Consider the following 72,089-nt stretch of genomic DNA (forward strand, 5'->3'; position numbering starts at 1 on the left):
CAAACCACTTTTGAGTTAGCCTTGGCAGAGCTGAGCACCTAAGAATTAGTCTTGATTTACAACAGGCAAGTGCAATGATTTAAACTTGGGTACTGTACCCAGGGTGGGACATCCCTGATACTCTCGGCATATCCCATATTCATGTCTTTAGAACCAATACTTCCTCAATGCTACCATGCATGAAGCACAAGAACATCATGGATCAAAGGTCATTAAATGTACTTAATGCCGTTCTCACTGCAAGTTTACACGTTATGGGGGGGGGCGGGCGGCAAAAATGTCCTTTTGGTCTACTAGATCCAATACAGACTGCTTTTCCCTTTCATTGTTTTCATATTTCCTATTGTACACATTCACAGAGTTAAGTTGCATGGCAATTATAAACCTTTTAAATCTAGAACTTTAAGTTCACAGAAAAGCCAAGGCTGGGACGCCTGGGTGGCTCAGTGGGTTAAAAACTCTGCCTTCGGCTCAGGTCATGATCCCAGGGTTCTGGGATGGAGCCCCACATGGGGCTCTCTGCTCAGCGGGGAGCCTGCTTCCCCCTCTCTCTCTGCCTACTTGTGATCTCTGTCAAATAAATTAAAAAAAATCTTAAAAAAAAAAAAAAGCCAAGGCTAAAAATCTTATCAATTCTTTAAGTATGTTAACACGGTCATAAAAATTAATTGTATATTACCTTCCAATAGTCCTCACCTGTACTTTGCCTAATCTCTGTAATTTAAGTTTTATCTTTTACCTAATAACCAGTACTTTAGTTGAGCTCCACTCGGTATCAACTATATTTTATCAAGTTAGAGGTACTTGAGTGATGAGGCTTTCAACTATACTAAACCATATTCTATAATGGAGACCAATAAAAGAGCATATAGAGCTCCTTCTAGCCATAATGCAAATTATCTTAAATAACCTACACACACTGGATCAAACACTTTACTATTCTTTTTTTTTTTTTTAAGATTTTTTAGGGGTACCTGGGTGACTCAGTCATTAAGCATCTGCCTTCAGCTCAGGTCATGATCCCAGATCCTGGGATCGAGTCCCGTATCGGGCTCCCTGAGCCTGCTTCTCCCTCTCCAGCTCCCTTGTGCTTTGTATTCCCTCTCTTGCTCCCTCATAAATTATTTTAGAGATTTTTTAGTAATCTCTACATTCAACTTGGGTCTCGAAGTCACAATCCCAAGATTGGGTTTGTATGTTCCACACTGACTGAGCCAGCCAGACACCCCATGATTCTGGTTTTTTAAAATTGTTCTACTCCAGTGTACCTGTAGATTTCCACTACATTGGCCTCTTCATAAGATTATTTGAGAGAGCTTGAGAGTAGGGGGAGAAGGTGGGCAAAGGGAGAGGGAGAGTGAATCCCAACCATACTCCACGCTGAGCACAATGCAATTGCTCACGACCCTGTGATCACACCAGAGCCTAAACCAAGAGCCAGATGCTTAATTTACTGCACCACTCAGGCGCCTCCACCACCAGCCTGTTTCTGTCACAATATTACTCAGGGTAGTATTACTGAAAATCCACCGTGAACAAAGCTAGGCAAAAAATAATGGTACTTTCCCCCTATAACTCTTAATATCTGCTATTAACATTTAACAGGGTGTATTTTGTGTTCCATATCACTGAGGGAGGAAAGCTATCTCCTTAAAAGGAAATCAGAGAATGGATATAACCTTAAAAATTTCCTCAAAATTGTATTATTTAGACTCTACAGAAGTTATTGCACTGTGACCAGAAATACACATTCCTCATCAATAAATTTTCAAATTAACCCTTTACAGTATAGTTAGTCAACTCAAGCCTTTATCAGAGTCACACTCAAATCTCAAATTTACCAGCAAAAGGTTTTAAAAAATAATACATACTCAAGGTGTTTTTAAAGGTTTCCTCAGAGGATCAACCTAGGATTAAACTAAAGGCTAAAATGATAGTGGTAAAAATGTCCAACTTTATACCAGGTTTAAGTGAAAACATTCCTATGAAAAAAAGGTTGCCATAATATAGGAAATACTAATAGCTTACTTATGAAAAATTTTGCTTTCTAAATGTTATCAAATGAAGATACTGAACTTTCTCTTCTATAGCTTGGTAGAGCCAACAAAGTCGGACCTATGAAAAAATGCTATCACTGAGAGGAAACAATTAGGGATTCCAATGCATACCTGATACTTCGTGTTGCTTGCTGTTAGTTAACAGTTGGAATAAACAAAAGTGGGTTAATTAGTAAGGGCCAAAATTAAACTGCAGAAGTAAACTGGCGAGGATTTTTTGTGCATGTCACATTAAAAATTTAACCGCCTTTCAGAGATACACCACAAAGTTCTGATATATCCCTTAAACACATTCAGACCTAAGAGTTCCAAAGAGAATTCTTATTAAGTTCTTCATTTTTTAACATTAAAAATTTGTTTTTGACAACAGGTAAATCCCTTACACCAACAACCCGAAAAAATTTTGAAAAGCTGGTAGAACTAATTCTTGATATTCCATGTTATTTCCAACTTTATTGTTTGATACTTAAGACAGGTTTAAACATGAGCTTTTGCCATTTCTTCACTCTTATCATTTTAACCTCCAAAGGTTTTTAAAGACCACAAATAGCCCCATTTTTATGTAACAGGAACAAGAAATCCACCAGCACCAAAAAACTTTAAAACTCAGATCTTTAGTAGCAGTCTTTAGAACACTCTAGATTAAAAATGTAATAATTTGTTAAAGCATAAGCATGCAAAGAAGTGTAACAGTGAATAAAAACCACAACTGACAAAAATATTGGTTAACATTCCAAACATGTATAACCAATGAACATGGCCTAAGTTTTTTTTTATTGGTATTCACTTCAGAAACTTGAATCCACAGATATAAGCAGTATATTACCAGAAAGTTACAAGTAAACACAGATTATACATGCAAATTTCTGTTCACAAAGGTCACATGTGCAGGTATGTGAATTAGAAGCGTGCGTCTAGATTATGGCCAAACTGTTTTAAAATGCAGAAATGTAAAATTACATTTTGAAATATGAAGAGATGGTCTACACACTTCAAAAATCAAATGTTGCTTATACCAGATGTATGACAGCTACAGGATTCAAGTGACAAGCAATAAGATCTCAAGAAATTAATACTGCTCAAAGAGAACGGGAGTATTTTTTACATTTCACTGAAAATACATTGACTACTAGAATACGAAATCTAGCAGGAACTTAGGGGAAAAATTACAAAAATCTAAAGCCAATTACTTAGTATTTCTTATTACCTAAACAACAACATGACATTAAAAGAAAACTGCACCTGCTTTTTAATTGCCAATCTCATATCATGAAGATCTCCAAATAAAAAGCAACCAAAAAGCTTCAAACTCCAAATGAAAAGTCTGCAAGGCTCAGATTAAAATGTGGAATGTTTGAGATGAAAGTAATAAAAATACAATTGGTTTTGTTCTTTATTGAATGGAATCAAAAGTTTTGACATTTCTTTGAAGCTTGGAACTAAATTTCATTTCTCTGAATGATTCTACATCTTTTTTTCTTAGTGGTGCAAGTTGTCTTAAGTAGCTTACATACGAGTCAGTCTCTACGAAGTACTTCGGTCTTTTACCATTCTGATAAAACAAAAACAATTTTTCATTAACTTAACCGTGTATGTATTTTTGCTCTAACACTTAACACATGAACAGACATCTATTATTTTTCCACTAAAACAAAAGAGTACAATAGTTTTCTTCTAACTATCAGTATTGTATTTAAAAAAGGTTAACATTAAAAACAAAGAACCATTATTTTCTTTGAAATTGTTAAGCTTCTTGCACATTTTAAGCTTCCTTCTTCTGCCTGCGTTCTTCTGCCAATTTATTCAGAAATTTCTGAAAAGAAAAAAAACATTACAAGGATTAAGTCACCTAAGAAAAACTAAATGGATGAACTTCAAAATAAAATACCCAACTTTTTGAATTAGAGTGTAATTTAACTGTAACATTATCAGTTATTTTAAAGATCTGGTATTCTTGTTAAGTCAGTGTACAAAACTAAACTAGATCATAGTACATAAAAACGTGGAAAAAATAGTAAAATGTGGAAAAAAAGATTATTCCAATTTACAGTTAACATTAACTTATAGAGATAAGAAAACAAAGATCATACTTGCACAGAACTGCCACTATTCCAAGAACATACAGTAGTTAAAATAACATGCGTTTATTCAAATAGTGCGCCTTCCATTAAAGTGGGGAAACATTTTCTTAAAGGCAGTAAATATTTTCTTTGTGGGCTATTCTTTATTTCAACTACTCAATTCTGTTACAGCAATAAAGCCAGCCATACCAATACTTAAATGAATGACTGTGGGTATATCCCCCCCAAAACCCCACCTTATCTACAAAAGTGGTGACCCCTGTATTGCACCTGTAATTTCTAGAGTTCTTAGATATATTAAGACATTAATAAGTAACCCTCCCTGCCAAATGTAAAACACCCACTGTTTCTTTACTTCTGGGTATAATTTCTTAACTCTATAATTACTCCCAACTGATGAGAGGGTTAAAAGCCACTGGAAAAAACACTCAGGAAGTATCAAGTCATTTATCATTAGCAAAATGTTACAATGCATAATAAATTTTAGTGACGTCTACAAAGTTCCTTTAAAATAGAATAATAGAGGGTGCCTGGGTGGCTCAGTTGGTTAAGCAATTGCCTTCGGCTCAGGTCATGATCCTGGAGTCCCAGGATTGAGTCCCACATCGGGATCTCAACTCCAGTGGGGGAGTCTGCTTCTCCCTCTGACCTCTCCCCTCTCATGCTCTCTCTCTCTCTCTCTAATAAATAAATAAATAAAATCGTTAAAAAAAAAACAACCCACAGAATTATAAAGTCACCTCCAATAAACAAATGAAAAGTAGAATAGCTAGGAAATATTAGAAAGCATATCACTTATAAAGTATCAAGCACTGAGACAACTTTTTATTTCAATACTGTTCTATGTAATACACAATTTCTGCTACTAATGCAATTAAACCACCATTCTTTTTTCATATGCTAAATGTAAGACACATACAGGTAGCAAAGAATACCTTCATTTCAAACTAGTGACACAGCCAAGAAATGGCATTATTTCCTAAATTCAAGGCCATCCCCTCGCCCCCCTCCAAAATCAAGGCTATCTTTATCCATATAAATCAACACACAGAACATGTATGATAACGGAATACTCCAGTAGCTTACTACAAAGCAGTGCAAAAACCAGGTTATTTGTACTTTTTGAATTAAAAGCCTTTCAAGTTTTTCCCTATTACCTGCTTTAATACTCAGTCCTTAAAGCAGTCACTAAAATACCAAATTTCAAAATATCCAAATAGGAATTTGTTATGCTTCATTCATGTTTTATTTTTTAATCCATTTCTTTTTTTTTTTTTTTAAGATTTTTATTTATTTATTTGACAGGCAGAGATCACAAGAAGGCAGAGAGGCAGGCAGAGAGAGAAGGAGGGGAAGCAGGCTCCTTGCTGAGCAGAGAGCCCGATGCGGGGCTCGATCCCAGGACCCTGGGATCATGACCTGAGCCGAAGGCAGAGGCTTTAACCCACTGAGCCACCCAGGTGCCCCTTTTAATCCATTTCTTATAGAATATCATTATCAAATAATTTAACAATGTAAAAATCAGTAAGTATGAAGGGACATGGCACATCATAAAAGTTGAAAAAGCTTTTATTATTCCACTTGACTTTCAGGCCTCCAGAATCTTCCAAATTAGAGAAATTACAGTCTAATACTCACTTGGGAATAGGTAACTTCAGTTATAACAGGATTTATAATGCGGCTAAAAAATTATTCAATTATTTAGTTAGAATGTACTACAGAAAAAGGCTCAATAGATGTTCCTAGAATTTATTAAACTGCTTAAGGCCCATCAACAAAGAAATAAAAGTGTCATCTCCAGGATAAGGCATTGTGATGGGTCTACAGAAGGTACCATACACATTTTACTTTGTGTAACTTTATACAATTTGTTTTTGTAAAAGAACTCTACTCTTTTAGATTCAGCCTTACCTTTAATTTCTGATAATGAGGAAGGCTGCTGCAATGAGTATTCTTTGCAACTTCTTCATTTGTATAAAAGAGTGAACACAGCTTACAGTAAAACCCTGTTTTAGGTATCACATAGTCTATACCTAGAACACAAACATACATTCTTACAAATTTAGTAAATCAGAAGTTTTAATTAGTGTTCTCAAATCTTTTTTCCATCATTATTTGAATGAGATATTTGTGAGAAGTCCATTATAGCCTAAGCTAAAACAAAACAAAAACCATAGTATCATTAGTTAATTGTACTTAATTGATGTTTAAGGTCCACCTAACTGTACTCTTAAAAAGGCAGAAATATTAAAAAGATAAAGAAAAAGCAATGTGAAATTCTCAGAAACCTTTATGCGGAGAAAGAACATATTGTGAAATGGTAACAAAAGATAATACAAAATGAGGAGAGTTGGTTAAGTGGAGAAGAACATATCAATTAAGATTTACAAATCATTCTGCAGAGAAATAAATTTAAAATGGTATCAAAGTTTATGTAAGACCAATTTAAAAATTATTTAGTAACAGAACTTGGAAGGGGTGAGAGGGGAAGAACAAAGCCTTATATCTCACCAACAGGAACATTGGGCTGATATGGTCCAATTCTATACTCATCTGGGATTGTATAGTCCTCCTTGTTTTCATCACTTTGGCCATCTGCATTTTCACTTGTGTCTTTGTTGGGATCATCAGCATTCTCAGCAGATTCAGCGCCTGGTTCTGTATTTTCCTCATTTTTAATTCCATTTTCCAACGCTGCTTCATTTTCTTGATCAAGTTCCTCGATCTTGTCCACCTTAATTTCAACCAAACCATCATCATTTTTGTCACCAGATTTAAATGCCATGCCCGATTTACGAAGTTTCTGAAGTTCCGAATCTTCCTCATCACCAACCTCATCTAGAGTGACAAAACCTTCCATACTCCCTGGGAAACGACGCTGTTAAGAAAGACAAATTTACTCTGCAACAATTATCCTGCAGCATCCCTTCCATTTGCTTTACTTGAAGGGAAAAGGATAGCGTCTTTGTCCTTATTCATTCTTTCAAAATACTGACTTGTTCCTTTCTCCCCCAAAATCACTGTTGTTTTTTAAAACAACTTTGTTTTAAAACTATATAATTAAAAGCTTGCCTCACATGAAGAGCAGAAAATAAATGAGGTAAGGACATTATATTCTACACTTCTTAAAACTATTAGGCTGCAAGGGACTGTATCAACATGTGCTTTGATAAAAGTAGTTCAATGGTATCCTTAGGAAGACAGTATCTTAGGATACAACTGTTATTTAGAGAACACTAAGTCTAAAGTGGTTAAAAAAGGAAAAAAAAAATCAAGCTCTGGAGCATGACTGCCAATGTTTAAATTCTGACTCTGCCACTTAGAAGCAGTATGACCAAGAACTTCTCTATGCCTAAATTTTCTCATTCATAAAACCAGGTTAATAAAGGTATTTATCTACTGCTTATAGTTACTATGAGGATTAATTTATCAGCATACACAAAGAGCTCAGAAAAATTATAGCATGTAATAAGTATCAGCTCTTAAGAGTGCAAATATAAAGTTCTGGGGCGCCTGCATGGCTCAGTGGGTTAAGTCTCTGCCTCCAGCTCAGGTCCTGGAATCAAGCCCCACACTGGGCTCTCTGCTCATTTGGGAGCCTGCTTCCCCCCCTCTCTCTGCCTGCTGCTCTGCCTACTTGTGATCTCTAATTAAAAAAAAAAACGTATTATGCAACAATCATCCACTTCAGCCAGAACAGTAACTTTAAGACTAAGTTATGTGACTAGGCACCTGAGTGACTCAGTAGCTTAAATGTCAGCTTTTGCTCAGGTCACCAAAGGCCACAATCCCAGGGTCCTCGGATCCAATCCTCTGTCAGGCCTCCTGCTCAGCAGGGAGTTTGATTCACCCTCTCATTCTGCCCCTTTCCCCTGCTCCTGATGGCTTGCTCTCTTTCAAATAAATAAAATCTTTAAAAAACGCAACAACAAGAAAACAAAACAATGTTATGTGACGAAGCCAACAAAATCTGACTTCCAATGGCTGAATGTTGCTTACAAGGAACCAATGGACCAGGAAAGGACCTCTCTCACTGAAAGAGCCATTTAACCTAAGGGGCTTCAAAGGCATGTTAGTGCTCTAATCCTTAATGCAGATAATCAGTAGATCATGGTCTTTTGTTTTACCATTCTTTATGCTTTGTATATATTTTTATATTTGTATTCACCTTATATGCTTATCAGTGACTTGTGTTTTAAGCAAAATGTCTTAAAAGTTACTGTATTATCTGATCAAGCTTATATTTCTCAAATATGAGAATTCTTCAAGCTTAACAAAATAAGATCTTATTTTTAAGTAATCTCTACACCCAACCTGGGGCCTGAACCCACAACCCCAAGATCAAGAGTTGCATGCTCCACTGACTGAGCCCGCCAGATGCCCCAAGTTTAACAATTTTTAAATGAATGGCAAATGTTTTACTATCTTGGGCCAATTAACTTATTATAAACTCCTATCCCATCTTTTTAAAAATAAGCTGTACTAAAAGGCTGCCTACCAGTACTTACACGCTACAATACACAAACATATGTAGATTTAGGACTTCCTCCTACCTGACTAAAAACTTCCTTCTGTTAGTTGACACTTTCTAACAACTACTATAAAAAGTCTTACTTAACCTATTTATTGCAGAGTTCACTTTTAAATATTTATTCTATAAATGGTTTGTACCTGATTTTTTCTAATGTGACTAATTCCTTTTAAGCTGATGCTGCTAATGTAAATAATAAGAAACATTTATCTGATCTAGTTTTCTGTCAACATAGGTCAACATATAATCTTCCTTTACCTTTTTCAGCTTTTTCTTTGCAGCTGCCGAAGCACTGACATTTCCATCTTTTTTCACAGCTTTGTCCAAAGGTTCCTTTTTCCCATCAGAAGCGACATCACCTAAATTAGCAAGATCTGTCTCATCTCCCACCGAACTGCCACTTTCTAGCAGTGCTGCTGCTTCTTCTTCATCCACGAGTAGCTCATCTTCAGATTCAAGAAGCATGTTAGGTTCTTGCTCGGCTTGGTCATCCTTTGTATCTTTTTCACCATCTTCACCCGATTTCTCTTCTTGTTCTTTACCTTCAGTTGTACTTTCAGTCTTCTGGGAACCATCAATCTTGGATTTCTTATCGCTTGGAGATTCTTTGCCATCTGGAGAATAAGATCTTTTCCTGAAATCAAAAGGATACCCACTCAATTAATTCTCCTGAGTTGGAAAACAAAAGTTTAATATACCAGTGAATATACACACATAAAATGTCATTACCGAGATTTATCTTTTTTCAGTAAGTCAATGCCTCTGTTGGGAATCTAAAAGACAAAATTTTGTGTCAGTTAAATAAATGTATTAGAATACATTCATTTGCAGATTATATAATTACCCAATTAACTAACAGTTAAGGAACATCCTTCATATCAACTAAGCTTATTCAATCCCAGTAACCATACCTAAGAATGTAAGCTGCCTCGAGTAAGCAATTTATTACAATCAACATTTCGACAGAGCATAGAGCAGTGGAAAATAAATATTTTGGTAGCAGAACTCAACTTCAAATAAAATCTTAAATATAAATAGATAAAACCAATGAAGGCATTTTTTAACATAACACCATTAAAAAAACAACAAAATTCTACTGAAGAACACCAAGGGAAAAAACGTTATCTTTAAATAACCAAATCCTGTATTCTTAGCAAATAAAAACATTTATAAGCATGCTGTGCTTGAAATATGTGAAACAAGCTTTATAAGGATGACAAGATCAATACTACATACCCTCAGTACCAATTTTTTATATTTTTCAGACAAGTCAACTTTCACACATCTCCCCTGAAACCAAAGGGCCTTTTTCAAACAGTGGTCGACCATTGCCATTGCATCTTCTCTGGTCTCCATCTCAATAAAGGCCTTAAACAAAAAAAAGAAAAAAGAAAAAAAAAAGCAATCAGCTTATAAGAGATCAATGGTACAGTCCAAAACCCTCTAAATATCCCATCAACTCAGGAAATTAAATTTTTTTTTTTTTTACAGTTTACTCAATGGAATCATACATAAAGTGGAAAGCAACACTGTAATGTAATTATCAATGGGGCAAGAAAGAAACAGTATAGCTACATACACACAGGGAGATTTTTCTAGATGCACACTTGGAAGCAAAGTGTCACCATGTTTACTTTTCCACTTTATAGCTTCTCAGTATTTACTGTTTTACACACTGAGAATCCACTGTGACTTAAAAAAAAAAATCACCACTTATTAAGCAAAGAAAATTTAAAATTTATGAGAAGATAATTATTCTCCCTTTATTAAAAATAAAGATACAGAAAAAAAACCTTACTAATTATCTTAAAGTACTAATTATCTTAAAATTAAAGTACTAATTATCTTAAAATTTTTGAAGAAGTTATTTAGGGGACCACCTGGGTGGCTCAGTGGGTTAAGCCTATGCCTTTGGCTCAGGTCATGATCTCAGGGTCCTGGGATCCCTGTACTGGGCTCCCTGCTCAGTGGGGAGCCTGCTTCCCCTCTCTTTCTGCCTGCCTCTCTGCCTACTTGTGATATCTGTCAAATAAATAAAAAAATCTTTAAAAAGTTAAAAAAAAAAAGTTATTTAAATTCTAAATTCAATTAACATAGGGTGTATTATTAGTTCAGAGGTAAAGTTCAGTGATTTTTCAGTTGCATGTAACACCTAGTGCTCATTACATCTCGTGCCCTCCTTAGCGCCCATTGCCCTGTTACCCCCACCCTCTCACCAGCAACCCTGTTTGTTTCCTATAGTTAAAAGTCCCTAATGGTTTGTCTCCCTCTCTGTTATTGTTTTATTTCCCCTTCCCTTTCCCCACGATCCTCCTTAAAAGCTTCTATGTTTGGGATTACCTGACTCTTCATCCTCATCAGTATGTAATTTTTAATTTTTCCATAAGGCTCAGCAAGCTTGAGAACTGCACTGTCAGAATAGCCAGAATGAGGTAAATTGCTGAGATGTATCACACGTCCAAGCTCTTGCTTTTGATCAAACTTCTGGTCTGGCTTCCCCTCAGGTTTCTAAATAATAAAGAGGCAAACAGGCAAGTCAAATGGTGGTAGGTATCCTGTAATTATTTTTTAATAGTTAAGGTAATTCTAGTTATTAGCAACAACAAAGTAGCTAAAGTTAATCAGTATTAAAACGATGTATTAAATGGTTGGTGGTACAAATCTGGAAAAAATTAGTAATTACCTTTATTCTTTTATACTTCTGTGATAAATGAACTCTCACTGGCTTGCCAAATACTAATGCTGGTGTGGTTGTATAATAATCCACTGCAGCTTGGGCATCCTCTGTAGTTGCCATTTCAATAAATGCCTAAAATTGGGACAAAATTATTATTTCCAAAATAAAACAAGACTGCCCAAGTCTTTCTAGATATATTAAAATCATTAAGAAGCATTTTTAAGAGTCTAAAAACAGAATCAACACAGTTAATTTGCTGTTTTTTAAAAGGCCATCTCAGATTTTACTACCTTCATGCTACTCGAGTGTCATTTATTATGTCTATTGTTTTTCAATAATAATTTGCATCCATTTTGACAAAAGTTTGGAATGGCTTCTCAAAGAATTATCATCCTTTTATAGCCCTTACAGTAATATAATGACAATTTTACTGCTTAAGGACAATTAATAAATTAAATAATCCATTAGGCCTAGAAATGAATGTTATTGACATACTTCAACTATTTGCTTTTTTCTCTATTAACATTCCATATTAATGATTTAAGATCACACTGAGGGCTTTTTCTAATATAAAATCATATAATTCCTTTAGGAACTATATAATAATGAATAAATCCTACACTTATTTCAACTCATACCTCATTAATTTTATTTAGAATCAGATGATTTGAAATGACTCCAAATGGTTCCACCAGCTGTAATAGTTGGTATCTCAAGTTTTTCCCTCGTTGAAAATCCATGATGTGAACAACTCGGCTTGTTTCCTATCCATTAGGAAAAAATCAAGTCAAGAGGTCTCTTTAGAATCAAGATGAAAACATGTTACATATTAGAAGTTTCACAGTCTAAAGTTAACCAGAACAGATAAAGTATTTAAAACTACTCACAACATTCTAGAGAATTTTAAAACTACACAGGAAATCAGATTCACTGGGGTATATCTCAAAGTTTCAGAAAGCCTCTGCAGTTTTTTTTGTTTTTAAGATTTTATTCATTCATTTGAGAGAGTGTGTGTGCGAGAGAGCATCAGAGGGGAGGTCAGAAGAAGCAGACTCCCCATGGAGTTGGAAGCCCGATGCGGGACTCGATCCCAGGACTCCGGGACCATGACCTGAGCTGAAGGCAGTCACTTAACCAAGCGAGCCACCCAGGCACCCTCTGAAGTTACAGTTATTTTTAAATAGGATACTATAGACATAAATGGACAGCAAAATTTCTTTCCCTTTTTTAAAATAAAGTATCTCAATTTTTTTTTTTTGACAGAGATCACAAGTAGGCAGAGGGGAAAGCAGGCTCCCCACCGAGCAGGGAGCCCGATGTGAGGATCCCAGGACCCTGAGATCATGACCTGAGCCAAAGGCAGAGGCTTAACCCCTGAGCCACCCAGGCGCCCCTGCAGCAAAATTTCTTACACTCAAGATGAGTTCTCTATACTATGGGTATATGAAAATTGAACTTTTAACTCTTAAGTCATATAGAAGCCTGATAGTTTTCAAACAATATAGCAGCCTTTCTATAATAAAGGACTACAATACAGACTCAATTTACAGGAATCTCAAAGTTAAATTACACTTCCCCCAAAAATAAAGTAAGAGTTGTATTACTGACCACTCTGCCTTTCTGCATGTGTCTTGGTCCTTGCAGGTTCCCATTTCCAGCACCTTTATGGACAAAAAGTGATTTTTTAAAGATCTTGTAATTAATATACTTGTTATTAACATAACGGGACATCTTTTTTTAAAAAAAATATCTGAGAGAGCGAGAAAGAGCAGAGAAGGGCGCGGGGTGGGGGGACAGAGGAAGAAGAAGAGAAGCAGACTCTCTGCTGAGCCTGGAGTCTTACAAGGGCTTCCATCTCAGGATCCTGAGATCAGGAACTGAGCAGAAACCAGGAGTAGGGACACTTAACCAACTTAACCACACATGCACCCCCCCACACACTTTTTAAAGTAGGCTCTATATCCAGCTAGGAGCCCAATGCAGGGCCAGAACTCACAACCCTGATATCAAAACCTAAGCTGAGATCAAGAGTCGGATGCTTAACCGACTGAGCCACCCAGGTGCCTCAGGAAAACAGGACATCTTTCAAACACAAATCAGAGGTTACCACAAATATAATAAGAACCATGTCTTCTCATGAGATATGATGTTATTTTTGATTAATTTTTCAACAAGCCTTCTTTTACCTCTAATCACTGCATTTCATTTTTAGTAAAAGCTCTTAGAGAAAGGTAACAAATTTTATAATCACCCAGATTTCCTCTTGGTCCAACCGCTGGTCCCCCAAGATGAAATGAGGGAGGTGGAGGTCCCAGAATTCCTGGTGCTGGGTTTGTAGACTGCTGCAGCATGAATGGATCACCCCTAGTAATGTGAGACATAAAATGTAATGAATACAAAAAGTTTCATCAAAAATAATTAAGATTTATTGTTAAAATACCCCTTTAACGATTATAATTCCAATCTTTGCAGGCATTTATGTGTGAAGTAACTAGGGGAAAAGCTGTAACAACAATAACATAATAATCACTAACATAAAAATTAGAATTCTAAAGATTCTTTCACCCACAGTGACTTATACCAAACTCTCATATTTAATGAAGATACCCAGAAAATATTTGCTTATAAATTTTGAAAGTTTAACCTGAATTCCTTACAATGATCTCCTTTATTAACAAGAGCTTAAGAATTTTAACTTACATTGTGTGTCCTGTATCATTGTCAGGATTCCATTCTGGGTAGCTTTAAAGAGACCAGAAAATTAACTTTAAAATAAAACTGTCCTTTTCATAAAATAGCCTTGTTTGGCCTTTAAAACAGAGTTTATTTATTAGTGAAGTTACAGGAGAGTCTAAGTGTTAGAAATACTATAGTTTAAAATATATCATATTTATACTTCCAAAAAACCCCTCCAGAACTTCAAAATAATCCAAATGAACAAGAACAAACGTGTTCTATAATGAAAATTTAGATAATATACATTTAAGTTTAATTTTATACTTATTTGGTAAGTCGTAAGGAGGAAAAGTGCTGCATGGGCAATTGGAAATGTGGGTATATACAGAAATAAGGACCAACCGCAGGTTTTCCTTCTCCAATATTAAATGCCAATAGCAAAAACAGAGTTGTGACACTAGAAAGTAAAGAAAGCCCCAACGGAGCTAGACATATGTGAAAACTGGCAATCTAGTGAACGGGTATGTGTGTTTCGGCAGGGAGATTCTTTATGAATTCAATTTCATTCCAGCAGCTTAAAATCAGAACCAAAGGTCACTCAAAAGCAAAAAGTGTATCTTGATGGATTTTGCTCGACAACTTCTAATTCCTAATGACTTTTCTATCAGCTGTATTTTTAGAGCATGTATTGTTACTGAAAAAGGCTGCCTGAGTTTATTCTATGTATCAAAGGCCATCTTTAAGTGTATTAAAAATTCTTGCAATTTGCAGAAAGACAGCCCATGTTTATCTGCCCTACAAATAATATTAAATAAAAAAACACCACTAACACACTGAACCTAATATTCTGAAATGAGATTCCAGATCTAAACATTCTGTTTGTAACTGATAAGGCCTGGTCAGTATCAACTACGCAGTGTTGAACAATGTGGATATTACAAGCAAGTGATGAACTCCCCAAAACCAATCAATGGCTGTTTCTGATTCACGGTACAGATGCTTTAAAGGTATTTCAAACTCCTACATTTCAAGAAGAAGCTGGCATCGACGACTGTGACTTGCTCCATTGATATGTTGACTCCACTCCTGCAGCAAAGTAAATTAGTAGAATTAACAAAAATAAAGCTAAAATATTTTTCATTTGAACCATTCAAACTCTAGGAAGTTAATTTATATGCAGTATAACATATGCTTTTCAAGCATGACAGACTGTAGAAAACACCTGACCATTCAATAGTCACAACGAATTAATTTAAAACCATTTCTCTGAATCCTTGTAGCATGATCCTGCCCTCAAATACGCCATGCACATTCTTGGAAAAACTGGATTAACTTGGTTAACATACTAATAGACCTGACAGGGAAAAGAGAGTTAATAAAGATCAAGAATAACAACTGACCTTGAGATCACCTAGACATACTAATCTCTGCTGTGGACCAAACTGGATTATATATATTGTATCATTAGAACTGCTTTTATAAAACTCTATGATAAAATATCCATGCTTCTATCTATTTTTCTAGAGATGTTATAAATGTGACTAGTTAATTTTATCCAGCTTTAAGGCGTGTTCCAAGTGTACTACAGCCATGAAAAGCTAAGATTCAACAGGAACTGTTTTTCTAGAAAATGGTCCCCATTTATCAAAAAACTAAGCTCCCATTCTACTTCCCATAAGTAAAGAAGCCAATTTCAGGAATGTCTGTTTCCAAATGTTAGGAAGGGAAACATATTCATCAGTATTTGTGCTCCTCTGTGGTTATTTTTAATTTAAGGGATTAACTTCTTTCCTATTTTATGCAAATAAGCATTCCTTTCTTTAGTTAAAAAAAAAATCCACATATAAATGATCAATGTTTTAGACAACTGAAGAAAGAGGAATTAGGAAAAGCAGGCTTTGCTGTCAGACTGACTAGGTTCCATTCCCAAGGTGCCACTTAACAGACATGAATCCTTGGTACCTATCAGTACCTATTACTGAAATTTACTATGATTCAATACTTTCCTAGGATTTTATGTAAAGTGAATGACAATGACTAAAGGTAAACTGCTTATCAGAACATTGCCAGGCACATAAGTGCCCAAAAAAGAAAAAAAATTAACTGTCATTACATTGCTTATAAAGCTATCTCGTTTTACAATTCCTGCTTTACAAGTATGGTTTCACAAATTCCCACAAAATGAGGCAACTTCTGTCACATCCACACTACCTAATACATTATATTTGGAATATAAAACACGGTCAGGCAATGTTTTTAAAAGGGAGTCTCACTTAGAGCTAAACTAAAGAAAGAAACCAAATTACAAGAGCTACCTTCTTGAAAAGCTTCAGAATGGTGTTTTATAAACCCAATTTAAAAAAATGGATTTATATTACAACAGCTTACATACTTCCTCTCCCCTAAAAGAATTAACATCCTGTGAAAGAACTATGGAAGCTGTACCTCAAAGCTAGATTATCTTTTTAAAAATAATGACTAATAGCTAAGGAACCTAAAGAAATCTCTTCACAGCTGGCTCCACAACCAGTTATCTGGGATATAAAAAGTTTGTACTTGCAAAGCAACAGACCACTGACTTATTGGAGGACACTTTTAAAATGGCTGTAAGAAGAGGTGCCATAGGTCAAGTTCACAAAATTCTTAAGAGGGATTAAACAAATACCTTAACTTAGAATTTTCTGAAATAAAAATATTCAGATTTTATTTAAAATGTCCTTGAGAAGCAGTGTGTTGGGAGAGGAGTAAAAGTTACCCTATTATGCACGTTTCTAATTCACAGGAGATGGAAAGGTATCTAGTTGAACAGAAAACTATTTATATCCAATCCTCTATGCTCTTTAAAGGTTCAAACTTAAGGTAAAAATGTAGCTGGTCTTTCAAAGTACTAGCAGGCAGGCCAAGATCAAAGAATTATTATGTATCTCCCAAACCCACCCACATTCCTAATCTGCACTACCCCATCGGCATCTCTGGTTTAAAGTGAGGATTAAGAGTCAAAAGGGTTTTTAAAAAACCCATGTCCTTGATTCTAAATTGAGGTAGCTTTCACATCAGATTAATAAGGTAAAAGGATTCACATTTTGAATGTAGAAGTTCTGCAGGAAAACTATATTCACCTTAACAGTCTTTGAGATACCTAAATTATATAAAGAAAGGATAATTTGGGAGAAGCACTTCTGGAATGGCAGAATAAAGACTTTAAGGGCTTTTAGAATAATACTAAAAGGAAAACTATGAGCTCAAGTGACAAGATGGTGAAAAGGCTGTAGTGGGCACTCTAAGTGAAAAGAATTTGAGGGAAGTCTGAGGTTGTGGAGAAAAGTAATTTGACATTCTAAAATGACCTAGGAAGAAATAAAAGCAACACCATCACTGAAAGTCACTTAAAATATCAAATAATGATGATAAATTAGATCACGTTTTTCACCTAAAAGTTCCTTATTTCACAGTAAGATGGAAGTTTTGATCATGTAAACTATTTAACACTACCACTAAGTGAAAAGAACAGATTTTCCAAGTTATGCAGCAATACCAGAGAGCAGGATTAAATGTTTAAAAATTTTCATTATCTACTTTCACCACAGGAATTTTCTCTCAAGTCATTGTTTCTGTATCAGCTATTAAATGAGAAAGGACCACAGCTAAAGGTAAATAGTTATTTTTTTCAATAACGCAGATACTCAGAAAACATGAGCTATATTAAGGAAACTGGAATACATTAAGACAACCCAAGTGCTTAAACTTCTTAAAATTGGCCCAATTTACAAATATAAATTTTGCAAATCAATCAATCAATGGACCTCAAGTAATTCTTAAATGTTCCCAATACTGTGGCATAATACCAAAACCAGCTAGGGCCTAAGCATTTTGACAGGTTTAAAATACCTCTTGCACTAGGGCAGGGTATCTTACTCTTGAATCTAAAGTTTCATCAGATCTTTTAAAACCTTTTTTTCATTAATGTAGATCCATTTAACTATAGTGTTTTATTAATATTATTGTTCAGGAACTAATAGCAAAATTTGGAGAGAAAAGATTAATCACATATAATAGCCGAAACTTTTCTCTGATTAAAGCCCTCTTGTGGTTTCCTTTTATGGTCCTTTAGTGTTTTTCTATGTGCAAGCAACAAGGGTAAATACTGCTCAAAGTCAGAATAAGATTTCCAGCAATAGCTCTTGATGTATGAGGACTCCATTAGCAAAGATTTTAAGTCCCTTAGAATCACTTTCATTTGAGACACTGTAACTAGCTATTTTCCTTGGAATTTAGAGACCCTATCTGAGAACACTGATAATATTGCCCATTCTGCAAAAGGCAAGAAGTAACAGAAAAAACTGAGTCACCAAAGTTTTGTGGACCTTTTCATTAAATCAACTCCCACCAGAGCTAAAACTTTATCCAACATATTTGGAAAAAGACAACACTGAAGACACCTAGCAAATAAAATTCCCTAACTTTTAGGAGTTTGGGGTCACATCTTCAATAAAAATTAATTTAGGAATTTAAATTTAGCATCTGATGTTAGTTTAGTTTCTTTGGATTAAAGATTAAAATATTCTTTGTGCTGTACTTAATTATACAATAATTCAAAAGATTTTTGTACTACAGAAATAAATATAGCTAAAAATTAACTTCTTAAAGACATTTTTCAAAGTATTCTGTAAATTCAAATGAAAGAAGTCTATTCTCTTAATTACCTGAGGCAAAAATACTGAGAGCCAAACCCAGAAAAGGGAGTGGCTGGCAATACTTTCAAATAGAATATTAAAAACAAAATCACTCATGATCTATGATTTAGTTTACTCAAAAAATCAAGTCACTAAAAAATGCATTTTAAAGGGAAAGATATGAAAAAGAAATGATCCTTTCCAGATGTTACTGTAAAGAAAAAATCCTGAATAATCGTCATCAAATCCAATTTCATGGCAGCAACATGTTTAGTAGAATAACTGTACAGCACATCAGGAAATATGGACGGTCAGAGATCATAATCAAGCTATTAGAGTGCTATTTACGTTGACTTTTAAGTCAACTGCACTGTGTATCAAAAAAAAATTCAGTGAGAATAAGTAACATTGAAAACGTTGGAAGAGAAAGGACAACGTATTTATAAGGGCATTTTGAAAAAGCTCCCATTTTGCTAGATGTGATAATTAAAGCAAAGGAGAATTAGATATATATATATATTTTTTTTTCCTTTTGCTCAAATGACTATACCAGAAGTCTAAGCCTAGTCAGAAAAAGAATATGCTTATGAGGAACATAGAGCGGGATACTGTAGTTGATTTTTCCAAGTCTCTAAAGGGACAGATGCAATATGGGATAATAAAAAGTGAGTTTTGAAGTATGTTTAAGAAAGTTGTGGAAAAGGAGAAAAAAAATGATGAAAAATTTCAGTCATAGTATGAGAGTTTGTGTCAAAGGGAAATTAAAAAAGAAGAATGAACTAATCTAAAATATGAAACATACTGAAACACACACCAGGGCTCTACATTAACTCTTTCCCTGTAGCCACAGATAAGGAAAAAAAGAGAATTGTTCAAGAATACATCTTTACTACATATAATCAGCAATCAAGACAGATGGAGAGCTGAAATCTAGCATCCTGAATGGCAGAGCACATTGACTGCAAAAAAAAAAAAAATACTTAAAACAATTCAACAAAGCAGACAAAAAACCTGCTTAAATATATGATTAAGAAGAACATATTGATGCCAAAAACCAACAAGATAATCCCAGTGGATGACAGCTTTGTGGCCAGAAGTAATCTAGGCAGATTGTATTAATGTAAAGCCCTGGTTTAATGCTCAAAAACAATTACCTTCCAAATAAAGTGTTCTCAAAAGCATAAAAATTCTCGATCAACTCATGTCACCAGACTACAGAATTAGAGTAAAAGATATAGGTAAATACAGAATAGGCACTACAATGTAAAAGAAATTAGAAGTATCTGTTGCATTAACTCACCTTATTAGAATGAACTGGCAAATCACATATAGAGCACAGATGGGGATAACCCTTCGGTAAGAGTCCATGGAAGTCTTCAATATTGCTACTTGGAGGAGCGCCCCTCTTTTTCTCAAAGAGAGATCTCTCTTGTAAGGGGCCAGGACCACGTCCCATTCTCTCATACTCACTGTCAAATTTATGATAGTTATGCGAGGTCTCACCAAAAAAAGAATCATCCCTACACCTTTCTCCATCTCTTAATCTGTCATCTTCATAATCCATTCTGTCATAATAACCAGATTCTTGAGAACGACTTCCATGGTCATAATCAAGCACTGGGTTGAGACTAGGACCACGATCATCAAAACTATCTCTTCTAAAGTGCCTTTTTTCTTCCCAATCATCCCTAGGTACTCTGTATGGTGGTTCCCGTGTAGCAGATCTGCCATCTCTACCATAACTCAATGTAGGGCCTTCTTCAGTTCTCCTCCTTTTAAGCTGTAGAAGGATTTGGGGCAAATTCTCAGGAGTAATCTTGTCCTCTGGATAACGACTCAGTTCATCTAAGTCTCTAGCAGACAGACCAAAGCTGGCCAAAATGTTACTGGCCTGGTCTGTATCTCCACGGTGTTGAGAAGACAAAGGGAGTGGACCTCTACTTCCAATGTTAAATATAGACTGCAAATTATGGGAAGAAGTACTAGCAGAAGACAGTGCACTATGAGCTCCTTGTTGATTCAATGAAGAACTCATTCCAAGATTCATTAAACTAGCAAGGCGTGCAGTACCCTGGTTCATCCTTCCAAGAGATGCTGGCATACTTAAAGACTGGGTAGCAGCAGCAAGAAGGCCTATTCCTGCTGCAGACAGGTCACGCCCATGACCCTGCGAGTCCCTACCGAGAGATGACTGCTGGAATGACTTGGACATTGTAGAACTATCTCTTGTCTAGTTTATAGACTTAAAAAAATTTTTTTAAAAGAAGGCCAAAAAGAAAGCTCAAACTAGCAAACTAGGTTAACTTTGCTTCAAAAAATGGTAACGCCAAGAAAAAGGATCAATAAGGACTGTAGAATCTTCTTCAAGCTGAGAACCAGCAGACAACTCTGTAGAAAAATAAGCAATTTTAGTCATAAATCCCTTTAAGTAGATGCTGTTTTTTTAGAAAAAAAACTTATGCATCATGTTGATTAAAAAAAAAACATATAAGATCTCAAACTTACAAGGAATTTATTACATATCTTAAACAGATTCCAGATGTATGCAGAGCCTGCATATAGATATTTAAAAAGTAGTCTTTCATGCCAAAGTTTATTAAAGGGAATTTCATACTGAATTTAAAAACATTTCAATTGAAGGATTAGATGTCTTGAGTACATCAAAATTTCAGTAAAAATATAGATGGGTCTCTTCTTTTGGAAGAATAAAAATACACCCTATAGTATGATGTTTAAGTTCCAGGAGAAGACTAAAAACAAACAAAAAATCAAGGTCAGCAAGTCAAAGATGAATCAGTTGTACTCTGCTTTAGAAAATGAGACCTATTATTACTATCAGAAAGAACCAAGTAAAATCACAAGTAAATGAAGCTTAGGAGTCAAGTACCTAGTATAAGATCTAAGACCAAACACAATAGTTGAGACCTTTATGCAGCAAAATCAATTTGAGGTAAAGACAGATGTGAAGAAAAACAAGTGACTTCCTAGTTTAAGGATTTCTGCACAAATTTAAGCCATATAACTAATTGCCTTCTTACTGTCTATCCTGTATCAGGCAGTGCTTATTTCATTTCTAATTTTAAAAAGTAAGGAGAACTAAATATGGTCAATATAGAAATAGGAGAACTCCCAAGAAAAAACCCAGGTACAGGAAGTATAGGTGATTTAAAGAAGTGAAACTCCCCTCTAAGTTAGCATCCATCAAAGCTCAGTTAATACTCTGGGCTACAGAACCTCTAGAGCTCAAAACCGGTAAAAATGACAATGGTACTGTGCTTATACAGATTTCTGTAAACTTTTCACAAGATTAGCCCATTCACTTGGAAATTTTAAATTCTGAACACAATCCCCCAAGATATGTTTCTGGATGAAATTACTTTCATTATCTTCCTTATTATTTCATCTCAAATTGTTACAGAGGAATGTGCAAAGCATTTACATACGATTCTCATAAAATATCAAATGACATACATAACAAATGTTCTTGATGAAATAATTTTTTATAATCACAACTATATACCAAGGTTAAGTCTAAAGTTGTTTGCTATATAATTCAATTAAGAAGCATTGCTCAGTTAAGTTTCATACATTTGATCACCCATTCACCTACGCACTGGTGGTTTAATATTACTAAACTTTATTACATTACAAACTGGGCAATATTCAAGTTACAAGTCTATTATGGGACCAATTCCACCAATGATCGAATAAAGCAAGGAAACACTGGACATACAGTGGTAGAGAAGTATAAAAAAAAGTTGCAGGCAAGACTTAGTTAGATTTTACAAAAAGATGTAACAAAGTTAAAAAGACACAGAAATGCTATCAGAGGTGACTGGAATTACAGAAGATGTTTTTGCACACCAAGAGAGATGAAACTGAGAAAAGATACTAAAGAAACTAGTTCTAGATGAGATATACTATATATAAACTACTTACGCTTTAAGAGTAATAAAGACAAGAGTATAAGTGGACTTTTCTGGATGACAGTTTCCTTGGTATGTCTCATAGAAAATGCCATACAGAATGGCAGCTGAAATACTGTGCAAACATTAGGAGGACCCTCTAAATTTCCAGGTATACTTTATTTTAAAAGATCAAAACGTTTTAGAGGGTTCTAAAACCAGCATATAAAAGTAACCATATTACTGTTAATGGCAGTTTTGCCCTTCATGGTACAGACAAAGCTGTTTAATACAGAAAAGCCAGTTGTTTTTCTTCTTTTAAGGATTATTCCTTTCCCTTAGGGAAATTATATAATAATATTATGACTATGTAAAAATTTTAATTGATCATACTTTAAGGCAGTGACTGTAGGATTACAGAGATCTTACTTTTCTTTGTAGCACATATGAAAAGGGTGGATCTGTAAAGCAAAGGTTAAGAGAAGATAAAAGATAACCTTAAGACAAAACAGAAAATGGATGTCAGAAAAACTCAGAAAAAGAGCAAGACAAACGACAATGTAAATCCCATGACAACTTGTAATCTCGTAAGACTAACCATAATGTTTTTAAGACTCTCAGTTTCAATTTAAATGCAGCCCCACCCAAGGACACGAGAACATTATTACTGAAAAGTGACATAAATCAGACTTTTGACCGGAGCACAAATAATCAGTCTTAATTTTTTTCATTAAAACAAAGAAATTGAGAGAAATCGGGGGCCTGGGTAGCTCAGTGAAGGTTAAGTGACTGCCTCAGCTCATGATCCCGGGTTCCTGGGACTGAGTCCACATCAGGCTCCTTGCTCATCGACAGGGAGTCTGCTTCTCCTTCTTCCTCTGCCCCCCTCCCTGCTCATTCTCTCTCTCCTTCCCTCTCTCAAATAAAATCTTAAATATTAAAAAAAAAAAAAAAAAAAGAAATTGAGAGAAATCAGACATGCCAGCATTGTTCAAAGAGCACTTACGAAAATAGTTCCTTTAGTATCTTGGGTCAAGTGATTAAAAAAAAAATGACAAGCCATTTTAAAAGGCTCATTTAAGCAAGACCTACTGCCTATATTAAGGCTAGCACAACACTGAGGTGTTTACTAAATTACTTTTTTAAAGAGAGTGGCTTATTGTACTGTTTTCCCCCGTATTATAAAATTGCCTTCCCACAGTACACTATACTACAGGTTTAGAAAGTTCAAAGTAGTTCCTCTGAAATAACTAATCTAGAATGTAATTAAAAATCCAATTTACCCATTAAAATCTTAATGCCCATCAATGCAAAAAAAAAACAAAAAAACAAAAAAAACCTTTCACTTAAAAAAAAAGGCAATACCTTCACCCTAAAAGCACAAGATGATTCTAAATAACTAACCCAAGACAATTCTAAATAATTAACCTGGAGCTGAAACCTAGTTCATGACATAAGTGCAAATGACACTAAAAATGTTAACTTCACTGTCAACATCTGAATAACTGTATGTATGGTTAAGAATTAAGTTTCACTTAGTAACATTCAATTCTTCCCATTCCATCAATAGCTTTACTGGATTTACTTTCTTGAGTTGAAAGAAGTGGGAATACTAAAATACCACAGAACACGTTTACAGGTTAACATATCCATAAAGTTCACAGTAAAGAGAAGTAAATGGTCATTCCACATCTAGACTTCCTATATAAAATAACACTTTATTTGTCCCATTATTCATTCTTCCAGAGGACTATTTAGCAGGATTACTAAAATGAGCGTAAGAGGACTTTAGTTCTTTAAAACATTATAGAAAAAAATTCACCTTTTAAATTCAGAATTTTAAAATGCTACATCTTAAAGTTATCTACTACTACATCGAACTTAAGTTATGTTCTCAATTATGTGAAATAACTGCATCGTAGAAACAACTATTTTTAATACATGTATAATCATAAAAGCTTATAGAGATGCTTAGGAAAAGTATCTTAAGTTGACATGATTTTAACCCTTTAATCTTACAAAAACTTAAAAGCAACAGCTAGAAAAATGTAGCTTCTTTTAGTATTTTTCTCTTTCTGAAATAAAAACCCAGGAAGGTGTTAAGGATTTTCAGATTTCCCAAATGTTCTATGAAAGCCAAATACCCTTGTGATGTGTTAAATTATTCACATGAAAATATGCCAAATATGTTTAAGGTAGCAATCAACATACCAATATAGCAAAAAAAAAAAATTCCAATCATGTCACCAATAGCACAGAAAGTTCACTATTAGTAATTTCAAAGAAGCATCATTTCGGAAGGTAGATGCTTAATTTTTGTCATCAATCACACAAAAGCAAAGATTCCTAAGGTTAGAAGCACCTGATTTATTTCCAACTATAATAAATGGTAGGTTAATTACTCCTTAAAGTTTCACACTTTTAATTAATTTTATAATGGTCTCACAATTCACCAACATAGTTTCCAGCTTAAAGTTAGTAAATTTTTATTTTAATGTTAGTTTACATCACTATCTTTTCTTAATAGATTTTCCAACTTGTATCTCGTCTTAAGGGTTTTGTTTTTAAAAATGGATTTCCTATCTGAGCAATCTATCTTTTTTATAGAGAGCTTAAACTGTTTTTTAGGTTTTTGTTTTTGTTTTGTTTTGTTTTTTTGGAGAGCTTAAACCACTTTAAAACCTTGAACTTTAATCTGTGGTTCTTCAGTGCCATAATCTTTTAGTATGGCATACCTTTGAGTGACGGAAAAGGTTTTTTCATCATAAAATGAACAACTAATAGTTCATAAACCTCTCAGGAAATAAAGTCCCAGCTCTATTCATTTCAGTTTTGTGTAAAGCAATATGCACTCCATCAACCAACAGGAGAAACAAAACACTAATATGTAGTGCTGAGAAAGCTGAAAAACCAGTATAAGTTTTTAAGAAGTCCTTTACGATTATCATTCTTAATCCATTTTACAGACCTGGATTCAACTTCTAGCCCACTTCTTGATCCTTAGGCTAATGATATTAGAGTGTTTGTTGAAAAGTGCCTTCAGCTGCTAAAACAGAAAACATGTTAATCAGAAGGGATTCCTATTCAGGCTCGGAATATTTTTCTTCTTCCTACACTTACAGCGACTTTCAAATAGACATTAAAAATTTATGGATTAAAGCAATACAGGATAAAAAGTTAATCCATTTACCAGACATTTGTGACTCCATCTGATTTTGATACTAGCTTGTCTTAACTTTCTTCTTTACTTAGATTTAGTGAGCTTTCCTCAAGGTGCCATTTTGCATCCTTAAGACATTTCCATTTCCTTTTCAACTCTCAGTTTCCACAAACATTTGTACAGCTCTTTCATTTGGTATATATGGAGATTTTTACCAAATACCTTGATATGAATGCTAGTTCTACTACAAAATAACTGAGAAAATCATTTAACATTTGTTTTTTCATTTGTAAAATGGGAAAAAAAAATACCCATTCCATAAGGCTGTAAACATTTAATAAATCAGTTCACATAGAACACTTAGAATGGTTACTGACACATGGTCAGGACTGTAGTAATCATCTACTTTTACACAGATGACCCTAACAACCAATGAGAAAAACCTTAGATGCAAAAGGACTGACCCAGAGAACATACATTTCACTTGCACTGTACTCCCCATTTCATATGTCAACTTTAGTGTCTCATTCATTTCTATTTGAGGCTGGAATTCATATTTGAATTTTGCTACTGAACCACAAGTAAGCTTTAAGACACCAGATTTAAAGGCTGGCAGTAACTTAGACAACACTGAGGAAAAGAAGCAGAGGCGAGGGGATCTGAACAAATTAAACCTCTTCCTTTATTCTCCATTACCAATCTACCTTTAAACTATCTTCTCATCCTTCAAAAGGAAGTCCTTACCTCCCTGCCATAATCTTACTGCCTTTCGGCTGGCCTCTTTGCATCCATGTTTACAGCTTCCAACACAAACCTCCTAAAACATCACTATTTTATATACACCCCTGCTAAAAAACACATTACTCCCTAACTACTTAACACATGAAAAGCACATCATGGTTTTAATGCCTTTCACGTTCTAGCTGCATCTTACTTCTCGAAATGTATTTTCCACCATAAGCCAACACCTTATGCAAAAGATTTTAGAAGCAGTTATAGGTCTGCTCAGCACTTACATAAATTATTTGCTGGACTATCTCCCCTTCTTCATTTTATACTAGTAATTCTCTTAAGGCCCAGCACTGCACCCCACTTTATATACAAACCACAGTGTATACAAACACCCAAGTTTAGAAAGGGGATGTTAACAACATCTCAGATACCTTCTACCTACCAATTTCCAATGCCATCATCTTCCCTTTCTGCAGTCCCGTATTTTAAAGTTTTATCACTTAATAGATACATCCTAAAAAATGTGTTTATTTTGCATTTATGAGTTTTATGCAAAATAACTTTTAATATGTACAGACTGTTTTATCTACTTGTAAAAAACTGACTTATACATGAATTAAACCTCCATGTCACTGCAATACACACAACCACATGGCACATACATTATTTATTCTGCAGATGATGAACATTCAGGCTGTTTCCAGTTTCCAGCCATTACCAAGAATGTTGGTATGAATATTTCTCGGTGTCTCCTGAAGCTTCAGCTTTAAACTCCCTCCTCTGTGGTGCTTTTCCAGAACTATATAGCCCATACAAGGATACTCAGTTAAGCACTGTATCCTGCTGTTCCATATTTTCTTACATCAAGAATTTTTAAGTACAAATGCTTGTAATTCTTTGATACTACTTTTCCTTTCTCAAACAATTTTAAATATTCACGTATGGAATAAGTTCTTATAAAAGTTACCATACCAAAGGTAGATATTTAATATCCTAGTAATTTCTACAAAGGGGAAAAAAACCATACAAATCATCTTGCAAGATCAGAAAGTTATCTTCATTAGCAACCAATGATACTGCAAATGAAAGATCCTATTTAAACCCTAGTATCAACTGAGTACTTTCCATACTAGCTGCATTTACTGCTGCCCAGAAAGACATCTACCATAGGTATCACGCTTTGCTCTTATTTAGCAGCAGTAGCTGGAATGTTACCTCACCCTCCCTTCATTCACTTTTTATTTTCCTACTAACTTGTTTGTCTTTTAAGACAGGCACCAACATCCACAAGCTACTGGGACTGCCAGTCAAAGAGAAATGTCAGATCTGCCATTTTAAAAACTTTCCAGAAAAAAGCAAGCTCTTTTTATCAACTAACCTTTAACTTTGGAAAAACTTTATAAACTAAACCAAAAAATTTTATTAAATTTTAAAAATTTAACCTTAAAATTTCATTGCTACTTCATGCAAATTATGTTTAATTGCAAAGTCTTGAGCCTTATAAATGCAGAGAACATTAAAGTTTGATACACAGCTGGAAATTATATGGAAGTGCATCATATCAAAGGAACTCCATCTACTCAGGCCTGCCACATTAATTATATTTGTCAGGCAAGATAACATAGCACTTTATCATGTATCTCCTATTGTATTACAAGTTTGTACTTAACCTCATGATAGACACAGGCTGCAGTAACTCAAAAGCTAAACTAGCAAACTTTAAAAACCACTTACAGGGGCGCCTGGGTGGCTCAGTGGGTTAAAGCCTCTGCTTTCTGCTCAGGTCATGACCCCAGGGTCCTGGGATAGAGCACCAGAATCAGGCTCCCTGCTCAGCAGTGACCCTTTCCCCTCCCCCCCACCTACTTTTGACTTCTGTCAAATAAACAAAATCTTAAAAAACAAAAACAACAACAAAAAAAAACAAAAAGAAAAAGCAAAAACCACTTATGAACATCTTTTAATAGCTACATACATACAATTCTCTCAAACCATTCCCTTTTCTCTCTACTCCAGTTTTAACTACCCAGTAAAATTTTGTATACGTAAACTTTTTTTTTAAATCAGTAATTTCAGAGCTCTCAATCCCAATGATCCAATGAGAAGGCCCAATACAGAGCTAAGAATTATGAATTACTGAGCTTCATTTCCTTGGACACTGTTATCCTTGGAATAAACACACATAATTGTGAAACTACAATGTCTACGACCCTTCCACTCCACCCTCAAAGAACTCAGTATTGTCCAACCCAAAGTCAAGTCCACTCAGAACCTGTTGCCACCAAGTGTGGGGCAGTTTTCATGCAACTCTAAGTAAAAAAATATATTTTAAAAACAAAGTATGTATTTTTTAAAAAGTACCTTTAAAAGATGTGCTATGAATAACACTTCAACAAACCATTACTCCATTCTTTGATTTTGATCATTGTTAAAATAGTTTAAAAGCTGCACTTCACATTGTAACTTAATTACCATCAGTCCCCATAATGGTAAATTAAATATTCTTACATAAGGATGCCTTCGGATTCCTCCATTTGTCTACATGTAATAACCACGGTATCTTACATAAAAAACACTACTTTCTGTCACTTCCGAATACTCTGCACTTCAGATTTAAAGAAACTAGCTCACTTCTATCCCAATTTCTCTCAAAAATACACGAGGTCCTAAAGAAACAAAACATGAGACACTCGTTTTTTAAGCAGTCTAGCACGTATAAAAATGTCTCATCACTCTCCCCCTACAAAGATAAATGCAATTTCTTCAGGAAATGTCAGAAAAACACAAGGAAAGAAATATAATATCACCCGTAACGCCAATGCCAACATCCAGAGCTAACAATTTTTGGTACATCTCTATTTTTATGCTTATTTACAAGTTCCTTTAAAAACCAACAAAAAAGGAATCGAATTTGGGATCACCAGAGTTTTATTATTTTCTTTCCAAGTAATACTATATTCCATTATTTTCCCATCATTACTCTCCTCTTAAAACATTGCTTTAAAAAGCTACACAGATTTCTATCAGATGGCCACACTATTAGCAGCACATCTGTAAGTGTTAAATCTTTCAGATTTTTAGCAAGCTTGGTAAATGAGATTACATTTATGTACACAAATCTTTTGTACACTGTTCCCTTAGGATAAATTCCTTTAAGTATATTCCCTCCATTTTTAAACCTATTTATTATAACATGAGTCTGAATCAAGTACCTAAAAACACACAAGTGTTATAGAACCCACAGCACTGCCACTGTTTATATTGCCACCACCTCCTTGGGCTTTAATCTTTTCTTCTATGAAACTAAGCATTTGAATTACATTTTCCGAAGTCATGTTAAGACAATTTACTTCCTTTCCTCACGCCAATATTTGTTTACCTATCATTAACTCACCTGTAATATTATTTAGCAATACCCTGAGCATTAATGAATATAGTAAGTTTAAAGACTCCTTTAACATACATAGTGATCAAATCAAGAGTGGTTAAATCCTTTCGAATTAGTTCAAAATGTTATGTAAAGTCAACTTCACTTAAAAACAGCTGAGAAGGGAGTTGTGCAAAAACTTCCTTTCTGGGTAAAATGTACGTTAATGTTATAACCATATAAATATTAAGTGCAAGGGGAAAAAATTGTAAACTTAAAGCACTTCACCACAAACATCTTCTGGCTAAAGATCTCTTTTCCCAGTCTTACATAACAAACCAGAAAAATCCTCATTTAGTACTTAAACTGTGTTCAATTTCAAGTTTGCAAAAACATTCCGGTTAAGTGCAAAAGGCATACAAAGCGTTTTTGCAACAAAAATCATTGTCCACCTTCCATTTCTAAAACATTACTGCTGAAAAATTATGACGACAGACTGCGCAGACGACTGAGCCACTGAGTTCTCAAAAGGAATTCTCGACCTTTATGAAAATAGCCTAAAACAGAATTTTTGCCCGCCGAGTACAACTGTTTAAATTTATCTGGGAGAAAACTGTTTTCTCGACTACTCCGAAATCTTAAACCAAGCTCTATTCAACAGAACGCAGCATCAAGACAACAATCTCATGACTAAGAGCTGGGAAATAAACGACTCTCGCTTTATTCCAGCGCGCTTGAAAGACTAGAAATTTCGGAATCGCCATAAGCATTCTAGAAATATCTGTCTGGAAAACTGTAACTGATCCAATAGGAATATTCCACAGTATAAGGCCACAGAGCAGGAAAAACATCTAGGAGAATTCTTCCACGGCAAACGAGAAAAGTCCCTATAAAACACCGAACACGGCACAAGGCTAGCAATGAAAAGAACAACGATGCACCGGCTACACCACGGTACTCCAAAGCCTTTGTCTGGAAACCGGAAGGTCCCACAACACACGATCCTCTTTAGAGGAACGCAGACTGATAATATCTTAATACAGAGAAAAGGAATTGGAGGTGACTCCCTAAGCAAGTCTCTTGGCTCGCAGCCTACTGCAGAAGGCTTTCTCCACGACGCAATACGAAAAACAAGCGTTAACGTTTCGTTTTTCGGCCATTTTTACGCGATGGGGGTGGGGAGGAATTGTTTCTGAGGTCCAGCTAAAATCCCGCGCGGATGTGTGTGGGCGGGGGACAGGAGAGTCTTAGGGGGCGCTATGAAGCTAAGGGCCAAAAGCAGAGCGAAGGCCGTGACACCAAGAGAAGAAAGAAACGCTGCTCAAACGGCCAAGCTTTTCAGAGTCTGCGAAATCCTCCATTTTGCGGCACATTTTAAAGGGGCAAAGGGGGGGGGGGGGAAGCAAACACCTATCTGGGGCTGGCGCTATTCCAAGACTTCGCTGCTTAACTATTCTCCCCAAACGGCAGGCCCCCTATGGACAGCCAGTCCCTCAGGCCTCGAGCGCTCCTCCCTTCGCCTCAGAGCTGCAGCCCGCGTGTAACGGGCTCGTCGTCCCGCCCCCGCCCACAGCAAGCCCAAGACGCGGGAAGTTCGGCCGATCAGCTGCCCTCGGCGCCCCCCGACTCTCCCGCCGCACCCCCCGGCCCTTGGCTGGCCGCGTGTCTCCCTCCGGGACCGCTCACCTCCGCCGCCCGAGGAGGCTGGTTGCGCCGCCACTGCGCTCCTAACATGGCGGCCGCCGATCAGGCGGCTCACATACGCAGCGAGGAGGGAGGCAGAGCGGGCGAGCGGGAGCGAGCAATAAAGGCGCGCCGCCGGCTCCCCGCGGCCCCTGTCGCCGTCGCTGCCTCCACCCGGCGGACGCGGAGAGCCCCCGGCCACCCCACCCCGATTCTTACCCGCTTCACGCCTACCTTAAGGAAAGGGAGAGGGAAAAGGAGAGGTACCTCTCTCCCAGCGAGCGGGACGCGGAGGCTCCCACAATCCCCCGCAGCAACGGCGCTGGGAAGAGGTGGCAGCGGCGGCTGCAGCCCAAGAACAAACCCGCTCTCGCGAGAGAGTACACCCACCCCCACCCCCTCGCGGGTCCTGTTTCTGCGCGCGCCAGGCCCCTCCCCCTACTCAGGGCGAGCACACCACCGCGCCTTCGACGGCGGTCGTTGTTCTCAAACCCAGGAGCCCGCCTGTGGCGGGAAATGTATAGGAAGCTACAGTTGATGAGTTCGAGTCTCATCCCCTAAAAAGATTTTCCCCAACCCTTAAAACTTCATGGTGCAAAATTTAAATAGGGTATGCTTTTAGAAGGGAGTCGCGGGATCCAGTAGCTTAGACCTGATTTCTTTTCTTTTTTTTTTTTTTTAGATTTTTTATTTATTTGACAGAGAGAGGTCACAAGTAGGCAGAGAGGCAGGCAGAGAGAGAGGGGGAAGCAGGCTCCCCGCTGAGCAGAGAGCCCGATGCGGGGCTCGATCCCAGGACCCTGAGATCATGACCTGAGCTGAAGGCAGCGGCTTAACCCACTGAGCCACCCAGGCGCCCCCTGATTTCTTTTCTGATTATTCTCTCAGTAATTGCCGAGGAGTGATAGCAAGGGCCAGACGCCGGAACCCATACCATTTTGGCTGGTTTTTAATCTCAGTAATTCCGTGGAGGGTCATGGAAGCAGAAGAGAGAGAACCCAGCCCATTCAAATAAAGACCACCGCCGCCACTTTGAATTTGACTGAATGTAAAACTGATAGAGATTTCCGAAATGCACATGTGAAAATTCCGAGGCCAACTTTGAGATACTGCCTTAAGTAAATAAGTAAATACAAATACTAATAACACTCAAATATTTAAATCTTTACTATGCTGAATCAGATTCGCATCTTTGAAAAATCGGTCAGGGTCCTCTGTGAAGATAGTGGAGAGGGCAAAGATGGAGAATACCACAGACCAGTAGAAAATTGAAGAGATCGTCTAGTTCAGAACTCAGCTCTTGTTCATTTCACTACTGAAGATGAGGAAGGGGAGGGTCATGGATGAATGACAACTCCAATGGTTAGCAGTGCTGTTAAGTGGGACTGGCAGAGTACCAGCAGACTATAAGGCAAGATGTTTGGCATCAATTTTAAAGTAAGGAGTGGTATTTATGGGTTTTGAGCTCAGGGGGAAAAGATGTGGGTTAGTGGCACATTTGAGTTAATGACATAAATGAAGCGATGGGATTTGGAAGTTAAGCTAGAGACAGTACAGTGAAAAGAAGTCTTAGGACCTTGAGAAGCAAATCAGGTAGAGCTGACCAAGTGAATACAGACCAAGTGAATACAGAGGTAGTGGGGAAAAAGCAAAAAGTTTTGGGAAGAGCAGGGAGGCACACAAATTGTACTGCCTTGAGAGCCAAAATAGAGGTCAAAGTGATCAACAGGGTCAGATGCTATCAAAAGGGAAGACTAGGACTAAAAACATCTACAAAAGATTTAGCAACACGGAGGTCATCCTTATTATGGACTTGCTCCAGTAAAGTGGGAGAGGAAGTCAGACTGGAGGTGTATCAAAACAGGATGGAAACTACCTAATGCAGGAAAGGTTTGGCTATGAAGACTGGAGAATACAGGGTTGAGTTTTCCAATTTGCTATAGGAGTTTCGTGGGTTTAAAAAAAAAAAAAAGTCTACTTTATTTTACAGAGAGCACAAGCAGGAGCACAGGGAGAGAATCTCAAGTGGACTCCACACTGGGCAGAGCCCAAGGCAAGGCTCTATCCCAGGACCCCAAGATCATGACCTGAGTCTGACGGTCAACTGCCTGTGCCACCCAGGTGCCCCTTACTACGGGAGTTTTGAGCACAATAAAAATGTTGGTAGGAAGAGTATTTTAGTAAAGTATTGGTTGAAGAAAAAATAAGTTAAAGGAGGGATGATTTGTAACGGACACTGAAATAGGATCCAGAGAAAGGAGACATGCCTTTAACAGGAGGCAAAGAGATGTGGAGTTCTCATTAGGTTTGGTTGAAGCCTTGGGAATTGAAGGTGACTTCAATTTTGTGACTAAGTCGTCTTTGAGGGCTAGAGTTGAATAAGGGACAATTTTTTAAAAAAGATTTTATTTATTTATTCATGAGAGACAGAGAGGGAGGCAGAGGCAAAAACAGGCTCCCTATAGAACAGAGAGCCCAAAGTGGGACTTGATCCTAGCACCCTGGGATCAGGACCCGAGCTGAAGGTAGATGCTTAATTGACTGAGCCACCCAGGTACCCCAAGGGACAATTTTTAAATAGCCATGGTGAAGAGTGCAACTGCAATCCCACATCTGCATTTATGTTGTATAACCGTTAAGAACTGAGGCTCCTCTGAATTAAGTGATGTTTAAAGTCTACTGGTTAGCTCTGGAATGAAATTTTGGGGGATCCAAATTCCTCATTGAGTCTTGCGTTGTCCATTCAAAACCGTATCTGCCTTCCACTTGGTGAGACTTTTGACTCCAAGTAATCTTGGCTATCTTGGCTAAGACTTCCCTTTATGTTGTTTCCAGCTCTTAGATGAAAGAAGAGGCTCTGCTCCTTATGAAGAAACATGAATGCATTTTAGAACTAAGATATGCACTTACCCATGCTTTTGTATAAGGCTGTAATGCCATCCGGTGATCATACAAAGAAGGAAAGTCAAACTTTATTATTGAGTAATTATTTATTGAGGATCTGCTTAGTGGCTCATCAGCAAAAAGACACATTGGAAACCAAACTTAATACAAGATTTCAGTCATCAAATGCCTATTTCATGAAGGACACAGTACAAGGGTAGGGATTCAATGACCAATTGCCAGCTCTTGAGGATCGTAGTCTGATGGCGAATGGACAAGGAGTCTGGCCTCAAGGTGGGTCTGGCTGTGAGTAGAGATGAATCAAGAGCTCTATACTGGGTTGGGTGACTTAGGAGTGGGTGAGTTGTGTACCAGGGATGGTGAAGAATGTGGCTATAAAGCAAGAATTTCTGCTAAGACTTTGAAGGTCTAAGTGACAGCTTGGTACAGCTATGTTATGTAAGACTTTAAACACCAGGAAAGAGTTTGGATTTGAGCTGATAATGAAGACCTTTTACAGTTTTGCACAGGAGACATATTGAGGACATATATTCTGATAACCACACAATCATTAGGCGGCTGATAATACTTTCTAATTATTATCATAATTTTGAGGATAAGGTACCATTATTCCTGTTTTACATAAGAGTTTAAGAAGCTTGCGGGTGATGCAGCTAAATAGTGACAAAAGCCAGGATCTGAACCCAGTTCTGTATCAGTCCAAACAGAGCTTTTGAGCATTACATGATACTGCCGTCACCAGAGCTGTAGTCTCAGAATCTCTTGACAGTCCACCATCTACTTATTTTTTAACAGATTTAATGCCCTGAAACCAGGTCATCCCTATAATTTAAGCTATTTAAAAATAGAGAACTGTTAACCAATGGCTCTTTTAGCAGTGGCACGGCAGGGAGGGCAGGCAAGAGGGGGTTTAGGAAGGAATTTTTGAGTAGATAATACATATAATAAAATTCAAAAAACACAAGTTTTCCCCAACTTAAAGGCAACCCACTTACCAATCATTTCTTTTGTATTCTAAGGATTTTCTATAAAGAAACACTTTTTATGTGTATATGTATATGTGTATGTGTAAATGCTTGTGGTTTACTATTTACTAAACATGGCCACAAATTCTTTGCCACTCTTCTCATAGTGGAATCAATTTCCACTCTGCCTGCATCTGGAAGGGCCCTATAAATGGCTTTCACCAATAGAACGCAGAAGTGACCTTTTTTTTCCACAGAAGAGATAAAATTTTAAGATTTTTTTTCACCCACGTGGAACCCAGTTGCCATGTGAGATACCCAACCACTATGAAGATGTCACATTGAAAGAACCAAAGTACTTCAAGTCTCCTACTGAATGAAGACTCCCAACAGCCAGAGCTCTAGCCAAGTCCATGTAGAACGCAACCACCCAACTGAGCCCTATCAACTGGAAGAATTTTAATACTTGTTTGAACCACTAAGTTTTAAGGTGGTTTGTTACATAGTGATACACTAAATGAAGATTTATTTATTTTTTTTAATACTTTAGTAGTAATCTCTATGCCCAGTGTGGGGCTTGAACTCATGAGCCTGAAACCAAGTTGTGCGCTCTACTGACGGAGCCAGCCAGGTGCCCTTCCATACAGAAGTTTAAAAACCTAGTCACATAATTCATTCCTTTTAAGTACTCCTCATTTTTTTTTTAAACTTGGTAGGCAAAGGCACTATATCACACGATTAAAGGAAAAAACCATGCTTTCTTATTGTACTTTTTAAACTTCGTTCAGTCTATTTCTGGACTTCCTTTTATCTGTTCTATTCATTGAGTAAGCTATTCAGGTGCCAGTATCAACATTTTACTCTTTTTGTAACGTTTTAACATCTGGTAGGTCTAGTTATCCTTTATGATTCTAATTTCTCACAATATTATGATTATTCTTATTTTTCCATATGAATGTTATAATCAACTTATGTAGTTACAAAATTAATCCTGTTATTTTTATTGGAATTTTTATATTTAGGAGATTTATCTTTATATTGAAATTTCTTGGACATGGTATGATTTACCACTGAAGGTCTCATTTGTGTCTGTCAGTATTTTAATGTTTTCTTCATCTGTAACCTCTGTACATCTATCTAATTATTCCTATCTTTATTTTCCTTCCAAGTTATCTTCAAACCTATTATTTGCTACTTCAATGGACCACTTTCAGTTGACACCCATAGACATATTTCCAAGTAAACTTACCATCTATGAGTGATTTTATCTAACTACCTTTGATAGTAACTTTGAACAAAGCTCTTTTCTTTTTTTTTTTTTTTAAAGATTTTATTTATTTATTGGACAGAGAGAGACACAAGCAGGCTCCTCCCAGGACCCTGGGATCATGACCTGAGCCAAAGGCAGATGCTTAAAAACTGAGACACTTAGGTGCCCCTCTTTTCTCTTTTTTAATAGGATTATTTCTAGGGTTTCCTCATTAAGCATCACACAGCCTTTTGGAGTAAGACACTTTTAATAGGTTAGGAATGTTGATCCTCAGCAATTTTAGCAAATGCTATTTTTACATGTAGGGAGACTATTCTCGATATATTGTTGAAATAATCTTGGAATAACTTTTCTGTGTTGTATTATTATGTAACAGTTTGTTTATAAAATGTATCTATAAAGTCTTTATGCCCTTAATTTAGCAGTTGTACTACTATGCATGTAAAATTAAAATGGGAACCCTACTCTACCCCAATCTTTAAAAAAGTAAATCTTTGGAGCACCTGGTTGGATCATTAGGTTGAGGGTCTGACTCTTCATTCAGGTCATGATCTCAGGCTGGTGAGATGGAGTCCAGCATCGGGATCTGCAGGGGCCTGAAGCCTGCTTAAGATTCTCTCTCTCCTGCTTCCCACCACATTCTTTCTCTTAAAAAAAAAGAAAAAAGCAAATATTTCAGGAATGTTTTACTGTCTCAGAATTCTTATTCTGACCCTCACTGAACCCATAGTTTAGTAGGGCCAGCACTGAAAAATTTTAATAAAATGTGACAAACACTATCATAGGGCAAGTCTGGGTGTGGGAATATGACCCACTGAGGCCTTCCAGAGGGGCATTTTTAAAAAACCTGAGATTCAGAGGTGGTATGACAGGAGGAATGAAGTAGATGGGTGCTAAAAGCAAGGCTAACGGGTTTGTCTGTATATGTTCTTTGTATGCTAAAAACAAAAGAAAGCCTCCTCACACTTCAGCAACAGTGGCCAAGATGCTGATAGCCTGAAGAAAGGTATTTGGCATCTGGAGTGGTTTTAAGAAACTAGAAGAAACTGGCATTTAAGTAGTTCATCGAAGATATTAATCCTTAATCTGAATGAGATTGATGATTGAAAAAGGCAGCAATTATTCATTAGAATTAGTTGGAAAGACCTGGAGGCACCATACTTAAAAGTTCCAAATCAAACATTAGCTTTGGAACTAGATTAAATTAACACCACAGTAGTTCCCGACCCACTGTGTGACCTTGGGCAAATAACAGCAGTACCTTGTAGGCCTGTTGAGAGGATTAAGATATGTAGAATGAGTTTACAATTCTGGCACATCATCAACACGCAGTAAATGTTGTCAGTGTTGCAAAGCACCACATGTCCTGCAGTTTATTTACAGGAATATCCTAAAATGACAAAACGCATAGATTCACAGGTTATTTACTTTTATAGAGCCCCAGAGTAAACATGTTAACATTATCCATTTAAGTCTGGTTATAACCTACATTTTAATCTGTCACCTACTTGTCAGCACAATGACCACTAGTTAGAGAAGTTTTTTAGTTGTAATTTACACACAAAGCTGTTTCACAGATTTTAACTATAAAGACATAGATTACCAAAAAAAGTAACAAAAGGCCACACATATATTTTAGTTAACAGATGTCTCAAATTGGAACAGATCTGCAAATCTTTATTTTCATTCAATACTTTCTGAAGTTAAATTTAGTCTTAAATAGTTGTGCACTAAATTACATCTTTAGAGTCCAAGAGCAAATGCTTTGGAAATCAGACGCCATTGTTTTCATAATTTTTTTTCTTTCAAACGGTTAAACAAAACCAGCACTGTTGATACCCTCACTTACTGTGGTAATCTTAAAAAGGAGGATATGCCAATGGCATTACTCTATTTTGGATACATTTTGACACAGAGATATTCATATTTATCAGCTGAAGGTCTTTAGTCAGCTGTCAGCTGAATTGAGGCTGCTTGGCTGCATGGGAAGTGAGGAAACCTTGAGAAGCTGGTGAATAACCTTTCAAAGGACTCTTATACGGCATCTGAAGATTCTGACTAGCTAGCTCTGTGGGAAGCCATGGTGCAGAGATACTTGGAATGGGTATTCAGACACTCAGGCAAGGTGGCTTCCCTGCAGAAGGGCTGTCTGAGAAGGAAGATGGAACCAGAAAGAAAAACAGCGTGTGCAGAGCCCTAAGAAAAGGCTTACCAAGGATGGAAAGAAACCAGTGTGGCCAGAAGGGAATCTGAGGATAGTAAAGATGAGGAGATGAGAGGGCTAAGGGGTATACTGTATAAGGCCTGACAGGCCATGTTAAGGTAAGCAGGGACTATTTATTGTCTATCAGTCACCCTCAATGTCTAGCAGAGTTCACTTAATAAAGGCTATAAACCCATTAAAAGTGTGAGATAAATGATAGCCTTTGATAAGATTATGTAATTAGCATAGGTCATTGTCTTCCTCTAACTCAGTCCTGGAGATTGCACAAACAAGAAGTAAGTTAGAGATACAAAGAGTCCTTGGAGGAACTGATCATGACTGCCTACTACAGAGGGGCAAGAAATGGAAGCCTAGCAGAGATAAGGGCAGAGTGCAAGATAAGTGCCAGAGTGCCAAGTGCAGAGTGCAGGCTGGGACAGAATTTTTCTGTTCTGCCTTTTCTCCTCCTGCTCATTGCCTCACATCTTTCACTGGCAGGGTGGCCAGCACCTTGCAACCTTACTTAGCCCCTGGAGTTCTCCTCCAGAGGACTCAGCTGAGGAGGAGAGAAAGTTCTACTAGCAGCTACTCTGGTAAAGGCCAGATTCTAACGCAGAGGCTTTGTGCCTTGAGGGATTCTCCACCCTCCAACCCATTCCCACACCAGAGCTTAGCTCCTCCCTTCTACAAGCCGCTGATAAAAAGTCCCATCCTCCGCTGTGAGCTCAGAGAGTAAAAAGAATCAACTATCACATCCGCTATAAAAGCAAACAAAGACAACCAGTATGCGAGATGAGACAAAATAAATGACTATAGAGGGGCACCTGAGTGGCTCAGTGGGTTAAGCCTCTGCCTTTGGCTCAGGTCCCAATCCCAGAGTCCTGGGATCAAGCCCAACATCGGGCTCCCTGCTCATGTTCCTTCTCTCCCTGTGTCTGTCGAATAAATAAATAAAATCTAAAAAAAAAAGAAAAAAAAAAGAATCCAAGTAACCTATCTAGATATTATTCCACCTTCAAAACAGTACAATCCCGGGGCGCCTGGGTGGCTCAGTGGGTTAAGGCCTCTGCCTTCGGCTCAGGTCATGATCCCAGGGTCCTGGGATCGAGCCCCACATCGGGCTCTCTGCTCATCAGTGAGCCTGCTTCCTCTTCTCTCTCTGCCTGCCTCTCTGCCTACTTGTGATCTCTATCTGTCAAATAAATAAAAAAAAAAAAAAAAAAAAAAAAAAACAGTACAATCCTTGTCTTTTAAGTGTTTGTTGCACATGTAATTTCATTCCAAAGCACACAGAGTTGGGTCAGGGGGAGTAACTCTACAGTGGAGAAATTTGGCAAGACAAATCTCAGTCAGCTGATCAAGGTAACAGCAACACTAATAAGTCGTCCTGATAGAAATAGAATGGAAATTTACCTCTCTGGTCTTCCTCTCAAAATCCCTTACGCCCAGCTTATTCATGAGAAAAACTCAATCCTAATTGAGGGACTTTCTACAAAATACCTTACTCAAACTCAAAGTCATCAAAAACAAGCAAGTCTAAGAAGCTATCATAGCTAAAGGAACCTAAGGAGGGGCCCTTACCTGGCTCAGTTGGTAAAGCATGACACTTTATCTCAGGGGTCTAAGTTCAAGCCACACGCTGGGCATATAGGTTACTTCAGTACAAAATCTTTAAAAAAATAATAAATTGGGGCGCCTGGGTGGCTCAGTGGGTTAAAATCTCTCCCTTTGGCTCAGGTCATGATCCCAGGGTCCTGGGATCGAACCCCGCATAGGGCTCTGCTCAGCAGGGAGCTTGATTCCCCCTCTCTCTCTGCCTACTTGTGATCTCTCTGTCTGTCAAATAAATAAAATCTTAAAAAAATATATAATAATAAATAAATAATTATTTTTAAAAAGGGGCCCAAGGAGGTATAATAACTAAATGTAATATCCTCAAAGAGATCTTGGAACAAAGGACAGTAAGTAAAAACTAAGGAGGGGCATTTCATGGCTTAGTGGGTTAAGCCTCTGCCTTCAGCCCTGGTCCTGAGTTCAGCCTGCTGCTTTGCCTACTTGTGATCTCTCCCCCTCTGTCAAATAAATAAATAAAATCTTAAATAAAACAAAACAACAAGAACAAAAAAAACTAAGGAAATGTGAATAAAGTATGGACTTAGGTAATAGTAACATATCTTTATTAGCCCCCTATTTTGTGATAAATGAACTACACTAGCGTAAAATGTAGAGGAAACTGGGTATAGGGTACATGGGAATTCTTTGTACTAATCTTCACAACTTTTCTGTACATCTACAATTATTCTAAAATAAAATAAATTTGAAGGTCCATTTTATCAGCCTTTTCTAAGGTAGTAGTTAAGTCACCCTTAACAAGTAGTACAAAATGTTCTAATACTCCAAAGAGGCTTGGAGAACAGGGAGGGCCAAAGTAACAGGCTTCTTTGAGCCAGACCTTAGGATACTAAACTGACAAATATATGACCCAACAAGCTGGCTTATTGTTTTTAAATAGCAGTAAAGAGAAAGAATTGCTAAGCAGACATTCTAAGTATAACAGTTGATTTGTTGATTCAGTGAAATTGTTTTCCAAAAGAATATTGACAGGTCCATTAACTGGAGCTGTTCATAAAGCCCTAATTAAGCAACAAGATTCAAGGAGTCACTGTCACTCTTTTAAGTACTTAATTAGTTGCTCTTATGGGATTGTTTTCTTTTGTGTGAATTCCTAGGCAGTGATCCACCTTGCTGTGTCCCTTTGGGGCCTGCACAATTTATTTCTCTGGGGTTTTATTTATCTGATTACAATTTGAGACGTAATCCACAATTATATTTATTTATTTATCTTAAGATTTTATTTATTTATTTGACAGACAGAGATCACAAGTAGGCAGAGGCAGGTAGAGAGAGAGGAAGGGAAGCAGGCTCCCTGCTGAGCAGAGAGCCCTATTCGGGGCTCGATCCCAGGACCCTGGTGGTATCATGACCAGAGCCGAAGGCAGAGGTTTTAACCCACTAAGCCACCCAGGTGCCCCGAAATCCACAATTTTAATGTGAAAGTCCACTGATAGCAGTTTCAACCCTGAAGGAAGGGAAGTAAATTACAGATAGGCACCAGGGATGGTCTATTCAATACTTGTGGCTCCCTTATCCGCCCTGCCTTAGTTTTTCCTCTTAGTATGGCATAGGACTGAGCCTTGAAACTTGAGCAGGACAGTTAAGAGGGTAACTGTGTCTCCTAATTGCTACCTACAACAGGAGGTGGCAGCTTGGAGTTAAAGAGTTACTTTGAAATGTTTTACTTCATCATCTTTTATTTCCTCACCAGGAAATTAAAAAAAAAGTCAACAGGGAGTAGTAGGTGACTAATTAACTTCACTTATCAAGTAGGAAATCCCATTACATTATTTTAATGTGCATGATTAAGCCACTGAAATCTCCTGGGATATTGAATACAGGCACAGCCATCAATGAATCATCCTTTTCAAGTGGCAACAAAGAGGCATCCTCCCTCCACCTGGGTAGCCTTAACAGTGGTTGGGAAGATGATCTGTATGCTCAGAGGAGCTTACCATCCCAGATTTTAAACGCTGAGGTCATGACAAAAGTCATCCTCCTTCCTTAGGGACCATTTCTATTTCACTACCTAGGACTGAAGCGGTGATCAGGCTCTGCTGGAAATGAAGACAGCTGTTTTTTCTTAGAACCTCTCCTTCGGGAATATATTAAAAATGAAGAGAATCACTACGACAAAAGCAAGCTGTGCAAAGAGTATACACAACAAACACCAAACACAAGAAATGAGGACTAATCTACTGCTGGATAATTTACTAAAGTCATCTTAGTCCTCTAAAAGAGGTAGAGTTTAAGGGCAGAGTGGTAAAGGCTTGTTGTAAGGCAAAGGTATTGATAACCTGGAATTTTTCAGAGACATGTTGGTACTGGCCCTGAACCTGTCACTAATGAGCTGGCAATCTTTAAGGCCTAAATTTCATTTTCTATAACAGGGATTGGTAAACTCTAGCTCACAGGCCAATTTCGGCCTGCCAATCTGTTTTTGAAAACCCCTGAAGCATAGAGTGAAGGGGGGAAATTTTTAGTTATAACCCTGAAAACTTTACAAAATTCCAATTTCAGTGTCCATTAATAAAGTTTGGTTTTTTTTTTAAGATTTTATTTATTTATTTGACAGACAGAGATCACAAGTAGGCAGAGAGGCAGGCAGAGAGAGAGGAGGAAGCAGGCTCTCCATGGAGCAGAGAGCCCGATGCGGGGCTCGATCCCAGGACCCTGGGATCATGACCCGAGCCAAAGGCAGAGGCCCCAACCCACTGAGCCACCCAGGCGCCCCCATTAATAAAGTTTTATTGGAACACAGCAATGCTCACTAGTTGAAACACTGTCTATGCCTACAGCTGCTCTCTTATTCCAAGTGCAGAACTGAGCAGTTACCAGGGACTATGGTGCCCAAGTCTAAAATATTGTCTGGCCTTTTACAGCAAGTTTGCCGACCCCTGCTCCAGAACAGCAGTGTATAACAAAACTTTCCACATTGGTGGAAATGTTCTTGGAGCTGTCCAAGATGGTAGTCACTAAATACTGAAATGGAAAAGGAGATTTAGTTTTTATCAGTTGAACAGTCTTATGTATTGCACAGCATAGCTCTAGAAAATGAGACTTTAGTTTAAGCCTTGCACTTCAGATCAAGTATTCTCTAATATTCTCGTACTCTACATAATTTTTTAGAACTCATATACAGTTTTTAATCATATACATTTTTTCCACCTGTAAAGAAAACCTCAGTTCTTAAAAAAATTTTCTTTCTTTTAATGTAAGCTTTACAAACAATGTGGGGCTTGAACTCAGGACCCTGAGATGAAGAGTTGCATGCTCTTAAAAAAAAAAAAAAAAAAGTCACATGCTCTACGATGCTGTACAGACTGAGCCAGCCAGGAGCCCCAAGAACACTTCACTTCATATTTTAACTTTACTCTCACACTACTACCACACTCTCACCATTTCTGACACTACATGTGTGTGTGGGTTTTCCCCCACACCAAGCAAATCTATGTCACCTGCTGGGTGGGTGTCCTACAGTTTCACTCAATTCTGACACTCTATACACCTGGAGTATCATCAGACCCCACAGGTTAAGGGCACAGTCCAACAGGACTGCCACTCCCTCACTTCAGATGCCAATCACAAGTTCAAGTTGTTACCAGTGAAGAAGTTTTGACCAGTCTCTGATATAAATCAGAGGTTCCCACAAACTACACCCTCAGGTTTGATTAATTTGCTAGAGTAGTCTCAGAACTCAGGAAAATGGCTTCCTTACTGTTTACCAGTTTATTTTAAAGGGATATGAGGAAGGCTATAGATAAACATCTAGATGGGAGATGCACAGGGCAAGGCTATGTGGAAAGGGGCAATGAGCTTCCATGCCTTCTCTGGTATACTACTCTCCCAGCCCCTCCAAGTGTTCACCAACCTGCAAGTTCCCTAAACCCCACACTATTAGGACTTTTATGGAGGCTTTATCATGTGGGAATGATCAATTATTAACTCCCATTTCCAGCCCCTTTCCCCTTTCTGAAGAATGCAGGTGGGGCTGAAACTTCCAAGCTTCTAATCATTGCTTGGCCTTTCTGGTGACCAGCCTCATTAGAACAAGACATTCCATTCACCCAGGAAATTTCTGGATTTAGGAGCTCATTGTCAGGAATCAGAGTCAAAGACCAAATAGTAGAACAAAAGATGCTCCTAGCATTCTTATCATTTAGGGAACTTTAAGAGTTTTGGGAATTCTGGGGCACCTGGGTGGCTCAGTTGGTTGGGCATCTGCCTTCGGCTCATCCCAGGGTCCTGGGATCGGATCGAGCTCCACATCAGGCTCCCTGCTCAGCAGGAAGCCTGCTTCTCCCTCTCCCTCTATGCTTTCTCTCTCTCAAATAAATAAATAAAATCTTGAAAAAAAAAAAAAGAGTTTTGGGAATTATGTGCCAAGAATGGGAGCAGAGGCCAACACAGATATTTTTTCTGTTATTGCACACCACCCATCTGAGCTGAAACAAGTTAATGAGAACCTACACAACAAAAAGAACTATATATATTACCTATCCTGGTGTCACATAGGGCTGTCAGACATCTGAGGTCCTGATGCAGGCAGATTTCTCTCTCAGGTAAAGGCATCTAGGATTCAAAGAGGAAAGGAATGACAAGTTATCCCTAAGATAGGGTCCTCTCCTCAAAGAAAAAACAAAAAACTGTTTGCACCCAGACTAGGACCAACTCCACAGAAGGAGTTACTCCACTCTCAGAGGTGCAAAACGCTGCCCGAGAGTACTTAGCCACAACACCAAAACAGTGCTTGGAGCCAGACCTCAATAAAGGCAGCGTTTGCTCTTCCAACAGTGTAACACCATCCAAGGCATCACATTAGCCTGGATAGCTGACAACCACTGGGTGACTCCCAAAACAGCTACCCAGACACTGAAGTAGAAGATGGATACAGGTATCCTCATGAATTCAATGTTGACTGCAAACCACAAGCCTGGAAGCAGTGATGGCAGACTTTGTTGCCAAGCCCTTTAAACAAATAGGAAACACGAACCCCTTTCCCATGCCTTCGGTCATTCTGTCCTACATTCACGGAATTCCTGCTATGTGCCAGGCACTATGACTGGGATCTAGCAGTGAACACCCAAGATACACCGTCCTTTCTTTTTTTAAAAGATTTATTTATTTGACAGACAGAGTTCATAAGTAGGCAGAGAGGCATGCAGAGAGAGACGGGGAAGCAGGCTCCCCGCTGAGCAGAGAGCCCAATACGGGGCTCGATCCCAAGACCCTGGGATCATGACCTGAGCCGAAGGCAGAGGCTTTAACCCACTGAGCCACCCAGGCGTCACTACACCGTCCTTTCTTTCCTGGACTTTACAATCTCCTTATACATTCTACAGATGGAATGGTACAGATGATCTCAGAGATCCTATATGCCTTCAGACCATAACCACCGATATCCCACTTAGCCTTTCACTGCTCAGAGGCCTAACTTGTTGGGGGGTAAATATTGGTGATGTTCCTTTCTGATGGATACCAACTAGCAAACAGGCCTGCCACACAGGAAGTAGTCACTGTTGCAATGAATAGGGAGGGACATTTACCTGAGAATGCCTTACCGACTGCTCACCAGCCACTAATTTCCTCTCTTCAGGAGGGCCAATGATGCCCTACTTTCAAGTCATCCTAAAAAAGAAAAAGATTTCATGGTTCAACACCCTATACTAAAACAGCAGCTCCTGAAGCTGCTTTTCTGTAGAAATGGAAACAATGCTGTCTGCCATTTATGATTTACCCTATTTTCAATACCTTTCAGAGTTATTTTATTTCCCATCGTCTTTTTATTGCCTATAATTACCATTAAAGCTAACCGTTCCCCCAAACCCTCTAGATATCTCAACTCCTAAGACCCTATTTGTAAAAGGCTATTCACAATGAACATCTGAGGTATTCATACAAAGCACTCAACATTAAGCTAAGGGAACCCTTTTTAGGGAAAGGCAATTGATAGAACAAAGCTAGCTTTTATAGGGGTGCCTGGGTGGCTCAGTGGGTTAAAGCCTCTGCCTTGGGCTCAGGTCATGATCCCAGGGTCTTGGGATCAAGCCCTGCATAGGGCTCTCTGCTCAGCGGGGAGCCGGCTTCCTCCTCCCTCTCTCTCTGCCTGCCTCTCTGACTACTTGTGATCTCTGTCTGTCAAATAAATAAATAAATAAAATCTTTAAAAAAAAAGCTAGCTTTTGTAAATAACTCTCCTGCCTCCTAACATCCTCACCAGTTCCTCCTGTGGAATCCAGGATGTCACTTTCCACAGAAGCAGCAACTAAGTCAGCCTTATTGGATAATCTCCAGCATCACCCTGAGTTATAAGTATTTGCCTAGAACTGAGAAGCATCTCTTCTCAGAAAATTAGCAACCCAAAACAAAATCACTACAAAAAGGGACCCAGTATTTACTGCTCCAAAGGACTCTGTTCATTCCTGAAAATCAGTAAGAAACTCACAAAAATATATTATCAGCCTAAAGAAGAAATTAGTATGGTTGTAGCTAGGCCTACTGCCTAGAGCCTCTCAGTCTACTGGTATTTTTCTCTTTTATTAAAGAGCCAGAGAAGAATGCCCATAATTTTAAAGCAACTTCACACCAAAATTTCCCTAATCAGGTGTTCCTATAGGTAACTAGATCTATGAAACCCTCGACAAAGGGATCAGAATGACTAGCTCTGTATGGTGCAGGAGTGGGGACCAGGCACTTTGATTTGCAACTGAAAAACTGCAAAAATCCCATTGACTTCTTTCCCTGTACAAACCCCCTTTGGAGCATCTGGTAGGCACTCAAACAATAAAAGGTGACTTTCTCCCTCAACTTCTACATTACTCATGGCTTGATTACCTTTGTTCCGTTTCCAAGCAATGACTCAAGTAACTTCACACTAGCCAAACCTGTTGAACAAGATTACCACTCAAAAAGATTTGGACTTTTAGGTGTCCCCCTGCAAAATCATGCCCTTACAGATTTAACCTTCATGAATAAGCAATTATGCTGGCATCCTGGTATAGTTAATAACAGAGTTGGCATGAACCAGGCCCAGAATGCCAACCAGCTGTTGGCTGCTTCTCTCCCAGCAGTGTAACACTTGCCTAGGTACAGGTCAACCTAGGCAGCTGCCTACCGCTGGGGCGGAAGGCGGGTGAATGAAGTTGCACTCACCTGGGGCTGCCTCTGTCCAAAGCCCACGCCTGTCCCCCTCTGCAATCGAAGCACGCCACGTTAGAGTCAGCCAACAGTAGTGAACATTTATGTGAGGTTCAAGACCTCTGCCCGCAAACCGCATAACTTATTTCTGAGTCACAGAAATAGACAATAAAACAAAAAGCTTTTCCTTGGTTAGCTTTATTTTCTCACATCATTTGTTACCCATGTGCCACAGCAACTCAACAGGGGGATTTTTTTAAAACATTTTATTTTATTTTTATTTTTTTAAAGTTTTTATTTATTTATTTATTTGACAGAGAGAGAGATCACAAGTAGGCAGAGAGGCAGGCAGAGAGAGTGAGAGGGAAGCAGGCTCCCTGCTGAGCAGAGAGCCCGATGCGGGGCTCAATCCCAGGACCCTGAGATCATGACCTGAGCCGAAGGCAGAGGCTTAACCCACTGAGCCACCCAGGCGCCCCGATTTTTTTAAAACATTTTATGTTTAAGTTATTTTCACTCAACATGTGGCTTGCACTTACAACCCCGAGATCAAGAGTTGTATCCTCTAGCGACTGAGCCAGCCGGGGCCCCTCAACAGCAGCACATTAAGGGTCTAGTCAACAAGAAGGAAGCTTGGCTCTATCACTTAACAGCTAACAATGAACAATTTAACAATGAACAAGTAATTTAACCTCTTTGCACCTCCCATCTCATTTGTAAAACGGGAATGTTATCAATAATACTCTGTACACAAGCTGGTTGTTAGATCTAAAAAGAATGTAAATTAAGCCTAAGAATATCTGGTATAGAATACGTGGTCAATAAACACTTGCTGTTATCAAAAGCTACATTCCAGGCAAGGAGATGAGGAATGGGGGGAATAGAAGTGGAAAAATTATCCTGGGAGAGCAATGGGCAGTGAAAATCGTGAAGGATGGTTAGAACTAGACTGGAGAGGATGTGGATTATGAGACCTTTTGAGGAACAATAAAAGCAGTACTTTGTAAAAACCGGATGTGATAATGGGTATGAGAGGAACTGGAAACAAGCTGCCATTCCTGCCAACGACCTCAACTATTGGTTGAAAGCAGTAACCAAAATGTTTGCAAGAATGTTAATAAACATTCTTACCCATTCACCATAGTAATTTACCTTATTTACATAAGATTAGGCTATCTAAGACAATACTTTTTTCCAACCAAGCTCTAATTTCACTCTTAACCAACTCCAAACAATTGAGAGAAAAGGTAAAATAGAGGGGGCTTATCGTTCAGGTCTAAAAATGAATCTTAAAACAGTCTGCCACTTTCATGAGCTTGGGTTAAACGACCTGACCGAGCTCCACCCGGACACGTGCTCATCACAAATCTTCCCCAGCCCCTGGCCCTGGCGCCAGGCGTCCGGGAAGCGAGGCTCCCAGACCGGATCTAGGTGACCCTCCAAGGACAAGAGGGATGGTAGAAAACAGGGGGCGACTCTAGGGCTACACTTTCCCAGCGACTCTTCAAGATGCCCTCCAAACCCGGGGTCATGATGGAACGAACCCCAATGTCATTCCGAGCCTCGGAAGAAACCTCCCCACCGCTGCCTCTCGCCCCGAACTGGTAAACCTCCATGGCTTCTCCCCGCTTGGCCCTTAACTCACCCGCACGTGTCTGGGAGCTTGGCGGGGGTAGTCCCGCCAGAGCAGAGGCCGCAGGGGAAAGGACCGCATGAAGCCGAGGGGAGCCCCGCCCCGGGGCGGATACCGCGCCGGCCCTCAGTTGGGCGGGGCCCGGAAGCCCCGCCCAGGAAAGTCGGGGTTAGAAAAATGCGGGAGCGGTGGCGGAGGTGAGCATACTACTTAGAGTAGCTAGCACCTCACAAAATAAAAGGGGGCAGGAATCTGCGCGAGGGCTACCTTTATTTGACTCCCATCCCGTTTGTTACTTACGGATGGGAGGGAGCATTGGGTTTGGACGTGCTAAAGACTAAACTTGGGGTGTCAGAAGGGAGGCCGTGCTTCCTACCTGCCCAAAGCCAGTGCCCGCGGGACGCCTGTTCCTCTTGCCGGTGTGGTGCCTTTGGGTTCCTGCGGGAGCAGCCCACGCTTTTTCCACCTCCCGCTCAGATCTATCAGGCTTTCTCCAGTAGCTTTGTCCCTTGGCTGATGGCTCCCCCACCCACATAGGTCACCTCAGTTTTCAGGTTCTCTCCAGAAGATTTTCCAGTAGATGATGCCTGGCACCCCTCCAGCCTAACCCTGTGGGGCAGCATCCCTGGTGCCCTGCAGTGGGATCCTTAGGTGAGTTGCAGTCGCTCAAGAGCACTGGCTTTCTCTGTCAGAGTTGCCTTGCACCGTGGCAGTCTGCCAAAGATGCCACATCTGGAGTTGAGACAGATTGCCCACCAGGTTATCAGTATTTCTTTCCAACACTAAAACTTCCTTTTCCCATTAGCTGGAGTCAGTATGATTCTGTCCTGCTGAACAGTTGGTAAAGCTGGAGCCCCTCTCTTTCCTAGCCCCAGAAAGCCTATCGGGTCTGCTCATCTATCACACCTGGCACCTTGGCCAGGCAAACCCGTGGGAATCAGCCACTGCCCTTGGCATCTGCCAACATGCTTTATTATCTTCCCTCAGCTGTCATAATGAAAGAAAATGTGCTTCCTGTGCACCCCAATCCTCACAGACCTCTGCTGAGAAAGGCCAGAGTGCAAAATTGATTCCAGCCACAGACAGACACTAGGCTCTAAGGCCAGAGAGACACAGGACAAGTGGTAAGCACAAATTCTCCAGTTTTGATGGAGTTGGACACAGGTTCTGATTGGAAAAAGGCTTACATAAATACGATAATTAAAAAAGTCACATGAGCAGTGCTGAGCCGGTAGGCAGGAGCTCTGCTTTGCAGTTAAATAAGAATGTGGCTGAAGACTGCCGCAATAATCAGTGCCTGCATCCGGCTGTCACAGTGTGTTCATAAAGGAGGGTTATGAGAGCTATAAAACCCTGCAGATTGGGTGGGTAATTGTCCTGTGGAGCTCTGCTAAAGGAGAAATTACATTGACATCTCATATATTTTGCTTTCTTTTCTTCCAAACACACAAAATGCAGAAAGAGAGCTGCCCTGAGGATTCAGGAAAAGGAAAAATGAGGTTTGTGTGAATACGTGCATGTGTGCTTTCAGACAAGAGACAGGAAGTAATTGAGGCTCGTGATGGAGAGAAAGCCCAATGACCTGGGGACTACTGGATTCGTAGATTAGTCAGGTACGAGGCAGGATTTTTGTGGAAGTCAGGCCAGCCATTGTGAGTAAGGGTGAGTGGTGGGCCATGTTGTCTTGTCATTGACAATGTAGTCGCCTTTTTTTAAGGTATAGAGCATTCAGTGTCCTAACGAGGAAAACCTTGATTATGATTTCTGTATTTCCTAGTTAAAAAATTCTTCATAGTCAACCTTCTTAGCCTCTAATCTTTTAAATTCTAAATTCATTTTGGTGAACTGATTGATGTGGTCTTTTGTTACTTATTCTTTTTTTTCCTTCCACATTTTAATTTAATGTTTCTTATTCTTGCAAAGACAAAATTGTTAGAAACAATAACAAAAAAAGAAAAGGAAAAATTTCTAGGAAAAAAAATGCAACGAGATGAAAGGCAAAGGATTAAGGTAGCTCCATTAGCTCTGAGTTTCACCTCATAATCCTATCTAGCCCTAAGGGGCACTAGGTCCCCAAACTTCTTGTGTGCCTTTCCCTTTCTCCTCCATCTAAATTGTCCTTGCTTCCCTTCTTGAAGCCTTTTCCCTTGAGATTGATCCCTTTCCTCTCCTGCCTGGACAGGAAACACCAGTAGAGAAATGTTCAATCACATATTCAGTCAGTCAGTCAGCCAGCATTTACTGAGCATCTACCACTTGCCAGACCCTGTTCAGGTGCAGCAGATAAAGTCAGACCAATAGAGATCTCTGCTTACCTAAAGCTTACAATCTAGTGGGGGAAAAAGACAAAAAAGTATAGATATCCTTGGGCAGATGTCAGAGTCAGGGCGAGTACTAGAGATGGCAGCATTTCCCCTGGATGATCCTAAGAGCTTAAAGTTAAAGAGGGATCCCTCCTTCATCCCTGTGTACTCTACTTCTCCTGGTGCTTCTCTGTAATAGTTATCCAGATTAGAGTGGGGCCCTGTAGTTGTTCTTGTTATTTCTCAAAAGCATAGTCGGACTGGTAAGGATATACAGAAATTGGAATCCTCATACACTTCTGGAGGGGATGTAAATTGGTGCAATTTCTTTGAAAAACAGTCTGGCAGTTCTTCAAATGATTATACATAGAGTTACTTTATGATTCAGCAATTCCACTCCTAGATATATACCCCAGAAAATGAAAATACATGTCCATACAAAACTTGTACACAGGGGCGCCCGGGTGGCTCAGTGGATTAAAGCCTCTGCCTTCAGCTTGGGTCGTGATCCCAGAATCCTGGGATCGAGCCCCGCATCGGGCTCTCTGCTCCGCAGAGAGCCTACTTCCTCCTCTCTCTGCCTGCCTCCCTGCCTACTTGTGATCTCTCTCTCTCTGTCAAATAAAAAAAAAAAAAAAACTTGTACACAGATTTTCATAGCAGCATTATTCATTATTCACAGATTTTCATAGCAGCATTATATCAAAGGTTGAAATAACCCAAATGTCCATTAACTAACAAACAGATAAATAAAATGTGGGATAGCCATACAGTTGAATATCATTTGGTCATAAAAAGGAATTAACTCATAAAAAGTACTAATTCATGCCATAACATGAATGAACCTTGGAAATATTACATTAAATTAAAGAAGCCAGACCATGTATTGTTTGATTCCATTCATACAAAAGTCCAAAATACTAAAATCTATAGAGACAGAAAATATATTAAGGGCTGCTTAGGTCTGAAGGGAAGGGAGTGGAAAAGTCAAGGTTCTAGGTTTCTTTTTGAGATAATGATGAAATATTCTAAAATTGTGATGGTTGTGCACATCTGTGAATATAATAAAAACCACTGAATTCTATACTTTATATTGGTGAATTGTATAGTATGTGACTTATATACCAAAAAAGCTATTAAAACAACAATGAAAAATATACTAGGAGACGTGAAAGATACGCAGTTCTGATTAAAATTGTGGTCTGCATGGTCATTGCCAACTTTTAGAGAGGACTTTTTTATCCTGGGTCCTATAGCCCCTCAGAGTTCCTTTCTCAGTATAGAGAGAAGTTAATACATTTGAGCAGGCAGCATGAACAGATGTAAAGGAGCAGACTGTGCATTCCCATCCTTACACGCCCTAGCTTCCCTTCCTCATAATGATTTGGTTCAACATTTATGGTATTCCAACGGCATACAAGACTTAGGGACCTGAAAGAGACAAAGTCTCTTTATTCCTTCCAGTGGCAGAAGTTAAATCATTAATACAATGCTGTTTATATAAACAACTAAAGCTCTTTCGTTGCGAGGCATCTTGGGACTCTGGACTTTTTCTATAGCATGTAGGGAAACATTCATAATGACATCAGCTAGAGCAAGACCAGTTCCCAGTCCTTGATGTTGAGCAAGTTCCAAGAGTTGGCTCCCTCCTCACATGCCTCCAATCACCTCTTCATTTGGTTTCTAGACTCAATTAGTCTATTTCCATACCCTTCATTTTCTCACCAACTCCACCCCCACAATGTCCAAATTGGCCCTCCAATGCTGAAGCCATTTGCCAGAAATTCATTAAGCTGAACACATGGGAAATTACAGAGGAGATTTCACTTGTCACTTAGGCTCAAATATAGAAAGTAATTTTAAAAGGACAGTGGCAAGAGGCTATTTTTATCTTGCTTGTTTGTGCTGAGTTTTCTTATCTTGCTGTCTCTCAGTCTCTTCCTAGCTACCTCTCTTCTTCTTTAAATTAAATGTTGGCCTTTTAAATCTTTTTCTCAGATTCTCTTACCTTGTTTTATGGAGTCTTCTCTTTCTGGTGGTAGGCACTAGGAGAGATGGAGTGATGAAGAAGACAAACATGGTCCTTACCATTATGGAGATTACAGTCTGATGAGGCAGGCGGACATCAGGTGGAGTGAGTTCAGATTTGGTCACAGGAAAGACTTGAAGGGATTACTTACACTTTTTTGATGTTAAGTGTACCCTCCAGTAACTGGACATGTGATAATCACCAGAATCCCAGCATGTTAGGGAATAAACCGAATGTATCACAAACAATGGAAAGAAACCAAAGGTCCAGGTTTCTGTGTGACATAGTCAAGCCCCCTGGGTAAAGAGAACATGGATTTGGGAGTCGGATGTTGGTGAGATTCTAACTCCACCACCTTGCATGTCAGCTGTTTGACTTAAAGTGACCTCTGGACATCAGTACCTTCGCCTATAAAACGGTAATTATAATCTCTACATTTTTGGTGGTTGTGAAGATGGAATGAGATATCGTATATAAAGGACCAGGCAGGTGCTTATCCTATGTTACTTCCTTTCTCATGACCTCCCTATCCCCACTTTGAATCACACAGTTGAAAAAAAAAAAAAAAGAAGAAGAAGAAGAGCCCAGTCTTCCAGTTGGTAGGAAATGGGGTTCCTCGAATAATATTCATCAATCATATGCACAGAGAGATGGGTTATAACCATATTGATTAGTGTAACTTGCTCTGTATATGCAGCTTAGGACAGGCAAATCACTCCCTTCTTCTGGGGTAAAGGAAAGGCAGTACAAAATGAAATTACAGGTTAAAGTTATAGGTTAAAGACTGAAATGAGATGTAACAAAGGACTTTCTAGCCATGAGGGCTGAAAGTGTGAGGGGATGCCAGAGAGAGCTGCATCCTTTTCTGTTAGTATGTGGACTGGCCTGGGGCAGGCCTATCTGGAGCTCAAGAATAAACCCGCCCACCTCTTCCTCTCCCGCTTAGCGCTTAGCGTAGGGAGTCTTGAAGGAGAAACCACAGCTCCTCTCCCCTTTCCAAGCCAGGAATGCTAGGGGGAGGTGAATGCAGCCAGGAGGGCTATTGCTCAGGAGGAAAGGAAAAATGGCAACTGTCATTTCAGGCACTTAATAAGTACACTAAATTGAGAAGCTGCTGATTTGGTTTACCTGATTCCTCCCTGATACAGAAGAAATCTCTACAATCAGAGGTTTCTAGAAGCTGAAAAGGAAGCCTGAGCTCCAACTGCGGAAATTGGCAGAGGCGACGCTCAAAGGAATAAGCTGGGCTCTGTGGGCAGCATCAGGATTCTTGGATTCCTCCCCCACCCTCCAGCCCTGGGAAATTTCAGGTTGTCTTTTTCTGTAGAGATCTTTTCAACAGGGAGGAGTTTAGTTGTCCTTTTCTCCCTTCACCACCATTTTTCTTTCTTCTAACTTTCCTTTGTTCTCCCTTTCCCTCCCTCCTCCTTTTTCTTTTTCTCCTCCTCCTCCCTCCTCCTAATCTTCATTTCAGCTGTTGATTCTCATTGCCCAGTCCACCAGGATTTCTGTTTCAGAAACTTTAGACTTCCTTCCTGCAAGACCATCCTGACAACCCCGGGCGCTGCTCTGTGTGTATTTGTAGAGATCAAGAGCAAGTTTAGTCAGGTGCTTTAGGAAAAGAGCTTTCCTAGGGGATTTTCAGAGCCTTTCATATGCCAAAGGTTGTGAATGTCCAAGAGGAGCCGTTGATATACTGGAACCCAACTTTCCCAAACCTCTTTGACCTTTTTATCTTCCCCAGCCCCAAAGAGTATATCCTGAGACACATGACACGGCCTTAGGAAAACATTTCAGAAATATATATGTTAGATTTAAAAGAATACTGTAACATTCATTATTTCATTTCTACACCTACACTATAGGTAGGACAGGGAGGTTATAATAATCTCATTTTACAGATCAGTAAAACTGAGGCTCAGAGAGTGATATGTACCTCTCTTATAGTAACATAGCTAGCCAGTAAGTAACAAAGCTAGGTCTTGTTATTTATGGCTCTAGACTCTCTGCACTACCTTATTATACCGGGGTGCCTGGGTGGCTCAGTGGGTTAAAGCCTCTGCCTTTGGCTCAGGTCATTATCCCAGGGTCCTGGGATCCGTAGTGGGCTCTCTGCTCAGCGGGGAGCCTGCCTCTCCCTCTCTCTCTCTCTGCCTGCCTCTCTGCCTACTTGTAATCTCTGTCTGTCAAATAAATAAATAAAAATCTTAAAAATAAATAAATAAATAAATACGATATACATGTGACATCACAGCGTGGCATGTGATATATGGTATGGCATCTAGGAGATATATATGCTATAATTGATGAATTATGACATTTCCCCCCCATTCAACTGAATATGTAATGCACATTTGTTACGCACATCACTAATCACTAGTCCAGGTGCTAGGGCTAGAGCAGTGACCAAAATAGACAAAAACACAAATGATGGCCCTCATGGAGCTTACCTACAAGGGGAGAGATAGAAATTATAAAATAGGGTACCAGGGTGTCTCAGTTGGTTAAGCGTCTGCTTCCAGCTCAGGTCATGATCTCAGGTCCTGGGGTCGAGCCCAGGAACTCCCTTTCTCCCTCTCCTTCTGCCTCTCCCTCTGCTTGTGCTCTTGCTCTCTCTCAAATAAATACATAAAATCTTTAAAAAAAGAAATTATAAGATAAATATGTAAAATGTGTCTTATTATCTGTGTTATATAATCATAAAGGCTAAGGATAAAAATGGGGAAAAGAATAGGTACATGTGGGAGCTGCAGTTCAGGTGCACAGAGGGTCAAGAAAAGCTATACTGAAAAGGCTGCATATAAATACAGACCTCAAGGAGATAGGGGAGTGACCGAGAGTGACTGAGACCTTCCAGAGATTTAGGGGTAGCTGGCTGGGGCTCCAGAGAGAAGAGCAAATTCGATGGGCTGGAGTGAAGCACGAGTGAGCCTTGGGTGAGGCTGAGTGGGGGAGAGGGTTGGGTAGAAGGAGATGAATTTAAAAGGGGGTAGGGTCCACATATTAAATATTATAAGGAAATTAAGTGATATAATGCAGATGATATGCCATGATATTATAACAATAATACCAGATGACAGATTTATTATAACAAATTACCCCCAACTTTGAACATTTATCTCAGTTTCTGAGGGTAAAGAAATGGGAGTAATTCAGCTGAGCTGGCTCAGCGTCACTCATGAGTTTGTAGGCAGCCTTCTTGCCAGGACTGAAGTCATCTGAAGTCTTCCTAAGAGGATCTGCTTGAGTTTCACTCATGTGGCTGTTGACAGAAGGCCTTAGTTTCTTACCACAGGATCCTCTTCACAGGGCTGCTCACAACATGGCAACTGGCCTCCTTCAGAGTAAGTGATGAGGGAGCGAGGCAGAGGCAGAGAGACAGAGGGAGGGAGAGAGGGACATGAAGAAGGGAGCCATAGATTCTTTTATAATCTAATCTTGGAAATTACATACCATTACTTCTGTCATACTATATTGGCCACCCAGCTTAACCCTTGTACTTTGTGGGAGGGGGACTAAAACAGGGTGAATTTCAAGAGATGGGGATCACCTCAGAGGTTGGCCCCCTCAGCTGGTTTGCAGGAAATTTCCTCAAACTAACCCTTAGTTGAACAAATATCAAAAATACGTGCCTGGCATTCATGTGGGTCCTGTAACACTGGAGCTCACAACCCTACCTGGGTTGAGGCCTGAAAAGGGACAACGCATCAGGAACGTCAGAAACCCACCGAGAGTCTGAAGGTCTTATTTCAATTCAGCGTGAGTGTGCTTATTTCTTCAAAGCCCCACTTTCTCTAGTCCTGGCCTCATTATTTCATTTACCCAATTAATATAACTTGGAGTAATCTTCCTTAAACCTGCAAAGAAACAAACAAACAAAAAAACTATTTTGAGGAAGCTGTGGAACTTCAAAGGCAGGCTGGGACCCCTCTGGGCAATTTCATCTGGAAACAACACTGGACTTTGATGAAGGGCAGAGCCAACCTACCCATCCCTCCAAAACCCTGAGGTACCTTCCTGTAAAAGAGAGGCATCCTGCCTGTCTATGGAGAATGATGACAGGGAACAGAGCATTTGTTCTGCCCCTGACGCCCTGTACTGGGTCTGTCCTCAGACAAAGACATGGCTCTTCTGAGACCCAGGCGGGCTCCCTTCCCCACTCCTGCCCTGATGGGCCTCGGCTATGCAGCCAGAGTCAGCCAGTTTCCTAAATTGAGCAGCAGATGGCATCACAGCCTCAGTAGCGAGCCGCTGAGGCTGCTGGCAAGAACGGGGCACGATTAGCAATTCGGGCTCGTGCTTGGCATCTGGGGGCTCCTGGGAGTGGGGGCTGCTTCCCCAGCTCCCAGCTCAGAGGAGTTTCTGTGCTGTGCCTGTAGATTGGAATATTGTTAGGCCGGTATCTCAGAGAACAGAGGCTGGAGTCCCCAGTTAGGAAACAGATGGTGAACACAGGGACTCTTCTGTGATCTTTTCTGAAAAAGAAGAAAATCAGGGACTGCTGTTCCCAGAGCAGTTGCGTTTATCCATCACTGCCTGTCCCTACTCATGAGGGTCACATGGAGTATATCCTGGCTTGGGGGCTAGCAGGTCCCTGGCAGAAGCCTCCTGGGTCAGATGGGGCCAGAGATAATTTGAGGGATCATCTAAGGAATTCCAAGAGGTCAAAACTGAATCTTTTCCAACACCTTCCTCTCCACCCTCCAGTGACCCAAATGATAGGGGCTGGGTTAGTCCTTCAGGACCTCTGTATCTGCCTCTGTCTCCTTCCCTGTCTGTATGTTTCTGACTCCTCTTCTTACTCTGTGTTCCACTTTTCCTCTCTTTCCTTTCTCCTCAGTCATTCCTATCCATTTATGCCTTTCCCCCTGTGGATATCTTTGTTTCTTGATTCCAGGGTAAAGAAAAAAGCCAGTTGCCAACCTTGCTGGGTGAAGTGGTTTTAGGCACTGGGCTACAACACTATTGTCCACTCTCCTCCCTCCCTCCCGCTTTCCGTTGCTGCTGGATGGCTAGTCCCATGGAGACATGGACAGAGGGAGGTCCAGGGGTCCCCAGAGGCTGTGCTCCTTGCTTGGTAATTGTAGACAGGAAAGCCCTCAGGAGCTTCCCAATAGAACTGAGATCCACTGAACTTCCTATACACTGGGCACCCATATATACCAATAGAACGTGAGCTTGAAGGCAGTGTGTCAGCTACCTTGCTCACTGCTGCATCCAAAGTATCTAATATATAGTAGTTATTCAATAAAATTTTGTTACAAATAAGAACAAATAGAAGATGGATGGAAGGTGAATGTTGACCTCTGCATTAGGCACTGGAATACATTTAAGGTGCTATCCCCATCCATCAGGAGAAAGAGCACGCAGGGAAGCAATCACCCATAATCTAGAATAGTAACCATGAGGTGGTGGTAGTAGAAAAGACAGTGGGTACCTAAGTCCACACTGTAAAGATAGTGAAGGCTTTGTTCACTACCCAACAGTTGTTCATGGAGGGCCTACCAGTACTATGGGAAGAAGGTAGGCTCCCAGGTGGTTGTGGGAAACATATGAGCAGACAGATAGGTAGTAATAAACCAGATAGATGCCGTCCTAGGGGAAATCATGGGCAGTGGGGGCAGAAAGCTGAGGCATATTGCTTCATTATGAGGAGGGTCCTGGAAGGCTCTGTATTGGAGGGAGTCCAAGCTGAGAACTACCTGAAAGTTTAGTAGAAGTCAGCCAAGGGAGAAGGAAGGAAAAAAAGTTCCAGCCAAGGGAACATTATGTAGTCAAGAGAGAACAGGCAGTTTTCAAGGAACTGAGCAAAAGTGTCAGGAAATCTGCCTTGAGTACCAGTAGGATAGTGGGCAGGGCTGGAAGACATGAAGCAAGACAAGTGGGTGGGAGCGGCGTGGAAGAAGCACCCAAACCATGTTGAGTTATGAATTTACCTTCAGGGCAGGGGAAACCATTTGCAAGTTTTAAGAAGGGAAGTGATAAGATCAAGTTTAGATTTTAGAGAGGTTACTCGGGGTGCAATGTGGGAACCGGGTGTCGTAGGGCCAGAGAGGCATCCTAAAGACCAGTGAAGCAACAGTCCAGACAAGAAATGGTAACCTGAATGATGACATCCCTGGGGCTGGAGATCATGTTTGAGCCAAGTGTGAGGATAACTGGGAGTTTCCTACAGAAAAACTTGGGGTGGAAAGGATGCAGGCATTCCAGAGAGAGAAAAAGCACATGGAAAGATTTTAAAGATTTGGCATGTTTGGGGAAGCACATGTGGTTATATATTCGTAGATGGCACAGGGGTGGGTAGTGAGAGATGAAGTAGAGAGGAGCTAACCTTTGCTGAAGAGTCTTGGAAGCCAAGGGTCAAGCCAGACATTTTTATTAGAGTTGGGGAGGACAGGGTGGGTATCCTCTCCAGACACTTGAATTATCTGCAGAAGTTCCAGAGGGTTCTGGTCCATCCAGGCATTTTCAGAACAAATGTAGCACCCAGAACCTGAAAGACAAGGACACTGTATATAAAAAGGTGACGGAGAGTGTGGAAACTGGAGTAAGCAAGTGGATCAAGACAGAGCATGGGGAGAATGGGGGACACTTCCTGCCAAGCAGAGAGGAACAAGGCTGCATGAGATAGGTCCCTTCAGAACCTGGAAATCCCAGTTCCAGAATAGTCTGTTCTGCACTTGCTCCTCTGAGTTCTATCTCCTGACCCCAAAAGACCTCCTTACAGGCATCTTCCCCAAAGAAGACATTTCCCCCAAAGAAGAGATTTGCATAAAATCAGAGAGCAGAGACCAATTAATATAATGATTAAGAAATTGGGCTCTGCTTTCTCCTTAGTTTCCAACAGGGCAAATCACTCACTGGAGTCAGTGTGCTTACTTGAAGTGGGGACCATAACACCTACCTCATCAGTGCTGAAAGGTGGAAATGAAATAATGTGAACAGGAAACTTACATAGTGCAGGTTCTCAATAAATCTTTGCTGTTATGAAGATTCTGGTAGAAGACAAATGGGATGGGGTGGGAGGGCATAGAGAGATAGGAAGGGATGTAAGCAAGGAGGGCTGAGTGAAAGGGGAGTGAGTTCCAATCTGTGCGGAATTCTTCAGTGGCTTCCATGGATTATGGGACAAAATCCGTCACAAAGGCTGATTCCTGCCTACCTTTCCTGCCTCTTCTCTCGTGGCTCCTAACCTCACTTTATAGAATGAACGGGATCCTACCTCCTATGATTCCCAGAACAGAGCAAATTCTTCAAGACTTTCTGTGAACTGTTGTGGAGGGAAAAAAAAAATACCCCTCAAACCTGTCTTCATACCAAATATTAGGAAGTGTGAGCTTCCTGGAACAGATGTTGGGAAGGGACTCAGGATGTGTATATCATGGGGAAGGGGTGGGGGACTAAGGGAGGGAGGAGCAGGGGAAAGTTAATATGGCTCAAATAAATGGTATTTGGCCTTGTATTTAGGTAAGGCAGAGGGCAGGCAGGCTGATGTGCATGCTTCTCTTGGTGGTGAAGCCAAGACTGGAGGAGAGGAGAGAAAGGGCAGAGACTTAAGGGAGTCCCAGCATATGTCTTGTCTTCCACCCCCTCCCCTGTTTTGTCTTTCCTTCCTTCTTTTAGGGTCTTGATTCCCTAGGAGGGAATTGCAAGCCCAAGAGTAGTGACCTGGGACTGACTTACTCCTTTTAGGAGCTAAGACCCCAGGTTTAAAAAGGTCCAGTTATAATTCAGTGTGGGAACTATGTTATGAAGACTTGTGCCAAGGCCTATGGGAGCCTGTGGGCCTTGCAGAGACAGGGAGCTGGGCCTTGGCAAAGGACTAGATTATTAGGTGGGAAAGGGTTTCCAGGAGGTGAGAACAGCATGAAGGTAGGCAGATTCTGCCTGGTCCCTGTGAGGATGAAACATGTTCTTCACTCCTTATCCTTTCCTCCATCTCCAGAATTGAGTTCCTGTACCTCCTCCCAGGCCGCCTTTAGAATCATCAACTGTTAGACCTGAAAGGAATCTTGGTGATCTTACTGGTCCTCCCAGTCTTTTGAATTTTATATTTAGGGAAACAGAGACCCAGATGGAGGAAGAAACTTGTGTGAGGTCTCTCAGTGGATGAAGAACTCAGTCAGATCTCAGAGTTTCTGACTCATCTCTACGTGCATTTCCTAGTTCTACATTGCCTCAACGTCAACCACTTTGGCCCCCATCCTCCAGGGCTGGGTTTTGTTTTGCTTTGTTTTTCTGTCGGGGTGAGGGTAGGAAAGGGATTTTTACCTAACTCCCTGTTATCGAAAAATAATAATTACAACTATCCCTTATCAAACATTTACTATGTGTTAGGCACAGTTCTAGGTGTAAGGGACATACACTCAACAAAGTTTCTCCTTTCATGTGGCTCACATTCTTTGGTGGGGGGGGGTGCAGGACAGAAGTTAAATAAACGAACATGCCATGTGGTATCATGATAGGATCTATGAAGAAAGTTGAGGTTGGAAAGGGGGTTGAGCGTGACTATAAGGAAACTATTTTAGATAGTTCACTCCAAAACTCAGAGGCCTAAAACAGTCGTAAATTATCATCTCACAGTTTCTGAGGGTCAGGAATTCAGAAGTGGCTCAGCTGGCTCATTCAGGCTCAGGGTCTTTCTTGATGTTGCGGTCAACATGTCAGACAGGACTGCAGTTGCCTGAAACCTTGACTGGGGCTGGAAGATTCTCTTCCAGGGTGGTTCGCTCCCATGGCTGTTGGCTGGACACCCCAGTTGCTCACCATGAAGAGCAGCCCTCCCCACAGGGCTATTTGAGTATCCTCATGATATGGCAGCATGTGCATGGTCTGAGAAAGAAAGAAACGAGGAAGACACAATGCCTTTTTAATTTTTTTTATTTTTATTTTTTTAAGAGTTTTTTTATTTTGTTTGACAGACAGAGATTACAAGTAGGCAGAGAGGCAGGCAGAGAGAGAGAGGGAAGCAGGCTCTCTGCTGAGCAGAGAACCCGATGTGGGGCTCGATCCCAGGACCCTGGGACCATGACCTGAGCTGAAGGCAGAGGTTTTAACCCACTGGCCACCCAGGCACCCCACAATGCTTTAAAAAAAAAAAACTTTTTATTTATGAATAATATTAGATTTACAGACAACTTACAAAGATAGTACAAAGAGTTCCCTTACATACTTCACTCAGCTTCCTCTAACGTTAATATCTTATATAACCATGGTGGATTTCTCAAAGTCAAGAGATGAACATCGATACATTACTGTTATCTAAACTGCAGACTTTATTCAGATTTTCCTGCTTTTTCCACTAATGTCTTTTCTGTTCCAGAATCCTGTTCAAGAGATCACATTGTGTTTAGTCATCATGTTTCCTTAGTCTCCTTTGATCAACAATAGTTTCCTACTCTTTCTTTGTTTTTCATAATCTTTTTTTAGGTTTTTATTGTAATTCCAGTTAATTAACATACAGTGTAACCTTAGTCTCAGGTGTACAGTACGGTGATTCAACAATTCCGTACATCACCCAGTGCTCATCACAACAAGTGCACTCCTTAATCTCCCCATCACCTATTTCACCCATCCCCTACCCCCCTCCCCTCTGGTGACCATCAGTTTGTTTTCTAGAATAAAGAGTCTGTTTTTTGGTTTGTATGTGTGTCTCTTTTTTCCCCTTTGCTTGTTTTTGTTTGTTTGTTTGTTTCTAAGTTCCACATTTGAGTGAAATCTTATGGTATTTCTCTTTCTCTGATGGACTTATTTCACATAGCATTATACTCTCCAGCTCTGTCCCCATTGTTGCAAATGGCAAGATTTCATTGTTTTTTTATGGCTGGGTAATATTCCATCATATATACCAGATCTTCTTTAACCCTTCATCAGATGATGTACACTGCTTCCATAATTTGAGTATTATAAATAATGCTGCTATGCATATAGGGGTGCATGTATCCTTTTGAATGGATGTCTTTGTTTTCTTTGGGTTAATACCCAGTAATGAGATTGCTGGATCCTAGGGTAGTTCTGTTTTTAACTTTTTGAGGAACCTCCATCCTGTTTTCCAGAGTGGCTGCACCAGTTTGTGTTCCTAACTGAAAGAGGGTTCTCCTTTCTCCACATCCTTGCCAACACGTGTTGTGTCTTGTGTTGTTGATTTTAGTCCTTTTGACAGGTGTGAAGTGGCATCTCATAGTTTTGATTTGCATTTCCCTGATGGTAAAAACACGGAACCCTTTGTGAATTTGTGTGTCCTCCTTGTGGAGCAGCCATGCTAATCTTCTCTGTATCATTCCAATTTTAGTATGTGTGTTGCTGAAGCAGGCAATATTTTTCATAATCTTGACAATTTTGAAGTGTACTGATCAGGCATTAGGTAGAGTGTCCCTTAATTTGCATCTTTCTGATGTTTTCTCATTAGCAGACTAAGGCAATCACAAAGCCTCTTATGACCTTGTCTTAGAAGTCACATGCTGTTACTTTTACCATATTCTGTTATTTAAGAAGTAGACACTAAGTCAAGCCAAAACTCAAGGCGGTGGGGAGAACTGAATTCTACCTATTGAAGGGAGGATTATCAGATTTTGTAGGCATATTTTAAAATCACGAGGGGAGTCAAGGAAGTCCTCCCTGATACAGTGACACTTGAACAAAACTTGAAATAAGCAAGGGAACAAGCCATGGAGAGGTCAAGATAAAGCTTTATAGGCACAGGGGACAGCCAGGAAGGGCCTGAGGCAGGAGTGTACACAGCAATGTTTGAGAAGTATGTCAGGAAGCCAGAGTGGCTTACCAGAGACAGCAAGGTGGAGGATGGTAGGGCATGAGGTCATTAAGTTTTCAGGCTGGGGGTTAGGGAGATGATGTAGGGCATTGTAGAACGTAGTAAGGGTTTGGATTTTATGCTGAGTGAAATGGGGAGCCATTGAAGAATTCTGAGCAGAACAGACATGATTTTAAAAGGGTCATTCAGGCTGCTGTGTGCATACCCTATAGATCAGAAGGGCAGAAATTGGGTATCAGATGAGGAAGAACTCAGTGTTCTCCCAGAAAGAGACTCTTTTCCCTAATCCAGGTGAGAGATAATGCTTATCGTCTCAATCCCTAACTCAAGGGTCATTATGAAGACTAAAAAAGATAATATCATTAGGGTGCTTGGCATACAGTAGGTGCTAAACATATAAAAGTCTGAAGGAATAGCAGTATCTTGAGGAAGAAAATGAGTACCTTCCATTATCTGGAAGAACATGAAGCTCTATACAATGCCCTTCTTTTATGTCCAGCATGTGGCCTGGCTATAGGGATACAAAGAAAGAACTGAGTTCTTGACCTTGAGGAGTTCAGAGTCTGGTGGGTTGGACATTGCTGCAAGAAATAATCCCAACTTGATTGGCCAAGTGCTATAACTGATTTGGTATGGGAGGCTCTGGTGGGCCAGGAGGGAAGCCTGATTTGGAGAAAGTACCAAAGGCCTCATTTGACACCCAACTTCCACACTTGCCAGCTGAAATCTACTCATAGAGAAGCCAGATTCCAAACTCAAACTTATCTGACTCTTGAGGTCCACATTCCCAGCCACTCTGATACTCTACCAACCCTGTGGAGACATGGTCTTTGTACACTTATCCCATGGTCTTGCCATTTATACCTTCAGCAGGCACTGCTATTTAATGGATTGAAGAGTTTTCAAAACCCTAAAGACAGAAGGAAAGTGAGGCTTATTATCCTCTGATTTATATTTACTGCAATTGCATTAAATAGCATATACCATGGGAGAAGAAATAGCTCTCCATTGGGTAGTGGATGCCGGTGGTCTCAAGGCTTTGGCAGGGCTCTGTGGATCAGGATGGGGGAAGGTCAGTGCTGTGGTTCTGAGACCCCTCCGTCATAGGCTCACCAGCACTGGTCCAAAAAACCCTGTAAAAAACTCTGTCCATTTTGTAGGTAGAGAAAAATGCCCTCTGCAGGGAGAAGGCTTTGGTACAAGACTGGGCATCCAACAGGGGAAGTTGGCCTCTGAAATCACCAGTTGAAAGTTAGTCAGATGAGCTCTCTCTCAAGAGAGGTATGGGAAAGAGAAGCAAGCAGGGAAGCAAAGAGAACAAGAACAAGAGTCAGACAGAACTCGAAGATATGATTAGCAGATGCCAACTTGAGAGGACAGGAAGGGACACAAGATCTGAGGGCAGTTAAAAAAAAAAAAAGAAAAGAGCTGATAAGGATGGAGGAGATAATGGGTTCCTTCCATCAGCTGATAACAGTTCCCTCTGTGTCTGTGGAGAGAGAGAGAGAGAGCACCTCCAGAACCTGCCCTCCGTCCACCCTCCCCGTCACATCGCCCTGGGTGGGAGGCAGGGTGGGGCTCACTCTGCAGTAGCTTCTCATCCCTTCATTCCTTCAACAAGTATTCTTTTTTTTTTTTTTTAAGATTTTATTTATTTATTTGACAGACAGAAATCTCAAGTAGGCAGAGAGGCAGGCACAGAGAGAGGGGGAGGCAGGCCCTCTGCCGAGCAGAGAGCCTGGGCTCCATCCCAGAACCACGACCTGAGCTGAAGGCAGAGGCTTTAACCCACTGAGCCACCCAGGCGCCCCTCAACAAGTACTCTTATTAAGAACCTACTTCAGGTTGGAAACTGCTCCAAGTGCCGGGGATATAGCTATGAACAAGGCAGTGAGCACATAAGTGAGTTAAGAAGCCCGTTGTAGATAGTGGCAAAATAAAACAGGTGTAATAGGATGGAGTGTTGTCATTTGTACAATGGTGATATTAACAGGACTGTCCTCACTGGGTTGCTGTGAGGATTAGTGGAATTAATCCAGGGAAATGCTTAGCACAGTGCTTGGCACAGAGTTCTCGTTGCTATTATCCTTCCTTCCTTCCAACCTTCCATCCTTCTTCCGCTTTGCCTAAAGCCCTACCTTTCTCCCCGTGTCTTTCTCTCTCATTCATCCCCTCGTTCCAGATCTCTCATCTTCCTCCCTCCCTTTCTCCTTTCTCTCCTTTCCACCCTTCCTTCATAAGGCAATAGCCTTGCTCTTTCCTCCCTAAATTGAAGGGCAGGGGTGTAGTAAAACAAATTGCTGCCAACAAAGTACATTTCCACTGTATTCATCCCCATGCAGAGAAGATTTATCAGGGTCTCTCACCCTGCACTGTTATGTAAATGTGGTAATCCAGTGGAAATATGATATCTGAGGAGTCTGAGGGTAAAGACACCATAAAAACTATCAATTACCCACTGGAGCTTGGGTTTGGTTAACTCACTCACTGCCTTGCATGTCTTCTGCCTTTCCTCTATGGGGGAAAACTTGACAGATGGTGACAGCTTATAAAAGATGCTTTCTTCCTCCTTGGGTCCTAGGAGGTCATCTGGAGGATCAAACATTTGTAAAGCGCCTGAGAAATTTTAAAGTGCTACATAATTCAAGGGTATTATTATTTCTATTGTCATGTGGGCCATCTCTGTGCCTCTTACGTGTGACAGATGTCTGCTCTGTCTGCAAGGCTGAGCTGACCCCACGCTTAGGTTTGCTGTAATCTCCTTTTGCTGCCTGAACCTATAAGCAATGCTCCTTCTTCTTCTTCTTCTTCTTTTATTAACTATTTTTTAATTTTTAAAAATTTTTAATTTTTTATTAACATATAATGTATTATTAGCCCCAGGGGTACAGGTCTGTGAATCACCAGGTTTACACACTTCACAGCACTCACCATAGCACATGCCCTCCCCAGTGTCCATAACCACCCTTTCCCTACCCCCCTCTGCCCAGCAACCCTCAGTTTGTTTTGTGAGATTAAGAGACTCTTACGGTTTGTCTCCCTCCTGATCCCATCCTGTTTTGTTCTTTTTCCCTCCGAACCCCCAAACCCCCACGTTGCCTCTTACATTCTTCGTATCAGGGAGATTATATGATAATTGTCTGATTGACTTATTTCGCTCAGCATAATAACCTCTAGTTCCATCCACGTTGTTCCAAAAGGCAAGATTTCATTTCTTTTGATGGCTGCATAGTATTCTATTGTGTATATATACCACATCTTCTTTATCCATTCATCTGTTGGTGGACATCTGGGCTCTTTCCATAGTTTGGCTATTGTGGATATTGCTGCTATCAACATTGGGGTGCACGTGCCCCTTTGGATCACTGCATTTGTATCTTTAGTGTAAATACCCAGTAGTGCGATTGCTGGGTCATAAGGTAGCTCTATTTTCAACTTTGTAAGGAAACTCCATGCTGTTTTCCAGAGTGGCTGCACCAGTTTGCATTCCCACCAACAGTGTAGGAGGGTTCCCCTTTCTCTGCATCCTCACCAGCATCTGTCATTTCCTGAGTTGTTAATTTTAGCCATTCTGACTGGTGTGAGGTGGTATCTCATTGTGGTTTTGGTTTGTATTTCCCTGATGCTGAGTGATGTGGAGCACTTTTTCATGTGTCTGTTGGCCATCTGGATGTCTTCTTTGCAGAAATGTCTGTTCATGTCCTCTGCCCATTTCTTGATTGGATTATTTGTTCTTTGGGTGTTGAGTTTGATAAGCTCTTTATAGATTTTGGATAGTAGCCCTTTATCTGATATGTCATTTGCAAATATCTTCTCCCATTCTGTCAGTTGTCTTTTGGTTTTGTTAACTGTTTCCTTTGCTGTGCAAAAGCTTTTTTAAAAAAAAATTTTTATTTATTTATTTGACAGACAGAGATCACAAGTAGGCAGAGAGGCAGGCAGAGAGAGAGGAGGAAGCAGGCTCCCTGCTGAGCAGAGAGCCCGATGCGGGGCTTGATCTCAGGACCCTGGGATCATGACCCGAGCCAAAGGCGGAGGCCTCAACCCACTGAGCCACCCAGGCACCCCTGTGCAAAAGCTTTTGATCTTGATGAAGTCCCAATAGTTCATTTTTGCCCTTGCTTCCCTTGCCTTTGGTGATGTTTCCAGGAAGAAGTGGCTGTGGCTGGGGTCAAAGAGGTTGCTGCCTGTGTTCTCCTCAATGATTTTGATGGATTCCTTTCTCACATTGAGGTCCTTCATCCATTTGGAGTCTGTTTTTGTGTGTGGTGTAAGGAAATGGTCCAGTTTCGTTTTTCTGCATGTGGCTGTCCAACCGTCTTTTTTTCATTGGACATTTTTTTCCTGCTTTGTCGAAGTTTAGTTGATCATAGAGTTGCGAGTCTATTTCTGGGCTCTCTACTCTGTTCCGTTGATCTATGTGTCTGTTTTTGTGCCAGTACCATACTGTCCTGATGATGACAGCTTTGTAGTAGAGCTTGAAGTCTGGAATTGTGATGCCACCAACTTTGGCTTTCTTTTTCAACATTCCTCTGGCTATTCGAGGTCTTTTCTGGTTCCATATAAATTTTAGGATTATTTGTTCCATTTCTTTGAAAAAAAAAATGGATTGTGTTTTGATAGGGATTGCAAGCAATGCTCCTTCTTTTCTCTCTTTCTAGGTATCCCCTGGGCACCCCAGAATCACATTGATGTTTGCCCTGAGTTTAATAGGAAGTTAAGCTCTCAAAAGGAATGAAAATCCTGTGAATAGCCCACCATATTCCCACCACAGGAGTACAGAGTGTGGCAGGTCCACAAGAGCCGTGGGCAACTAGGAGGGAGGCTAGGGTCAAAGCCCTCAGCCCCCAAGACCTTAGGACATCTGTACCAAGAGCCTCAGGGATGCCCATGCTGCCCTAGATGGTGCAGAGACTGTGCTCAGAGAGGCCTACGCTGTCCTCTGTCCCCAAAGAGGTAGGCAGAAGAGCCTGGTGGTTCAGATCTCAATATCTGAGTCCTGGGTTTGATCCCCATTCTACTACTTCCCAAATGATTTCTCTCTTACTTTTCTCAATTGCCAAATGGCAGTGATAATAGAGTCTTTTCATCTAGTTGTCATGAGGAATAAATGAAACAAAGCTTGTGAAGCACTTAGCATGTAGTAAAATAACTTTGTTGTTGTTGTAAGTGTTGCTTAGAATGCTTTCTACATCATAGGCCCTGTTCCTCAAAGGCCTGGCCATAGGGATGCAGACCTTGCTTGGGTACCTCCCCCAGGAAAGGGTCCCTAGGTTTAGGTTGTACCTGCTTCTCTTGGAAACCGAGCAGCCCCATGGGGGCTGGAGTTGGGGGACCAGAAGAGGCAATAGGAAGGCATGAGGAGTTTTGGGGGAGGTGGGTGTTTCTTAAGCAGAAATGTCAAGAGTCAGAGCTGGAAGTGGGGGAGGTGGCGGGGGTGGGGGGAGGAGAGAAAAAGATAGGATGTCTCTAAGCTGCCAGAATCCGGATGGGGATGCAACTCTGGGGCTCTGGCACTTCCTGCCACCCCCAGTCTTGGGAATGAGTCACTAGAGGGAGGAGTGATGGAGGTGTCACGCTCTGCCCACGGATCATCGGGCTGTTCTCCAAAAGAGGGCTGATGGGAGGGAACAGGAGAAAATCTCGCGGCTTAAGGGTGGGGAGGAGCTAGGAATAAGGGGACAGAGGAGGAGCTCTTAAGGTTCAGCTTACCTATTGGAAGGCCAGGGAGGCAGGCCCTAACCTCCACCTCATGGCCCATCCTGGCCATGAATAATAAATCCACAACTGCTGTTTTGACTTCTGCCTCTGCCTGAGCTGGGCTGGCTCTCTCCAGTTTCCCCACAGTTGGGTGCTTCACATCTTTTTGCTAACCTACAGTAGAGAAGGGGACGAGGATCCACTCGTCCCTTTTCCATCTGGCCAACTCTTAAAGTCTCCTCCCCGCTTAAAGGCCTTTGTCTCTGACCCTGAGCATCCTGTCTATAACTGTGTCATAGCACCTGGCTCATTTCATTGCGATTATTTTTCTTTAGGAATGCTGATCCCTTAGCCTTCCAGCTCCTCAAATTCAGGGACTTCTTTTTGTCCCCAGAGCCAAAGGTTAGACATAAATGTAAGGATGTGGCCTTGGCCCACAAACTCTATTTTTTTCTCCTTCTCTTACTCTCTAGTTACTGCTATTCCCAACTCTTTATATTATCTATTGACTGAGTACTTACTATGCAGCAGGTATTTTTACATGTTAATTTATTTAATCCTCACAACGATCTGCCCTAGATGAGAAAACTTTTACAGATGAGAAAACTGAGCTTGGTGAAATTTAGTAACTTGTCCAAGGTCACAGTGTCTCAGATACCAGAACTGAAATTTGCCAGCAAAGCTCTCAGATTTTTTTGTTTTACCAGTCTTTTATTATTATTTTTTAAATACAAAAATGAGGGGGCTCCTGAATGGCTCAGCCAGTTAAACGTCTGACTTCAGATCAGGTCATGATCCCAGGGTCCTGGGATAGAGTCCCACATGGAGCTCCTTGCTCAGCAGGTTGTCTGCTTCTCTCTCTGCCTGCTGCTGCTCCTCCCCCTGCTTGTGCTCTCTCTCGCTCACTCTCTGACAAATAAATAAATGAAATCTTTTTAAAAAAGGAAGGAAAGAAATGAAAATAAAAAAAGAGACCTCCTAGTTGTAATAATTTCATATAGAATTTTTAGTTTTTCTGGATATCTTTTTAAATTTAAATTTAATTAACATATAGTATATTATTAGTTTGAGAGGTAGAGTTTAGTGATTCATCAGTTGCGTATAAAACTCAGTGCTTATTACATCATGTGCCCTTCTGAACGCCCATCACCCAGTTACCCCATCCCTTCACCCATCTCCCCTCCAGCAACCCTCAGTTGGTTTCCTATAGTTAAGAGTCTCTTATAGTTTGTCTCCCTCTCTGATTTCATCTGATTTTAGTTAATTTTTGAGTTTCTTGTTGCTTCTCTTCATATATATGTGTATATATACATCTTTTTGAGATGTAATTTATGTTCCATACAATTCACCCATTTAAGGTGCACAATTCGCTGGTTTTTTGTATATTTACAGAGTCATGCAACTATTAGCACAATTAATCCTTGAACATTTTCATCACTGGAAGAAGAAACCCCATACCATTTGGAGTTACTATCCATGTCCTTTTGACATCCTCAGCCTTAGGCAACCGTAAGTCTATTTTCTGTCTCTTTAGATTTGCTTACTTTGGGGATTTCCTATAAATGGAAGCATATAATATGTGGCCTTTGTGACTGACTTCTTTCACTTAGCATAATGTTAAATTTCACCCATATTGTAGCATTTATCAGTACTTCATTTTTTCATTGCCAAATAATATTCCATTAACATTAATGAAATGGAATAATAGTTTTCCATTGTGTGGATATTGTATGGAAATACCCTGCAGGACCATGTTGTATTACCCATTTATCAATTGGCATAAATTTGGATTGCTTCCCCTTTATAGCTGTTATGAATAATGTTGCTATGAACATTCATGTACACATTTTTGTATGAACACCTGTTTTCCGTTCCCTTGGGTATATATCTAGGAGTGGAATTGTTGGACCATATGGTAATTCTATGTTCAACCTTTTGAGGAAATGCCAGACTGTTTTCCAAAGCAGCTGTAGCATATTATAATCCCACCAGAGGTGCATCAGAGTTCCAATTTCTCC

At 39.9% G+C, this 72,089-nt stretch overlaps 1 protein-coding gene and 1 long non-coding RNA gene across 10 annotated transcripts; both read right to left on the reverse strand.

The window, feature by feature from the left end:
* Positions 1-1,676: 1,676 nt before the first annotated feature.
* Positions 1,677-31,922, reverse strand: MATR3 (matrin 3). Of its 9 annotated transcripts, none has more exons than XM_080803849.1 (16): positions 31,777-31,922; positions 25,569-25,643; positions 19,996-21,083; positions 15,047-15,108; positions 14,047-14,088; positions 13,598-13,710; positions 12,955-13,007; positions 11,985-12,110; positions 11,353-11,478; positions 11,010-11,177; positions 9,906-10,037; positions 9,399-9,442; positions 8,928-9,303; positions 6,650-6,872; positions 6,050-6,171; positions 1,677-3,870 (listed from the first exon to the last, which is right to left on the reverse strand). In XM_080803849.1, the coding sequence occupies exons 3-16, from the start codon at positions 20,905-20,907 to the stop codon at positions 3,820-3,822; spliced, it is 2,550 nt and encodes an 849-aa protein (XP_080659975.1). In that variant the 5' UTR covers positions 20,908-21,083; positions 25,569-25,643; positions 31,777-31,922; the 3' UTR covers positions 1,677-3,819. The 9 variants fall into 9 exon arrangements, with proteins under 9 accessions (XP_080659975.1, XP_080659972.1, XP_080659974.1 ...); XM_080803846.1 differs by having other exon boundaries at positions 6,650-7,016; XM_080803848.1 differs by having other exon boundaries at positions 25,569-25,646; positions 31,777-31,872.
* Positions 31,923-36,734: 4,812 nt separating this feature from the next.
* LOC308343030 lies at positions 36,735-49,377 on the reverse strand. The gene is made up of 6 exons (XR_013966838.1): positions 49,281-49,377; positions 47,651-47,689; positions 46,045-46,126; positions 44,995-45,070; positions 37,943-38,071; positions 36,735-37,328 (listed from the first exon to the last, which is right to left on the reverse strand). It is a non-coding gene; the product is annotated as an uncharacterized lncRNA (long non-coding RNA).
* Positions 49,378-72,089: the final 22,712 nt, after the last annotated feature.

The sequence above is a fragment of the Martes martes genome (genome assembly GCF_963455335.1).
Source record: "Martes martes genome assembly, chromosome: 5".
In the NCBI taxonomy this organism is placed as follows: Eukaryota; Metazoa; Chordata; class Mammalia; order Carnivora; family Mustelidae; genus Martes; species Martes martes.

Excerpts from the sequence above, each read along its gene's own strand:
- MATR3 (XM_080803846.1), bottom strand. The coding sequence starts at position 20,907 with ATGTCCAAGTCATTCCAGCAGTCATCTCTCGGTAGGGACTCGCAGGGT. Across the intron at positions 6,172-6,649 it reads TCAGCCCAATGTTCCTGTTG|GTATAGACTATGTGATACCT; the intron begins GTGAGATATAAG and ends TTTGTGTTCTAG. Across the intron at positions 3,871-6,049 it reads CTCATTATCAGAAATTAAAG|AAATTTCTGAATAAATTGGC; the intron begins GTAAGGCTGAAT and ends TTTTCTTTTCAG.